This window comes from Podarcis tiliguerta (assembly GCF_965153285.1).
Source record: "Podarcis tiliguerta genome assembly, chromosome: 12".
In the NCBI taxonomy this organism is placed as follows: domain Eukaryota; kingdom Metazoa; phylum Chordata; class Lepidosauria; order Squamata; family Lacertidae; genus Podarcis; species Podarcis tiliguerta.
The window spans coordinates 15,464,284-15,525,231 of record NC_139545.1 but is presented as its reverse complement, the minus strand read 5'-3'; the positions used below and the strand labels follow the sequence as shown (position 1 = coordinate 15,525,231).

The following is a 60,948-nucleotide window of genomic DNA, read 5'->3' as shown; positions in this document are numbered from 1 at the left end:
CACAGTTAGTGGGCACGGCTTGCAAATATATTGGCGCTCCAGCCCTATCATTAGGCAGTGTGAGGCAACAGGCTCTTGTGCTGCTTATCCCTCAGTGTTCCCCTGCTTGCGACATCCAAGACAGCCCTGTGAGCTCCCTAAGGTAGTCTGCTTTCTTCAGATGCACTGGAGAACGCTCTCCAATTGCTGAAGTAAGAGCACAGAATGGGACATAGGGGTTTATTTTAGGTGTCGCATATAAAGCTTATTATAGTGGATGGATGGCGGCTAACAGATTGAGGTTGAATCCTGACAAGACAGAAGTCATGTTTTGGAAGAGGAGTGGGAGGCGCTGTGGTCTAAACTACCAAGCCTCTTGCTGATCAGAAGTTCGTGGTTCAAATCCGCACTACGGGGTGAGCTCCCGTTGCTCTGTCCCAGCTCCTGCCAACCTAGCAGTTTGAAAGCACACCAGTGCAAGTAGATAAATAGGTACAGCTGCGGCGGGAAGGTAAACGGCATTTCCGCGCGCTCTGGCTTATGTCACGGTGTTCCGTTGTGCCAGAAGCAGTATAGTCATACTGGTCACATGACTCGGAAAGCTGTCTGCGGACAAACGCCAGCTCCCTTGGCCTGAAGCGAGATGAGTGCCGCAACCCCATAGTTGCCTTTGACTGCACTTAACTGTCCAGGGGTCCTTTACCTTTAAACCTTTTTTTTTTTACTGTTTTGGGGGGACCTGGTGAGCAGGTTCTGAATGGCATAACAGGTGCGCAGCCTGGCAGTCATTTTGGACTCACAGCTGTCCATGGAGGCACAGGTCTACCAGCTCCATCTGGTATGCAGGCTGAGACCCTACCTGCCCGTGGACTGCCTTGCCAGAGTTGCATGCTCTGGTTATCTCCCACTTGGACTACTGCAATGTGCTCTGTGTGGGGGTACCTTTGAAGGTGACCTGGAAACTACAACTAATCCAGAATGCGGCTGCTAGACTGGTGACTTGGAGTGGCTGCCGAGAGCATGTAACACCCGTACTGAAAGCCCTACATTGGCTCCCAGTATGTTTCCGAGCACAAAGCAAAGTGCTGGCGCTGACCTTTAACGCCCTAAATGGCCTCGGCCCAGTATACCTGAAGGAGCATCTCCACCCCCATCGTTCAGCCCAGTTACTGACGTCCAACTCCAAGGGCCTTCTGGTGGTTCCCTCCCTGCAAGAAGTGAGGTTACAGGGAACCAGCCAGAGTGGCACCCGCCCTGTGGAACACCCTCCCATCAAGGAAATAAACAACTGTCTGACTTTTAGAAGACATCTGAAGGCAGCCCTGTTCAGGGAAGTTTTTATTGTTTGATGTTTGATTGCTTATTATTATTATTATTATTATTATTATTGTTATTGTTATTGTTGTTATTAATATTCTGTTTGGAGCCACCCAGAGTGGGCGGGGTATTAATAATAATAACAACAACAACAATTATTATTATTATTATTATTATTATTATTATTACAAACGTGAGAACAGAATTTGTCTATCACCCACAGTTCCTGAGTGACCGGTGTATTATATTAGCACTCCTTGTATTGCTCCAATTCCATTTTCTCTATAGCCTTGCTGAGCCCAAAGGGCCTAGACCTTCCTTTTGCGCTATAGAGCTCATTGCTTTTAGGTACCCTACATAGTGAATGTACCATTTCCACAGCACTGAAAAGAATAAAGTGTCAGAATCTTCAGTGGCCGTTTTATGCCTGAAAAGGGGATCAGTTGGGCCTGGCAATTGTGATTAATATTGAATTGTTTTGTGGACAGATGAAAGGGGATATTGGAAGGCATCTAATGAACAGGAAAATCAGCCAAAGTCTTAATAAATAAACACACTTAAAATGGTTCTATGCAATCACATCATATTATGATCAGGGCTGATCTGAAAAGCCCAGTGATTTGATTGGTTTAGGATGATGTCATGGGATTGCAACGATTAAGATTGCTGTGATCCTTTCATTGGTGAAAGGCAATGACGTGTGTAATCTGGAAGTGTATTAAAAAATATGGCTTATGATGTGGTTCTTGGCAACCTCCTCCTTATTTTTGAGGCTGTCCCTATCCGTATTTTTATTTCAATAAGGGCCTTTCTTTTCACTTGAGGCCTGCACCCTTTTGTTTGGGGTTTCTGGGAGGAAATACCTCCAGTCTAGGAACTTCTTTTTGAATTTCTCCAACAGGGCTTTTTTTCTGCCTGTACTTCATTTCATCTTGTTGCTGCACCAAAACGGCTCAATTCGAAAGCACCCGCCGTTTCCCTTACATCGTAAAACACTGCTTTTTCAAATAAGAGACTGTTCTGTTCTCTCCGTTATGAGCGTATTTATTCTACAGGAAACACGTGGTCGACATGACAGGCGTTCTTTCGCATGCGCGACACCACACACGAATACACGAGGAAAATGAGGCACAGTAACGCCACGGCTGTGAAAAAGAGTAGCAGCCCAGCAAACAGGGTGGGGCTCATGGGGGCCAAGATCGTATTGCTCTCTGCCGGAATCATGTTGGTGAGGCTGAGCATGTAGCCTAGCGACCAGGCTATGCTGCTGTTATCGACCTGAAACACAGGAAAAGAACAGCAAATTAGACTCTTCAGATAATAAACCTCAGGGCCATTCTAGAAGATAGAAGATCTGCTTTTCCTATGTACTGGGGGTTGTTGTTTTTTAATATGACCAAAAAAGTTGCTATAAGAAATTAATAGCATATTTTCATACATTTGTAAATAGCAAAACTAGCATGTTGGGTGCATGTAGTAAAAGGCCAGTTCACAAATATCTGTATGTGGAAGCAAATCTTCAGCAGATACAGTGGTACTTCGGGTTAAATACTTAATTCGTTCCGGAGGTCCGTACTTAACCTGAAACTGTTCTTAACCTGAAGCACCACTTTAGCTAATGGGGCCGCCTGCCGCCGCTGTGCCGCCAGAGCACGATTTCTGTTCTCATCCTGAAGCAAAGTTCTTAACCTGAAGCAATATTTCTGGGTTAACGGAGTTTGTAACCTGAAGCGTATGTAACCTGAAGCGTATGTAACCCGAGGTACCACTGTATACAGAGCCAGGGCTTTATCGGCTGTGGCTCCAATCTGGTGGAACGCTCTGTCACAAGAGACTAGGGCCCTGCGGGACTTGACATCTTTCCGCAGGGCCTGCAAGACAGAGCTGTTCCACCAGGCCTTTGGCCAGGTCACAGCCTGACTCCCTCCTTTGGCAATCTTCACAGAACTCTAGTCTAATGGTGGCCATCAATTTGATTTGAATTAATTTTATAATGAAATGATTTAGAATATTGTATTCTTTTATTGTTGTTAGCTGCCCGAGCCCGGCTTCGGCTGGGGAGGGCGGGATATAAATAAAAAATTATTATTATTATTATTATCCCACCTCTTCCCATTCATTGCATCTTTTCATGTTAACTCCATCTGCCTTTGCACACAGACACTGTTCTCAATGCTCTTGCTAAGAAATAAAGGAGTGGACAGATGGCACAAGTGGGACTATCGCCTCTTCATCCAACAATGAACATGTGAAGAGGTTCTGATTCAAACTGAAGATTTTATATGTGACATGAGAGGGTGCTTGCACCTGAATCTTATTGCTGTATAATGTTACATGCTCAGCCTGAGACTCTGAACTAGCTCAAAGCTGAAGCTCAGACTGTCTGAAAGGTCAGTATGCCAAGTAATAAAATACTTTGGTTAATAATGTTTAAAACAAACAAAATAATGTCAAGCAAGGATTTCCAAAACATGCTCTCCTTTGCCAAAAATAATAATATGAGTATTTACAGAGCAACGATGCTCCTAGGATTGCCAGAATATAGCATCATGAGCCCCCCCTTGCCACTTTTTTTTAACAATGCCAAGATATGTTGTAGTAATTTCTGGTGATAATATTTTGCTTCTGTAATCTGTTGCAAAATGCAGAGTAAAATTATTTTTTGCTGAATTTCTCCTATGTACTGTGTTGCTTCTTTCGTCGGATCTTCACACATAGCGGTATTTCTGCAGGAGGGATGTGTTATGTACTAAAGTTCTCACCCTGGGCCAGCAGGGGGATACTGTAGATAGTTATGCAAATAAGGGATCGAAAGTGACATTCAGTGATTGGATAGTTTTAGAAAATTGTTACAGTTACATTGTACTGGAGCTCTATATAAGCAGGCTGGCTGAACCCTTCAGTTCAGTTCTGTCCTGGCCTGTGAATAAACAAGAGCTGTTTGAAGAATCGCTGTGTCGTCTGATATGTTCACCCACAACTTAACAGGATGAGCAGTATCTTTTGTGCAGGGAGGCAGGGATTACTTGGCTAGCAGGAGCATAGGTATTTGATGCTTTCCAAAAGAAAGCAGAATAGACGTTTTAGTCCAGATTGGCCCACTTCAAATGTATGGCGAAATCATGGTTTCCCTTTGCAACAGGTTCATGGGCTTTGTGCAGCCGCCTCCACTGTTCCCTCTGCCCAATTTAAAAAAAAAGACCATTTTTAAAATTAAATTTAATTTGCTGACTACTCACATATGATCCCTACCAGTGCTTTCTTCCTCTTTTTTCGTTTTTAATAGAAAAAAAGTGCCAGCACTCGCCAGGAAGTCCTTACGGCAAGCACCACACTTTTAACATTTGAAAAAAGGTGCCAGCACTGTGTACCCTGAAGTACCTCCAGAAAAAAGTACTGATCCCTAGGGCAATGCCAAAAGTTTTGGTATCCCCCATTTGTCCATTAATATGCACTCAAGGGTAAAGGTAAAGGGACCCCTGACCATTAGGTCCAGCCGTGACCAACTCTGGGGTTGCGGCGCTCATCTCGCTTTATTGGGCGAGGGAGCCGGCGTTTGTCCACAGACTGCTTCTGGGTCATGTGGCCAGCATGACTAAGCCACTTCTGGCGAACCAAAGCAGTGCACGGAAACGCCGTTTACCTTCCCGCCGGAGTGGTACCTATTTATCTACTTGCGTTTTGACGTGCTTTCAAACTGCTAGGTTGGCAGGAACTGGGACCGAGCAACGGGAGCTCACCCCGTCGCGGAGATCCGAAGTGCTGACCTTCTGATCGGCAAGTTCTAGGCTCTGTGGTTTAACCCACAGCGCCACCCGCATCCCAATATACACTCATATACACAAAGAAATATACACACGGGTATATTTACTGACCACTCCCAAGGGTCCCCTGCACTGATGCCACACCACACCTTTCGACGTGCAACCCATGAAGGGTTGGCCAAGGGTCAAGGCATCCCTCTACCTGAATAAAAAACCTTAGCCACCTCCTCAAAAAACCTCAATCTGCCATCTGACAAAGTCCTGGAGGAGCGTCATAGCTCAGTGGTAGAGCAGAGGGTCCCTAGCATCTCTGAATAGGACTGAGAGAGACCCCTGACTCATATCCTGGAGCGTCTCTGCCAGTCAGTCTAAGCAATCCTAAACTAAGCAGACAGATGCTCGGACTCTGTAAGCCAGCTTCCGACGTCCCTAGTTCCTGGAAAAGTTTTACACATTACAGTGGTACCTCGGGTTACATACGCTTCAGGTTACATACGCTTCAGGTTACACACTCCGCTAAACCCAGAAATAGTGCTTCAGGTTAAGAACTTTGCTTCAGAAGGAGAACAAAAATCGTGCTCCGGCGGCGCGGCGGCAGCAGGAGGCCCCATTAGCTAAAGTGGTGCTTCAGGTTAAGAACACTTTCAGGTTAAGAACGGACCTCTGGAACGAATTAAGTACGTAACCCGAGGTGCCACTGTACTCTATTCCCGACTTAAGAACGGAAAGCGAAATACCAGGGGACAACGAAAGAGGTTCAAAGACTCCCTCAAGGCAAATCTTAAAAAATGCAGTATAGACACCGACAACTGGGACATTACCAAAGTTGTTGTGGACTTTGAAGATGCTCAGACTCAGGCTGCAAGGGAGAAACATGCTAAGAGGAAGGCACGCTTGGCAAACCCTCACTGTGATCAACTCCCGTCTGAAAACCTATGTCCCCACTGTGGAAGGATGTGTGGATCCAGAATTGGCCTCCACAGTCACTTACAGACTCACTGTTAAGACCGTGCTCATGGAAGACAACCTTACTCGGCTATAAGTGATCGCCAAAGAAGAAATGGCTAGAGCAATTCTGTTCACAATAAAGTCAACTGTGTCCCAATTTTATTCTCAATTTTTGCAATGGTTAAGAAACATCTATTGACAAAGGCTCTGAGTCCCTAACTTTGTTTTAATCTTTCAAGACTTCCACCCCTAAGACATCCACCCTAAGACTTCCAAAGTCTTAATCTTTCAAGACTTCCACTATCTTTTGAGGGGGGGGGGGTGAGGGATGGGAATTAAACTTACTTCCTTCTGAAAGCGAATCTGTGGCCAAGTCTCTGCACTGAACTTATATCCATGTATAAGCAGGTGATAGATGTAGTTAGCTGAAAAGCAGTAAGATTTTGCGTAGATTTCATCAAATTTAGGTATCATGTACGGAAGCTGAAAAACAAAAACAGTTACTCAAAACCAAATCAACATTAATATTTATTTCATTGGGGAAATTTCTACTCTGGCCTTCCGTTGTAATCAAGGTCATTAGGGCAGGTAAAGAAATGGTACTCTGAAAATCCAAGGTAAGACTCTTGGTGTACGGTAATTAGCTCTGAATAAGGGAAAGAAACACGGCAAGGAAACCATATGAATGTGGAGATCTGCCTGCAACCAATCGTGCCAACTTGTTTTGAAGTGATATATATTACCGTATTTTTTGCTCTATAGGGCACACTTTTTCCCTTCCAAAAATTAAGGGGAAATGTGTGTGCATCCTATGGAGCGAATGCAGGCTCCTTGGCTTCAGCGATAGCAATGCAAAGCCTCCGAAGCGCAGAGAGAGCGCTCCCACCACACTCCGGAGGCTACGCATTGCTTTCGCTGAAGCCTGGAGAGCAAGAGGGGTCGGTGCGCACCGACCCCTCTCGCTCTCCAGGCTTCAGGGATAGCCGCCTGAAGCCTTCAGAGTGCAGCAGGAACTCGTGCTGTGCTCTGAAGGCTTCGGGTTCCTTTTGCTGAAGCCGGGAGAGCAAGACTTCAGCAGAGAGGGAGAGCTGCGCAGCGCCCCTTCAGCTAAGCAGGAGGAGAAGTGGAAGGGGCTCTGTTTCTCCTACCGCTTCACTGAAGGGGCATTGAGCAGAGAGGAGGAGATTTTTTCCCCTTGTTCTCCCCCTCTAAAACAAGGTGCATCCTATGGTCGGGTGCATCCTATAGAGCGAAAAATACAGTATATTTCTAGAGGATACCTGTTAAGACATCTGCTAGAGAACAGTATTTTGGTTTTCGTTATTTGTATAGAACTGAGTATGAGAATAATAGAATCCTAGTATTAGAAGGGACACTAGTCCAACCCCCTCCAACGCAGGAATATTAGATTTTTGTTTTACCATTCTAACAATAAAAATAAAAAGCATGATCCAGCAACAGTTAAACACTGTTTAATTTGGCTAGATAATTTGGCTAGATAATTGCCAGCATTAGGAACATGCTTCTGTTGTCAAGTTTCAGAGTCTGAATCTAAATTTTATGAAAAGCAAGACATATTTACTTGGAAGTCTCATGTTAAATAGAGGAAATTATTCACAGGAAAGTGTGCGTTGGAATGCAGCCTAAATAAATTTTGTCCTGACATTTTTTTCCCCCTTAAGCATTTCGATGAATGAGAGTGTTTAGTTTTGCACAGGTATAGCAAACTTTTGTCAACAGTTCCCTTCTACGAGTTCAGAAGATTGATACAGACCTGATTCCAATTCTGTGAACATAATGTCCACATGCTTGAATTAAAATCAGCCAGTGAAAATTCTCCAGTTAAATTCAGAGCATTGACTGTGTAGTAAAATCCAGAAAAGGCCTATGGATTAAGGCAGGTAAAAGTTAGATCTCAACTGTGGTTTTATTTTTATTTATTTTTATTTACTATTTTACAGAAACAGGACAGAAACGAAGCGGGATAAAAACTGTAAACACACAAACGTGTATGTCTAGAAACATGATTCTAAACAATAGTTCAACAAATTTCCTTTAGAGCGGAACATGGGAAGCAACAAATCGGGCTATTATCCTGCATGTTATTCCAGAAATTTCTTGATAAGACCCCTCTTCCAATGAACATTTATTTTATTGAAAACTCCTTATTTAACTCTTATCTGGGGAATCAATATTATCTACGTTCTCTCCCCTGTTCATCCAATAATAGCAATCAACTTTTCAACTTATCTATTTTTCAACTTATCTCTTAATCATACATAACATGATTATTTGGGGGAATTCAGATAAGCGATATCCTGTAATTTCTTGAATAGTTTCCAAAACAGTTGTGGTTCTAATTGTAAAGAAATGCTGACTACAAAACTACACATACTTGCACACATACACAGACGACCAGCACAATAAGCACCAGGCAAATGAAACGTACCACAAAGTTCCCTTTAACCTTTGGCTGATAGACGCCATTAAACGAACAGTCTTCCTTCCCCCTGCAACTTGCGAAATCAAATAACTTGGATACGGCTTCCCTGCAGAGAGCTGGATCTCCACTTCCAGTGACATTTACGAGCTGGTCTGGGTTGTCGTTCTCTGGCCTTAGAAATGCCGTGCAGAGGCTGCCGTACAAGTATTTCGTGGTTAAAACAGTTTTATAATTCCGAGGATAGCATGGATTATGGATCCTGGATTTATCACCTGAATTCTGGCAGTTGACAAACAACAAACAAACAAGGAGGTTTTAAACAGGAGGGATAATTTTACAGGGAACGTCACTAAAATAGGCTGTATGCTTTGCATTTTTCCCTGACCAACATGCATCCATAAAGAGAGGCAGCTTTGCAGTAGAAAAAACTCCCCCAATGCTTCTCTGAATTCCACCTTTCTGAAGTTGCTTTGGCTTAATAAAAACCACTGGGTTTTTGTTACATCAGCTTTTGACTTCCTCTGTTTACTTGTCTCTCCATCTTCCCCTGTGGCCAGTAACTCGGACTGACAAACTTAGATTGTCAATCGCCTTTTTTTCTTTTTCTTTTTTTGTGTTGTCTTAAAAAAGTTCAACCATTCCTAAAATGACTTTTGGGCACGTCCTGCTTTTTACTTTTTGGAAGAAGACTGCTGATTGAATCTCCACTGCTCCAGGCTTTTTGTTATGAGAAAATGGCAAACAAGCCATGCAAACTGTTATGTACTGAAGTTCTCACCTTGGGCCAGCGGGGCGATACTGTAGATAGTTATGCAAATGAAGGATCGAAAGTGACGTTCAGTGATTGGATAGTTTTAGCAGGGGGATACTGTAGCTAGTTATGCAAATGAAGGATCAAAAGTGACGTTCAGTGATTGGATAGTTTTAGAAAGTTGCTACAGTAGCGTTGTACTGGAGCTCTATATAAGCAGGCTGACTGAGCCCTTCAGTTCAGTTCTGTTCTGGCCTCTGAATAAAGAAGAGCTGTTTGAAGAATCGCTGTGTCGTCTGATATGTTCACCCACAACTTAACACAAACTGTTTGCTCCACTACTGAACTCTGTACCCTTCTCTGCATTCAAGAAGCAGACCGTCCTAGCAGATTCCCTCAGCCATACCTGTAGTATCGATGCCAGCAGTTTTTTCTCTGCTTCATCTCTCCCGTAACACTGGTAGCTGTGCGTGTACACGCTGTATTCATAGCCGTACAGCTGCACTGGCAGCGTGCTGTTGGTCGTGTCACCGGTCTCATCGGGGATGAACGATATTTGGGTGGAGGCCCCTCCTAAATCGAGGGCACCTGTGGTCTCTGCTCCGTGGGGATGGACCCAAGCCCTCCAAAGGTTTCTCTGGAAAGGAAGAAGGTAGATTTTGTTATGTACTGAAGTTCTCACCCTGGGCCAGCAGGGGGATACTGTAGATAGTTATGCAAATGAAGGGTCGAAAGTGACGTTCAGTGATTGGATAGTTTTAGAAAGTTGTTACAGTAACAAGGTACTGGAGCTCTATATAAGCAGGCTGACTGAGGCCTTCAGTTCAGTTCTGTTCCAGCTTACAAATAAAGAGCTGCTTGGAAGAATTGCTGTGTCGTCTGATATGTTTGCCCACATTTAACAGATTTGACATCCTGGGCCACCATGGGGCTCTGCTCTCCTGTCTAAACTTCCCTTCTGAGCTTACAGGGCATCACAAAACTGTGCTGAGAACGATGCGGAAAGCGCTCCCCAGATCGCCTGTGGGAACCGTATAAATCAGAATATTCTTCCAAATAATGAAGCCAAAGAAGTAGCAAGACGCTGTCACAACGAGAGTGTGGAATAGTATAGTTCACCCTACGTACATTTGATCAGGGTGGTTGGGGCGCCACCAGTTTCACTTTGGAAAATATGCCAACCAGGCCTGTATCGCGAGCCAAATGCGTAGGCAAAGATGTTCAGCCTGTGCAGTCAGCAGCACAATACTGAAACCAACAGGTTCCAGGTTTGAGGGGGCATTGGGCAAAGTGTTCCCCACAGTCTGTGGCCCCTGGCAGGCTTAAAGGTAAAGGTAATGGCACCCCTGCCCATAGGGGCCAGTCTTGACAGACTCTAGGGTTGTGCGCCCATCTCACTCAAAGAGGCCGGGGGGCCAGCGCTGTCCGAAGACACGTCCGGGTCACGTGGCCAGCGTGACATCGCTGCTCTGGCGAGCCAGAGCCGCACACGGAAACGCCGTTTACCTTCCCGCTAGTAAGCGGTCCCTATTTATTTACTTGCACCCGAGAGTGCTTTCAAACTGCTAGGTTGGCAGGCGCTGGGACTGAACAACGGGAGCGCATCCCGCCGCGGGGATTCGAACCGCCGACCTTTCGATCGGCAAGCCCTAGGCACTGAGGCTTTAACCCACAGCGCCACCCGCGTCCAGTTCCAGGTTTGAGGGGGCATTGGGCAAAATGTTCCCCACAGTCTGTGGGCCCTGGCAGGCTTACCTGGCCATAAAACAATGAACAGGGGTGGTGGTACAATGACTACTGCAATCAACAGGAGATAATATCACCAAGGAAACTGGTGATGAAAGCAAACAATAAACGTCCATAGAAATGGCAAAAGCAGTTTCTTTCCCAAATAGGTTTTATCTTAAACAATTGCAAACGCAGTAAATGATGAGTTCACTTATGATATACCAGTGGTTCAGTGCTCATTTCTTCTCTTTCCAAAATAGGTTTTATCTTGAGCAATTGGAAACACAGTAAATAAAGAGTCCACTTGTGGTTCAGTGCTTGGATGTCGTTCCAGTAATCAGAAGTTTCATTGCTAAAGAATCCTCTGACATTTGGACGCGAGTGGCACTGTGGTCTAAACCACCGAGTCTCTTGGACTTGCCGATCAGAAGGTCAGCGGTTTGAATCCACGCAACGGGGTGAGCTCCCGTTGCCAGGGGCGTAGGAAGGGGACCAGTGGGGGTGGTGTGCCCCAGGTGTCATCCCGGGGGGGGGGGGTGACAAAATCCTCCCAGGGCGGATCACCCCCACACCGATAGAACCCCCCGGTGGATTGCCGCAGCAGCAATCAGCCCCCTCTGGGGGGACCACCCCCACATCGATCATCACCCCGGCAGACCGTCGCTGTGCCGATCGGACAAACGCCAGCTTCCTCGGCCTGAAAGTGAGATTAGCGCTGCAACCCCATAGTCACCTTTGACTGGACTTAACACTCCAGGGGTCCTTTACCTTTTCCTTTTTACCTCTGACACCGTCCTCTTTCTCTGCTCCTCCTGATGGAAACATGCAGATGGAGCCAAATACAGTGGTACCTCGGGTTACATACACTTCAGGTTACAGACTCCGCTAACCCAGAAATAATACCTTGGGTTAAGAACTTTGCTTCAGGATGAGAACAGAAATCGTGCTCCAGCGGCGCAACGGAGCAGGAGGCCCCAAGAACAGCTTCAGATTAAGAACAGACCTCTGGAATTAATTAAGTTCTTAACCCGAGGTACCACTGTATACCCCTGCTTTAAGTCGTGGGCATACTGTTTCCTCTTGTGTATTATTTACTACAAAGCTCGATGACTAAGCTCTTTATCGACAAAACGTTGGATTATGAGCACTGAACCACTACTATATCACAAGTGGACTCTTCATTAACTGCGTTTGCAATTGTTCAAGATAAAATAGTTGCCCAGGCTTCCATGGCATCAGTGGCACCGCTCTGAGCAGCCCCGGGTGGCTAGGTCTAGCTGTCCTTTTGATTTCCCACAATGCCCAGAGCAACACTACATCAGGTGCATTGCAGGAAAGTTGGCTAGATATGGCTGTCTGGCACTGCTCAATGCCAGGCCAGAAAAATAATGCCACCCCTCAAATCAGCGGACATCATCAGTAGCCTTTGTCAGGCCACTAGTACCGTGACAACGTGGCCAGCTGAAATCAGCACTCCTGTCAACAGAGCTCCTTATTCTGTGCACAGGAAAAGAGTTCCCTGTGGGATTTTGTCAAAGAGCTGTGAAAGCAAAGGGCCTGCCGTACATAGGGACAGGGCTACTGTGCCATCGTTTCCTCTGTTCCCGGTTTGGTGTTTTAGCACCAAAGGATAAAAGGAAGATTGTTCCGCTGGAAGAACTGGGGGAACCTGGGAAGGGCATGGTTTAGGAGGACATCGAGCATGGAATGTAAACCACAAAGTTGCGTCTGCAAGTCTGATCAGGGTGTCTTAGAGTGGTGACGACTGTTGTAATGTGCTTGGCTTATTCTGGAGTGAGGATTGCCTACAATTTAAAACTTCTGTGAAATTTACAGGGGTTTCCTTTGCCCTGGGCAAGCTACCTTTGAAGGTGACTCAGAAACTGCAACTAATCCAGAACGTGGCAGCTAGAGACTTTGTGACTGGGAGCGGCCACAGCGGCCGTATAACACTGGTCCTGAAAGACCTACACTGGCCCCCAGTTTGTTTCCGAGCACAATTCAAGGTGTTGGCGCTGACCTTTAAAGCCCTAAACCAGGAGTCAGCAACCTGCAGCCCATGAGCCACAAGTGGCTCGCAGGGGTCATTTAAACGGCCCACGAGCAGCCCCCGAACCGAGCCACCCACTCGGCGAGTCCCCACACACTGCACTGGCACAGCGCAGAGCGGGGACTCGCTTCCACAGCACCAGAAATCATGTCTGAGCAGACACAGATGCCGAAATTCGCGCCTGCGCAGACACGATCCAGCCCACGGAGCGATTTCCATGGGAGTGAAGCAGCCCAGGTGAGGTAAACCTTGCTGACCCCTGCCCTAAATGGTCTCGGCCCTGTATACCTGAAGGAACGTCTCCACCCCCACTGAGGTCCAGCTCTGAGGGCCTTCTGGTGGTTCCCTTACTGCGATAAGCGAAGTTACAGGAAACCAGGTAGAGGGCCTTCTCGGCAGTGGCACCCTCTGTGTGTTCCACACAGTGGCATCCTCCCATCAGACGCCAAACAGATAAACAACTTTACAACTTTCTGAAGACATCTGAAGGCAGCTCTGTATAGGGAAGTTTTTAGTGTTTTATGTTTTCTTATGCTATTACAGTGGTGCCCCGCAAGACGAAATTAATTCGTTCTGCGAGTTTTTTCGTTCTACGAGTTTTTTCGTCTTGCAAAGCACCAGTGCGTATTGACGGTTTCCCATAGGAATGCATTGGCGGTTTTTTAAAAAAAGGCGCAAAACGTTTCGTCTTGCGAAGCAAGCCCATAGGGAAATCCGTCTTGCGAAGCACCTCAGAAAGCGGACAACTCTTTCGTCTTGCGAGTTTTTCGTCTTCCGAGGCATTCGTCTTGCAGGGCACCACTGTATTATTATTATTATTATTATTATTATTATTATTATTATTATTAATACCCCACTCATCTGGCTGGGTTTCCCCAGTCACGCTGGGCGGCTTCCAGCAAAATAGAAAAAAAATAATAAAATGTCAAATGTTTAAAACTTCCTGACAGTCTGCGTGCAGGTAGGGTCTCAGCCGGCGTGCCAGATGGAATTTATAGACAGCTGCCCTGGGCACAGAATTGACCTGTGCCTCCATGGACAGCTGTGAGTCCAAAATGACTCCCAGGCTGTGCACCTAGTCCTTCAGTGGCACAGTTACCCCGTTCAGAACCAAGGAGTCCCTAGACCTGCCCACCCCCTGTTCCCCCAAAACAGTATTTCTGTCTATATTTGTTGGAAGCTGCCCAGAGTGGCTGGGGCAACCGAGCCAGGTGGGCAAGGTACAAATAATAAAATTATTATTATTATTATTATTATTATTATTATTATTAAACTTTAAATGGGTGTTGTTGTTTTAAGAACACGACTCAATGTCATCCCCTTATATGATGTTTTAGGCGTTTAACAGGAGAGACCAGTTTGCTAGGTAAAACAGAAGACTAATTCAAGGCAGGAACCTTTGCTATAAAGATAATCTTAGTACTACAACCACAGTTTTAGGTGGTTGTATATTTATATATGCCTACATCGTACCACAATCTTCCCTTGCCTGGGGGTTATGCTAATCTCAGCGTACATCCGTTCAAACACTAGCAGCTCATCAAAGAATAGTATGCAATAAAACATGCAGATTTTTCCACGCACCTCCAAGAAATTGCCCATTAAATAGTTGGCTGTTATCCATCCGTACACCCCTTCCTCTTGCCCGGTTATGATTTGAGTGCCCCTAAATTCAAAGGGCAGGGCTGCGAAGTACTTTTGAATGCTCCGAAGGACTTCATGGGCCGCTGATTCATTTTGCAACCTAAGCGAGTCACAAGAATACAAATTGCTGAGTGGCCGAAAGGAGACATTCACCCTTTGTTGTCTGCCAAAACTAGTGACTAGATTTGGCAAGTCAAGGGTTGATTCATACCTGCATGTACATCACTTAATTTTTCAACACTGGATGGTCCAGGGAAATGTGTGGACTGCTTTCATGGGAAAATACAGTATCCAAAATAATAGCAGGGGATATGAATGTTCTACTTGTAGTGATCACTTTGTGCTGGCTGGTCCACACATCGATAGTCAATGCTCTGGTTTGCACATTACAGTAAAGGTAAAGGTAAAGGGACCTCTGGCCATTAGGTCCAGTCGTGGCCGACTCTGGGGTTGCAGTGCTCATCTTGCTTTACTGGCCGAGGGAGCCGGCATACAGCTTCCGGGTCATGTGGCCGTCACGACTAAGCCGCTTCTGGCGAACTAGAGCAGCGCACAGAAACACCATTTACCTTCCCGCCGGAGTGGTACCTATTTATCTACTTGCACTTTGACGTGCTTTTGAACTGCTAGGTTGGCAGGAGCAGGGACCGAGCAACGGGAGCTCACCCCGTCACGGGGATTCGAACCGCCAACCTTCTGATCGGCAAGTCCTAGGCTCTGTGGTTTAACCCACAGCGGTAGTTAATGACTTACCATGAATGTGCATATCTGGGCTGTGAGTCCCCTTGCCACTCACGCAGAGAGAAAACAAACCATGAATTCTGGTTTAGCTGAACAACACATCATCAGTTGTTTTGCCCCCCCCCCAAAAGAAGTCCCACAGTCAGTATGCCGAAAAACTAACCATGGCTATAGATTGGGGTTTGTTGGGAGCATCTAAGTTCTGGTTTATGAATCCTCGTTTATATGTGATGCTAACCAAAGATCATGGTTTGTTTTCTTTTCTATTATTATTATTATTATTATTATTATTATTATTATTATCCCCACCACCGAGACCACAGAGAGGACTGTGTGTCATGAGGGGCAGAGCCTCCATCTCTGAGGTTGTCCCCCCCTCAATCTCCAGGTTGCAGATTCTACCATTCTGCTTGTCTCAGTCATGGTCTCCTGAACTCGGGCCCCCAGCTGTTTTGGGACTACAGTTCCCATCATCTCTTGCTAGCTAGGGATGATGGGAGTTGTAGTCCGAAAACAGGGAAACCCTGGTCTAAGTAACGAACATCAGCATAGCCTGAATTGTGCCAAAATGCTTCAGGGAATGGGTGCCAAGCAAAACCACACCAGGAAAAAATATATGCTGTGTATCTTATTTATACGGATTAATCACTGGTGTGTTTTTAGTATAATCTATGTGCCCTTGCCGCGGGACCACATTCATCCAGTGCTTTACCAACTGCACTGGCTCCCGGTGGAGTACAGGGTCAGGTTTAAGGTGCTGGTTTTAACCTTTAAAGCCCTATACGGCCTAGGACCCTCGTACTTATGGGACCACCTCTCCTGGTATGCCCCGCGAAGGACCTTACGGTCCACAAATAATAATGTCTTGTTGGTCCCGGGCCTCAAGGAAGTTAAACTGGCCTGAACCAGGGCCAAGGACTTTTCAGCTTTGGCCCCAGCTTGGTGGAAAACTCTACCGCAGGAGACCAGGGCCCTGGGGGACTTGACATCTTTCTGCAGGGCCTGCAAGACGGAGTTGTTCCGCCTGGGCTTTGGTCCGGGCCCAGTTTGACCCCTTTCTATGGGACCCTGTAAGTTACCTCTTTGGCCCTTTTATTGGCTCATGTGGGACCAACATGGATAGCTGGTCCTGATGAATACTTGAGGTTCCTCACCCCTATGTTGTAATCTGTGGGCAATCATTTAATTTTATCCTGATTCTAATTTTTAAGCTGTATTTTAATCAAATGTTTGATGGTGTTTTAATGTATTTGATGTTAGCCACCCTGAACCCGGTCTTGGCCAGGGAGGGCAGGTTATAAATAAAAATTTACTTACTTACTTACTTACATTGGCCCTTATTTCTACTATTTGTCAACACTTAAAAGAAAAATCTGTGCACGCACAAAGGATTTTATACAACCACTGGCACATACACAACAACAAGTGCAGGCTGTTGTCAGGTATGCAACATGGGCCAAGCCACCACTCTCTCCAGTGGCGTAGCGTGGGTTGTCAGCACCCGGGGCAAGGCAAGTAATTTGCGCCCCCTAACCCGTGGATTTGCGCCCCCTAACCCTAACCCCCAGATGTTGCGCCCGGTGCGCCAGGGCCCCCCTGCACCCCCCACGCTACGCCACTGACTCTCTCCCTCCTCCTTGGTTGTGGCACAAAGTCCCCAAGATTACACATTTATTACAAAATATTCAGGAACACTCCGATCTGGGATCGACCGTCTTCTACAAGGCAGTCAATAGTCACAACAAGTTGAATCTGAGGGAAGATTCTACTCACCAGCAATACCCCCTGGGAAAATCCAAATCCCTCTTTGGTTTATGGGCGTTGTCTTAACATGCTCATATCTATTAATCCCCATAGACTGATAGGTTTTAAGGCGAGGATGAGAAGACTTTGGCATGAATAATTTCCCCCGGCTTTATCCACTTAACAATGGACAAAACGATACACACAACACATCAGCGTCTGCTGTAGTTTCCAACCATACCTCAGAAGTCTCATGCCGGCTGTGGCTCCCAGGTAGACAGGTGTGGTCGTATGTAAGTGCAATGGAATTTTCTCCTTTACTTTATTCATGCAATCATTAATGGGCTTAGCAATTTCTTGAGGGTTGCTCGCATAGCTGGATATCCCAGGACCTAGAAGAAGGGGGTTAACGGATTCAGTTTTGTTACTCACCAAGACTTTTACTATACCGCTCTATCTTTAAGCTAGTGTCATTCTGAGCACTTTTGCTTCTTTATTTGGAAAGCAAATAAATAAAGTTAGTAAGTAAATAATGTGTAGGAAAACTTGAACATTACAGTAACCATAGAACCATAGAATTCTAGATGCAGAGAAGGCCTTTGACAACGTTTAATGGACTTTCATGAAAAAAACTATTGAGATTATGAACTTCGGAGAGTCATTTCTTAGAGAAATAGATGCAATTTATTCTGACCAACAGACAATGCTGATAGTAAACAATGTAATAAGAGGAAAATGTAAAATAATGAAAGGGACGAGACAGAGATGTCCCCTGTCACCATTATTGTTTATTAGTTTTAGAGACCCTGGCTAGAAGCATAAGATCAGATGAAAAAATAAAAGGGATAGCAGTAAGTTATAAAGCATATAAGCTAAAGGCATTTGCAGATGACCTTGTGTAGAAGAGCCTTTGACTAGTATACCGAACAGATTCTTAAGTTTGGAAAAGTAGCAGCTTTTAAATTAAACAAAAGTAAAACGAAAGTATTGGTGAAAAATGTGACGGAGCAATATAAAAAAGACCCACAACAAGTAACAGAACTGACAATTGAGAAGAAAGTTAAGTATTTAGGAGTATGGATAACAGCTAAGAATATAAATATTTTTAAGGATGGAACCATAGAATTGTTGAGTTAGAAGGGGCCCATAGGGTCACCTCAAGTCATTTTATTACTGTTGATGACCAATATCAAGCCAAGGGTCATCTAGTCCAAATAATACACGATCAAATATATAAGATGTTGGAAGTATGCAAGAAGTGTCATGTGTCATGTTTCAGTCAGGCTTCATTCCTCCATGCTGTGTCCCAGTCCACGGGATTTCAACTGGTGGATTGTAAAGCTTATCCCTGTTCCTCCCAGTGGCATAGCATGGGTTGCCAGTGTCCCGGGCCACACAGAGGCAGAAGGGAGGGGAATGGAGGGAGTACGCATGCACATTCAGCTGCCTAATGGCACCCGCGTCACCCAGGAGATCACAGCCTGAGAGATAAGAAAAGGCAACCTGTTCCGTTGTCTGGAGAGTTCACTTCCTGGTTTGAATGGAGAAGCTGTTTTCAATGGATTCCAGCATCTAATCATTTCTGTTTCAAATTTTAATTGCTTTAATTCATTCCGATATAAACCACTTAGTGAGGTGTATTATTATTATTATTATTATTATTATTATTACCCTACAAGTGGCACATTACATTCCTAAAATAAAAACCTAAAATAAAAGCTACTTTCTCTCCACCCGCATGTGTGGTTTACAGCAGTACAACAGCTCTGGCTGATGAAACTGAAACCTAGTACAGTGGTACCTCGGGTTAAGTACTTAATTCGTTCCGGAGGTCCGATCTTAACCTGAAACTGTTCTTAACCTAAAGCACCACTTTAGCTAATGGGGCCTCCTGCTGCTGCCGCGCTGCCGGAGCAAGATTTCTGTTCTCATCCTGAAGCAAAGTTCTTAACCTGAAGCACTATTTCTGGGTTAGCAGAGTCTGTAACCTGAAGTGTATGTAACCTGAAGCGTATGTAATCGGAGGTACTACTGTATCCATCTTGGCCTGGGATAAATCCAAATGGGTGGCCCTTAAAAGTTAAAAACACATAAGCACATAAGCAACCAGGGTGAGAATTTTGCTTCAGATTTAAATAGATAGATTATGCCGAAATGGCAAAAATGACCAGAAGAATCAGAATTCCGGAATACCAAAATTTTAATAAAGAATGGGGAAAATATATAATTTATCTTAAAAGCCACTGTAAACAGTTAAAATTGTTAGTAGGATTGGAATAGCACTTCTAGTTTAATGGTGAATATGGAGCTGTAAAAGATTTGGATTATTATAAAAGATGCAGGAAGAAATGACTAACAATAGGACCCACAAAGGGGAGGAGGGAAGTCCAGGAGATTCTGTGGGATCTATGTTGTATGTTGGATATGTAATTGTAAAACTGTAATTTGAAAAACTAAATAAATAAATTTTAAAAAGAAGAATTTTGCTTCAGATTACAGCAGAGCCGAAATGATCCTGCCTTTAATTAGTTTTTTTTAAAAAACCAAACCAATCCCACAAAGCCCATAATTTGCAGACGGGATTCTATTTGCAGGCTTCGGTTCCTATATATATTTCCATCCCTGTAGTACAAGAAGCTTGGAAGGAACTTCAAATGCTGTTTCTGAAATGACACGACCTAATTGCATGCATGAAAGGAGTTGCTCAGGAGTTTGTACCCATCAACTGGAAATCTCACTTTGCTGAACAGCAACCTTTAAGGGACGTGGGTGGCGCTGTGGGTTAAACCACAGAGCATAGGGCTTGCCAATCAGAAGGTCGGCGGTTCGAATCCCCACGACGGGGTGAGCTCCCATCGCTCGGTCCCTGATCCTGCCAACCTAGCAGTTCAAAAGCACATCAGAGTGCAAGTAGATAAATAGGTACCACTCCAGCGGGAAGGTAAACGGCGTTTCCGTGCACTGCTCTGGTTCTCCAGAAGCGGCTTAGTCATGCTGGCCACTTGACCTGGAAGCTGTACGCCGGCTCCCTCAGCCAATAAAGCGAGATGAGCACTGCAACCCCAGAGTCGGCCACGACTGGACCTAACGGTCAGGGGTCCCTTTACCTTTACCTTTTAACCTTTGATTAAAAGAGTCTGTGCCTCACAAGAGAAGAAGGAGAGGGAAACCGTGATCCATGCAGAGAAAATCCCACGGTTTAAGCAAAATTTAAAGCCTAGGTAGGCACTATCTTGTAGGAAATCACAATGAAAGGGTTAGTCATGAGATACAGCGAGTTAGTGGTTCATGTTGAACAAGGCGACCTTGAGAGTCAACCTTCCTCAGGTTAACTGACCTCACAGGGGCATTGTGAGAATTAGGGAACAAAGAAAGGGATCAAAGAACCCTGGCACTCCTTGGAGTTATAGTGGATTAAAAAATGAACATAAGGAGAGGCTGCTGTATCAAGCCAATGGCCCATCTAGACCAGGATTCTGTTTGCAGAAGCCAAACAGATACCCGGGGAAAACCTGCAAAAAAGGATTCAAGCACGAGAGAACTGTTCCCCTCCTGCGGTTTTCAGCCACATGCCTTCATATGCAATGACCATCATCGTTGTTCTAACATCGTTGTTCTAATCCAGAATGCGGCAGCTAGACTGGTGACTGGGGGCAGCCGCCGGGACCACATAACACCAGTCCCGAGAGATCTGCATTGGCTCCCAGTACATTTCCGAGCACAATTCAAAGTGTTGTTGCTGACCTTTAAAGCCCTAAACAGCCTCAGTCCTGTAAACCTGAAGGAGCGTCTCCACTCCCATTGTTCAGCCCAGACACTGAGGTCCAGCGCCAAGTGCCTTCTGGCGGTTCCCTCTTTGCGAAAAGCAAAGCTACAGGGAACCAGACAGAGGGCCTTCTCGGTAGTGGCCCCTGCCCTGTGGAACGCCCTCCCTTCCGATGTGAAGGAAATAAGCAGCTATCTTATCTTTAAAAGACATCTGAAGGCAGCCCTGTTTAGGGAAGTTTTTAATATTTAATGCTGTATTGTTTTTAACACTGGATTGGAAGCCGCCCAGAGTGGCTGGGGAAACTCAGCTAGATAGGCAGGGTATAAATAATAAATTATTATTATTATTATTATTATTATTATTATTATTAGCCTAATTTTCTTAGGTGTGCATACACACAAGCATTCACACCCACAGGAACAAGCTGCCACTGCAGTTTCCATTAGACCGGGGCAGCAGAGAATGCAGATGATTTCGATCTGCCGCTGCCACTGCCGTCCCCGCTTGCTAATCTGTCACATTTTGAAATGCCACAGGCACGCAAATGGCAAGTCGTACACGATTTCCACCCTACTACATGACGCACCAACTTCCCACGCCCATTTGGAACAGCAAAACCTGTCCCTGAGTCATTTGCCCAGCCAATACCTCCCCACTGAGAAGCCCGCCCCAATACAAGAAGGCTGCTTCAATTGCTTTGCCTGCCGTTGTATTTTGATTTAGAGCCGTGGCAGGCGAATTCAGCCACTAGTTGCTTAATTTTGGGGTTTGTTGTTGCATTTCATTCACTTATTGTGTAAAGCACTGTGATTAATAATAAAAAATAAAATACAGTGGTACTTCGCAAGACGAATGCCTCGCAAGACGAAAAACTCGCAAGACGAAAGAGTTTTTTGTTTTTTGAGTTGCTTCGCAAGATGAATTTCCCTATGGGCTTGCTTCGCAAGACGAAAACGTCTTGCGCCTTTTTCAATGCATTCCTATGGGAAACCGTCAATGCATTTCCTATGGGAAATCGTGCTTCGCAAGACGAAAAATTCACAAGACGAAAAAACTCGCAGAACGAATTAATTTCGTCTTGCAAGGCACCACTGTACAAATAACACTTTGAAAGCACTATCATACCCCTTTAAACAGTCATGGCTTCACCCAAAGAATCCTGGGAACTGTTGTGTGTTGTTGTTGTTGTTGTTGTTAATCGAGTTTATATACCGCCCTATACCCAGAGGTCTCAGGGCAGTTCACAGACAAAATCACAACATATATAATCAGAATAAAAACAACAACCCAATAACATCCCCCCAGAATAGGGGGTATAGGATTTTAAAAGGGCATAGGATGTCAAACAGATCAACCAAAGGCCTAGTTAGAAAGGAACGTTTTTGCCTGGCGCCTAAAGGTGTATAACAAAGGCACCAGGCAAACCTCCCTGGGGAGAGCATTCCACAGACAGGGGGCCACTGCAGAGAAGGCCCATTTTCGTGTTGCCACCCTCCGCACCTCTCGAGGAGGAGGCACACGAAGGAGGGCCTCAGAAGATGATCTCAGGGTCCGGGTAGGTTCATATGGGAAGAGGCGGTCTTTGAGGTATTGCGGTCCTGAGCCGTTACAGGCTTTATACAGTGCTACCTCGTGTTAAGTACTTAATTCGTTCCGGAGGTCCATTCTTAACCTGAAACTGTTCTTAACCTGAAGCACCACTTTAGCTAATGGGGCCTCCTGCTGCCGCTGCACCGCAGGAGCACGATTTCTGTTCTTATCCTGAAGCAAAGTTCTTAACCCAAGGTAATATTTCTGGGTTAGCGGAGTCTGTAACCTGAAGCGTATGTAACCTGAAGTGTCTGTAACCCGAGGTACCACTGTAGGTCAAAACCAGCACTTTGAATTGGGCCTCGAAATTCATTGGTAGCCAGTGCAGTCAGACCAGGATCGATGAAACATGCTCAGTCCGTATTGCTCCACTGAGTAACCTGGCTGCTGAATTCTGCACTAGCTGACGTTTCCGAACCATCTTCAGAGGCAGCCCTGCATATAACACATTGCAGTAATCTAACCTTGAAGTTACCAGAGCATAGACAACAGCAGTTAGGCTATCCCTGCTAAGGGTGCTATGAGTACTTAAAGGTAAAGGTAAAGGGACCCCTGACCATTAGGTCCAGTCGTGACCGACTCTAGGGTTGCGGTGCTCATCTCGCTTTATTGGCCGAGGGAGGTGACGTACAGCTTCTGGGTCATGTGGCCATCATGACTAAGCCGCTTCTGGCAAACCAGAGCAGCGCACGGAAACACCGTTTACCTTCCCGCCGGAGCGGTACCTATTTATCTACTTGCACTTTGACGTGCTTTCGAACTGCTAAGTTGGCAGGAGCAGGGACCGAGCAACGGGAGCTCACCCCATTGTGGGGATTCGAACCGCCGATCTTCTGATCGGCAAGTTCTAGGCTCTGTGGTTTAACCCACAGCGCCACCCACGTCCCAGTACTTAGGGGGCTACTATTCCCCTCACCGAGCCAAAAATCTCTCTTCCCAGGGGGCTCTGGGAATTGTAGCTCTGTGAGGGGAACAGGAGTCTCCAAGCATCAGTCGGCAACCTTAACCAACTACTGTTTCCAGGACTCTTTGGGGAAAGCCATGGTTGTTTAAAGTGGAATGATGATGCTCTTAATGGACGGTGTATAGAAACACAGAAGGTGCCGTTTCTCTTCCTGACGCCCTCCTTCGCCCAACTCATACATTCCGTGCTTTGTATTTGTTTCAGGGCCACCCCAAAATCCACATTCCCTCCTCACCTTTCACATTGCACTTGAAGGTCTGGCTCACGACTCCTGTGTTGTTTTCTTTCTCTGCCGGCCATTCATATACATAGACAGTCGTTCGAGATGATCCTGCATCCAGCACTATTCCATACTTGGTGGTGGAAACGGGGAGGAGAGAAAGTTATAGATTAGAAGACGAGCATGGTTTCTTCTTGGAAACAATAAAAGAAAATACAAGCGTTAGAAAAGTAGCCCAAGTCCCTAAGAGACACTTTTTGTATTAAGCTAGAGTGATTCCTTCCTTCCTTCCTTCCTTCCTTCCTTCCTTCCTTCCTTCCTTCCTTCCTTCCTTCCTTTTTCTCTTTCTTTCTTTCTTTCTTTCTTTCTTTCTCCTTCTTTTCTTTGAACAGCTGTTTCCCTATGGGCCGGCTCTACCATTGGACAGAGTGATGAAGCCACCTCAGGCGGCAGATGCCGTGGGGCGGCAACAGTCTCTCCTGCCTCCAACCCCTCTCCCTGGCCATTCCCATTCATCCTGAGCTTGCTTCTCCTACCTGTTTCTTCCCACTCGCAGTTGAGAGATGGAAGGATAATACTGTGGGCATGTCCTAACTGGTAGGGCAAGCAGGCAGCTACACCCATCGGGTCCCAATCCTGCCTCGAGGAAAACGGGTGCAGCCAAGATATGTTTCTTCAAGAGGAGCTTTCAAGTGGGAAGCCTTCAGCCTTTGGGCATGTAACTGTCCAGAGATCTTCTTAATAAGGATCTCACCCTCTTATGTAATTACTGCCCTATAATCCCGCTGTGCTGGCGAAGGGTGTTCTTGTTGGTTGGCATGTTATGCCCAGGGTTTTAATACAGGGAATTGCAAGCTTTTTGTTGAGCAGTACTATCCTCTAATTGGGGCAGCTCCCGGCTGGTTGCCCAGGGAAGTATAAAGCAGGCAAACTCAGCCCTCCAGATGTTTTTGGGACTACAACTCCCATCACCCCTAGCTAACAGGACCAGTGGTCAGGGATGATGGGAACTGTAGTTCCAAAACATCTGGAGGGCCAATTTTGCCTATGCCTGGTATAAAGACTTGGAAAAGTTTCTTACAGTCCTTTTTTGTTTCAGTCTTTACAGAAAAAGAACCCAGCCTCTTTCCCAACCAGTCCTGAGTGACTCTCCACCCCACCCTCACCCCGTCCCTCCCACTTCCTCATTCAAAGCCATGATTGGCTGGCTCTTGGGTCCATTCTGAAGCCACATCCGACTCCCATTTAGGTAGCCCACCTGAAGCAAGGGGGCGGCAAGGAGACAACACCAGGTCTGGGGGCTGAGTATGTCTCTTTCGTGGAACAAAATTTGGGTGAGGGAAAGCAGAGGAGCACTTCTTTGAATATACATGTCCAAAGGAACTTGAGGTTTGATGTTCCAAGATGTTTTTGTCCTGGATCTTCATTCATTTCACTTATTATCATACAGATTCTACCTGAAGAGGTTTTTCTATGTTAACAGTGATTAGCTTCTAGAAAGAGAGGACGGAAGACCTGCAAGGCACCCTTTTTCTAATTGCAGGCGCTTGCAATCAAGCTGTGCTTACTTTCTGGTGCTGGAAAACTCTTTCCACATGCTCATAAGCCCTCTTGACTATCATTCCATCACCGGTTCAGCAGCTGAGCCCCAGCACCCAAACTAAGCAACGGATACTGCAGCATATTCATTCAACGTACCTTCAGCCCTGGCAAAAGGACCTCTTTCCGATTCACTTGGACCAGAGTAATAGTAACAATAATTGCTATGCTTAAAAGCAGAAAGACAAAAGTGACTATGGTTGACATTTTGTACAGTACTCGGGAACCTAAAAAATAAGAAGGGGGGGGGGACTGGCATCATGAATTTGTCAGGGTTAACGATATTATTTTTCACTGCACTGTAACATAAGAATTCCAGGTTCTACATTTGCTCGGAATGAGGAACTCTGTTCATCTGAGTGAACCCAGAATATATATATAGGATAAACGTATGAAAACCCATTAGAAGCCTTTGATGTTTGGAACGAGCTAGAAAAGTACAGTGGTACCTTGATTCTCAAACTTAAGTCCATTCTAAAACCAAAGTGTTCCCAGAACCAAGGCACACTTTCCCATAGAAAGTAATGCAAAACACATTAATCCGTTCCAGACTTTTAAAAACAACCCCTAAAACATCAATTTAACATGAATTTTACTCTTTAACCAGACCATTGATTCATAAAATGAAAGCAATAATCAATGTACTCTACTATAAAATAAATAAGACAGTATTGTAGATGATAAAAATTATCACCCACACAGTCACAAAAACAAATTAACCGAAAAAGCCTCAGAAACAAAAACGCAAAGTAAATAGCAAAAACAAAAGTGCCAAACTTAAACCATTCTGGAAGTCCGTTTGACTTCTGAAATGTTCGAAAACCAAGGCGCAGCTTCTGATTGGTGCAGGCACTCCGGAAACAATAGCTGACAACTGCATTGGACGTTCAGCTTCTGAAAAACTTTCAAAAACCGGAACACTTACTTCCGAGTTTTGGGCGTTTGGGAACCGAGGCGTTTGAGAACCAAGGTACCACTGTAGATGTATTTTCATTGACTGGTCTTGGTAGAATGACCCTCCTACCCCCCACCTCCAAATAGAGCTCTTGTGTTTTTCACAACTGCGTAACAGACAGAAATTCAACAGGTACAGTAGAAGCCGATTCATAGGCATTATGGAACATACAAAGAGCCTTGTTTCCAGCCTCTGGTATTCAGAGGCATACTAGAAATAATTCTTAGCCTATTCTTAACTACTCTCTATTGTGAAAACCAGAAATATTGCGCAGGCGTAGCCAAGACCGGCTTGCCTAACTCCTACACTTATTCAGGACTTACACTTATTAGGAAACCCAACAGGATTTTGTCCTTAAAGACCAGGGAGGAGGAATGGGGAGGATACTGATAACTGAGATGTAGGACGTTACCATTTCCAATTCCCTTCTTTGCTTAGGGATGATTCATCATCTCATCACAACCCAGTGGAAACAGAATTAGCAGCACTTCCTTACCTTAAAGGCTTGTTGCATAAATTGATCTCTTAAAGCATGGGAGGTATACAGCTAGCAGTGTTCCTTTAGCTAGCAAAGGAAAGATTAATCATGCCTTTTTTTCGGTTGCCTAGTTATCTTCAAAAGGTGTACATTTTAAAGGGTGTTTTTTCTTAAAACTATTGCGTGTAAACAGGCAGATGTGCACTTCTTAAGCATCTTCTTCCCTAGAACTGACAATTAAGCTGGTTTCGGATCTCCCTGCTTTGGTTAGTCTAGGTGAAGGTAAAGGGACCCCTGACTGTTAGGTCCAGTCGTAGCCAACTCTGGGGTTGCGGCGCTCATCTCGCTTTACTGGCCGAGGGAGCTCGCGTACAGCTTCCGGATCATGTTGCCAGCATGACTAAGCCGCTTCTGGCGAACCAGAGCAGCGCACGGAAACGCCGTTTACCTTCCCGCCGGAGTGGTACCTATTTATCTACTTGCACTTTGACATGCTTTCGAACTGCTAGGTTGGCAGGAGCAGGGACCGAGCAACGGGAGCTCACCCAGTCATGGGGATTCGAACCGCCGACCTTCTGATCGGCAAGTCCTAGGTTCCGTGGTTTAATCCACAGCGCCACCCACGTCCCTACTAGTTGGTTACTCTAGGAAATGCTAAATATAGCAACAAGAAAAGTAGGAATGGACTCTCAATGTCAAAATGTTCTCAGTGCTACCAGAGAAGAAGAGAGGGCAAGTATCCAGGAATCTAAGGCAGCCTTGAGAGAGTTTGTCATGCAAATGAACTGTCCTTGAAACATTTGTCATTGAATTCAGCATCTGCCAGTAGTTGCATACCAGTATTCTACAGAAAACCAGACCCAGCCAGCAAATCATCTGGCAGATACACACCTCATGACCTTGTGTCAGCTGAATGTTTTATTGCATAGTAATTGGCTGTCGGGACGCGGGTGGTGCTGTGGGTTAAAGCCTCAGCACCTAGGGCTTGCCGATCAAAAGGTCGGCAGTTCGAATCCCCGCAGCGGAGTGCACTCCCGCTGTTCGGTCCCAGCGCCTGCCAACCTAGCAGTTCGAAAGCACCCCTGGATGCAAGTAGATAAATAGGGACCGCTTACTAGCGGGAAGGTAAACGGCGTTTCCGGGTGCAGCTCTGGCTCGCCAGAGCAGCGATGTCACGCTGGCCACGTGACCCGGAAGTGTCTTCGGACAGCGCTGGCCCTTGGCCTCTTGAGTGAGATGAGCGCACAAACCTAGAGTCTGGCAAGACTGGCCCGTACGGGCAGGGGTACCTTTACCTTTACCTTTAATTGGCTGTCAGGAGGTTCATAAGGCAGGAGTGAAACACAGGGCAGTGTTGAAGCCTCAATTTAAACCAAACAAGGCCACTGTCTGCCAATGCCTAAAGGGAAAGAGAGCAACCTTTAACTCCAGGTGGGCTAAACTGTGGTTTTGGTTGTCCTCTAGACGTTTTGGATTCCCATTAGCCCCAGGCAAGATGGCCGCTGCTGAGGAATGATGGGTATTGGGGTCCAAAACATCTGAAAAGGCTACCGGTTCCCCATCACCGCTTTACCCAATCGTGTACACATGTGCTCACAAGTAAGCCCCATTGAATTCATTGGGTCTTTCTCTCAGGCAGATGTGCAAAGGCTTGACGGCTTCAAGAAGTCATTGATGTTACGCCTGGAGTGAATGCAGTCCAATATTTAGGCATGGTTGTAGGGATGTGTGCAGAATTCTGCTCGATTTAGATGAATAACTTCATCTAGGTAAAAGGTAAAGGACCCCTGCACAGTTAAGCCCAGTCAAAGGCAACTGTGGGGTTGCTCACCTCACTTTCAGGCCAAGGGAGCCAGCGTTTGTCCACAGACAGCTTTCTGGGTCACGGGGCCAGCATGACTAAACCGCTTCTGGCGCAACAGATGGAAACCAGAGTGCACGGAAACACCGTTTACTGTCCTGCCGCAGCGGTACCTATTTATCTACTTGCACAGGCGTGCTTTCGAACTGCTAGGTTGGCAGGAGCTGGGACCGAGCAACGGGAGCTCACCCCGTCATGGGGATTCGAACCGCCGGCCTTCCGATTGGCAAGCCCAAGAGGCGCAGTGGTTTAGACCACAGCGCCACCCACAAATAACTCCATCTATCCTGAGAGTGCAGGGTGGAAGATAATATTTTGGAAGAAGCATCAACAGGACCCTTAGATGTAAAACAATAAAAAAAGAAGGATCTGTCTTAAACTGAGATGGCCTTACGTCAACACACCACCGCAGTCCTAGTCACCAAACGGGAGCCCAGAGAAGGACGTCTTGCAAACAAGAAAGTCTTCCCCAATACATGTAGACATGCACATACCCCTTGCCATGCCACCTAGGGGACCAGGAAGGACACATTTGTAAACCGGAAGGGAGTTGGTTCTTTTTGGCTGTCGGTTGTCTCAAATAACTAACCAACAAGTAAAAGGAAAAAATGTGAGCTGGTAACTTTTTGGAATTAATTTCAAGGCGGCTCTAGCACAAACTAAAGAGAGTCCCTAGGGGATGGGAACTGCAAACAGGAAGGCATTTCTGTCATCGTCCTCACACAGGTGGAAGAATTAAGAGGGTATCCCTAGCAGATTGGAGGGATGTAGGGGAGGCGGCAGAATCCAGCTTGCTAATGTTTTCAGCCATCAGTCTTATTTTACAGAAGGTAGAGGAAAAGCCAACAGCTACATTTAAAAAACCCCCAGAAAGAAATCCCAAACAGCTTTTGTGTTTCGCTTTTAGAACAGTATCGTTCTGGAGCAAGGGATAAAATAAATACATTCAATTCCCACGCCCTAATTCAAGTTAACAGACCACACAGGACTATTTGTTTCCAATAACTTACTGAAGATGAAAACATGAAGTCTGCTCAGCAGCTAACTCTCTCTATCACACCAGAATGTGTGTGCAGCCGGCCAGGAGAGGACTTTGGAACAGCAGTCGAGGGCTCCACGCAGATAGATGGGCTCCCAATGCGGCAGGAGCTGGTTTTCATGACATTTTGCAAAAATCGAAGTCATAACGCTGTGCTGTCTAAAGCCCACCTCAACCCACATGACCATTAATTAAGTCCAAAGTCTAAAATCACCTTAACTGCAGCACTGCCCTGAACATACATGATAGCTATAGGTACATTAGGAAATGAACGTACATTTCCTAACATACCTATGGCTATAAAGTATTATATACATGGCAACCAACCCATCTTGGCATGTTGCCACGGCAACCGGCCACAAGTACTGACCTGTATGTTCACAGGATTGTCGGGACAGCGCAGTAAACATCTCTTCTTGTTCAAGCTACACAGCAAGAGAAACAGAATATTCAGCGTGAGGTTGGGTTTATGAAAAACAAGTAAGGAGCTGGGGGGGGGGTGGAATTATTGCAGGCCCATGACTGCAAAAGGAGTTATTTCTTCCCAGAGACTGAGAAGGTGAGAAAGTGCTTTGCAGGCACAGAGGCGAAGGGGAACAGCTATTGATCTGAGGGGTTGGCGAAATCACAGCATGGCAACATCAAAATAGGTGGGATTCTCTGCCAGAAAATGACAGGGGCCTGGTCTGCGCATGCCCTACAGTGTATGGATTTCAGGTACACACAAAAAGCAGCAGCTCCCTCACACAGAAAAGGACTTCTTAATTTCTCAAACAGAGGCAGGGAAGCAGGTAGGAAAACAGTAGCCCTACGGGAATGGGCTTAGGAAAGGGATAGCTAAGGTGAGGCATTTTGAACTATAGTTCTTCATCGTCCCCGACCATTGGCCTGGGTCTGGGGCTGATTCCAAACTTCTGGAGGGCACTGAATTGGCTGTGTGAAAGAGAGAGGGAAGGAAGGAAGGAAGGAAATACCGCCAAGCAGAAGTTGCACACCTGTATGAGGCAGAATAATATTATGATAACAATTTATTATTTATGCCCCGCTCATCTGGCTGGGCTTCCCCAGCCACTCTGGGTGGCTTCCAACAAAATATAGAGATACATTGTTTGTGTGTTCCTGCGTGTGTAAGTTGGTGTGTGTTTATTATAAAGAAGGACAAAGCTTTCCAACTGCACATATTATGGGAATCTTTTCAGATGAAAGGACGTGAGCCTGAAAGAGCATGGGACAGGCAACGTGCCTGCCGGAAATATCTCTGTGGATCTGAAAGAGAGAAAGTGCATGATGTGGGGACTGCCTCTCTCTCTCTCTCTCTCTCTCTCTCTCTCTCTCTCTCTGTGTGCGTGTGTGTGTGTGTGTGTGTGAAAGAGAGAGAGAGAGAGACAGAGAGAGAGAAAGAGAGAACATAGGAGGTGTGTGTGCATGAGAGAGGGAGGGAGGAAGAGAAAGTGCACACTCTCAAAAGCCAAAGCCATAGACATGAAATTGCTTAAATGTAGCCTCGGGCAGCAGCCACAGTGCCTAGGCATCTTCCGTGAGGCATTAGACCAGGCATAGGCAAACTCGGCCCTCCAGATGTTTTGGGACTACAACTCCCATCATCCCTAGCTAACAGCACCAGTGGTCAGGGATGATGGAAGCTGTAGTCCCAAAACATCTGGAGGGCTGAGTTTACCTATGCCTGCATCAGACCTTTTGGGAAGCAAGGCCTGCATGATTCCATATACAGTGGTACCTTGGGTTACATACGCTTCAGGTTACATACACTTCCGGTTACAGACTCCGCTAACCCAGAAATAGTACCTCGGGTTAAGAACTTTGCTTCAGGATGAGAACAGAAATCGTGCTCCGGCGGCGCAGTGGCAGCGGGAGGCCCCATTAGCTAAAGTGGTGCTTCAGGTTAAGAACAGTTTCAGGTTAAGAACAAACCTCCGGAACGAATTAAGTACTTAACCCGAGGTACCACTGTACATGGCTCAGTACCCCCCCCCACACACACACAAAAAGGAAAGGAAAGGAAATCTCTATTTTTAAAAACATATCTAGTTGTTGCTCATTGCCATCTCTAAGCACCATGCTTTCTAAAACGCAGTGACGTTGCTAAATCATTCAAAGAAAGATGCAGCATCTGTCCAAGCTGAAAAAACCAGAGACCGCGACTTTGCATTCAGGGAAAAGCACAAAACCAATCTCAGTTCCGAACACACGTTTAAAATATTGCCAACGCTCCACCTTCTTAAGGCGCATTCGCTGCGTGGTCCGGTCGATTGCTAGCCTCTGTCTCCACGTCCTTGGGCAAGCGGCACTCAACCATCCATACACGAAGGCTTTCCCTAGGTCAAGCCTCAGCCAGCCTGGTGCCCCCACCCCGGAAGCTTTGAACCCCCGACATCCACCATCGGCCCCATTGGTTCCAAACATCTGGGGGGCACCGAGTTGAGACAGCCCGCTGTGGAGCTCCAAACTCCAGGACCCTCTGTGTTCACACACCCAGGAACACAGGCGTCCCCTGTCGACACACCAACCCATCCCACCCTGCAGAATCTCCCCAGCCAGATCTTCTCTCCACAGGTCAAAAAGCAACCCCCCCCCCCCGCGATCCTCAGGGTGCAGCTCCTTGCAAATCGCCTGCAAGCCATCGGAAGGGAGATGCAACCTTTCAGGCAGCCGGGTTGCCGCGCTCTCCTCTCTCCAGCTGCGTAACGATTACGCACGGAAAAGAACCCTTGCCATTCTAACCCGAAGGGAAACCCAAACGCGCGAGCGCACGATCCCTTGCGCCCGGGTGCCTTTTACCTTCCACTGCGGCAGCAGCCGAGATGGGGAAAAGCAGCTTCCTCCGAGTGGATCCGTCTCCTTATATCCAGCGCGGGGGGTAGGACAGCAGCCGCCTGGGTGGGGGACCGGGACGCCTCATCGCCCTGTTAGCCGGGCAGCGATGCCCCACGGCGGCGGCGTGGATGGGGCCAGAATGGATGGAGATGGAGGAGGAGGAGACAGAGGAGGGTGACGCCGCTGCAGCCCGGCAGGTTCTTCCTCCCTCCCGCGGCGTCCGAGGAGGAAAGCTCCGGGAAGCTCCCGCGGGCTCCGCCTCTCCGCCAGGAATGGCAAGAGGGCAGGCAGGCAGAGCTGGGAGGAAGGGCACCAGCCGGCCACCCGCTCGCTGCCAGGCGACCGCTTCTTTGCAACCCCCCTTCCGCAGGCTTCCAAAGGGTTGTGTTTTTGTTTTTGGAGATGGTTTTTAAAAAAATAATATTCAAGATTTCTTCGTTTACAAAAATACATGCATGGTCTCTTTTTTTCAAGCTGCGTTTTCTACAGATCAGTTTCATTAGTTGTGAGGCATTAGTGTTACATACAGAGTTAGGTTAGGAAGAAAAGAGGGGGAGGGGGAATGGCGAGTGGGGTGGGGTGGCAATGCTTCTATCCTTCTATTGAGTGTATGTGTGGGGTTTTGTGTCAGCGTCACTTGTGCAGGTTCTCTTAGGTAAAGGTAAAGGGACCCCTGACCATTAGGTCCAGTCGTGGCCAACTCTGGGGTTGCGGTGCTCATCTTGCTTTATTGGCCAAGGGAGCCGGGAGCTTCTGGGTCATGTGGCGAACCAGAGCAGTGCACGGAAATGCCATTTACCTTCCTGCCAGAGTGGTACCTATTTATCTACTTGCACTTTGACGTGCTTTCGAACTGCTAGGTTGGCAGGAGCAGGGACCAAGCAATGGGAGCTCACACCGTTGCGGGGATTCGAACTGCCAACCTTCTGATTGGCAGGTCCTAGGCTCTGTGGTTTAACCCACAGCGCCACCCGCGTCCCTAAGGTTCTCTTAGGTGGTATTTAACACCAGTGAGATTAAATCAAATAAGCATTCAGCATTCTGTTGGAGGGGACACATGTGGTGGGGGTGTAAAAATGTACAGGTGTGGGTTTTTTTGTGTTTTTCTTTGAGATGACAGAAATCACTGGGTCAAAGCTGACCGAAAGTCCTGAGGCAGCATTGTTATTGATTTACAATGGGGGGGGGGGAGGTTCACAGCCTATGAAGGACTTGCTCACAAATTTATCAACTTGTAATCATAACTAAGGGACGCGGGTGGCGCTGTGGGTAAAAGCCTCAGCACCTAGGGCTTGCCGATCGAAAGGTCGGTGGTTCGAATCCCCACGGCGGGGTGCGCTCCCGTCGCTTGGTCCCAGCGCCTGCCAACCTAGCAGTTTGAAAGCACTCCCGGGTGCAAGTAGATAAATAGGGACCGCTTACTAGCAGGAAGGTAAACGGCATTTCCGTGTGCGGCTCTGGCTCGCCAGAGCAGCGATGTCACGCTGGCCACGTGACCCGGAAGTGTCTTCGGACAGTGCTGGCCCCCGGCCTCTTTGAGTGAGATGGGCGCACAACCCTAGAGTCTGTCAAGACTGGCCCGTACGGGCAGGGGTACCTTTACCTTTACTTTTAATCATAGCTAGGAAGTGGAAGGGGCGAGGGGAACATCAAATGGAGGAATGGCATAAAGAGGTGTGGGGTATAGCTATTAATGATAAATTGATGTGCCCTATTGAGGTAAGACTGGGAACATGCAGGAGGAATGGTTTTGAGGAGACATGAAAGGCATTGGTAGAATTTGTACTGTTAGAACGGAAAGAAGTCAAAGCATTGCAAGAGGTGTTGGAATTCCGGGAGGTTGGATAGTTATAATGGAATGGTATTGGTGGTGGGGTGCACATTTTTATATTTATTTATTATTATTATCAAAACAAAACAAAAAGATGATGATGATGATGATAATGGGTCGTCTTTGTCCCCCAGTCTGGTTCTGCACCTGAGAAAAAGAGTCCATCTCCTCTGCTGGCCTTTGAGGTTTTCAGGAAATGAGTCGCCGGGTTTTTCTTCTTCTTCTTCTTGCTTGGAGGACTGGAAATCACCTCGTTGCACACAGACCTGCTCTGAACAAGGGATGGGGAGCTAGCAGAGGTTAAGGCTGCAATGTTATCCTAGGCATCAGGGGTGGCAGCTGGAATAAAATAAGGGGTATTACTGCGTAATCAGTAAGAAGACACGGCACACACAAACCATTTGAATGACAATGCCCATCAACTGGGGGGGGGGGCAGCCCGCTCAAATGCTGCAGGGGGCCCCAAAGGGACCTCAGCCTCCAGCAATTGGCTTCTATGACTCTAAGTCATGGGTAGGCAAACTGAGGCCTGGGGGCTGGATCTGGCCCAATCACCTTCTAAATCCAGCCTACGGACGGCCCGGGAATCAGTGTATTTTTACATGAGTAGAATGTGTCCTTTTATTTAAAATGCATCTCTGGGTTATTTGTGGGGCATGGGAATTCTTTAATTTTTTCCTTCAAAATATAGTCCAGCCCCCCACAAGGTCTGAAGGACAGTGGACCGGCCCCCTGCTGAAAAAGTTTGCTGACCCGTGCTCTAAGTCATCGTTGTAGCGCCCCCTGGCGAGCCCTCTCGGCTCGGCACTCAGTGCAGGCAAAACACTCACACTTTCCTAGATCATAGAATTGTCGAGTTGGAAGAGACCATGAAAGTCATCCCATCCAACCACTTGTAAGGCAGGAATATTTTGCTCAGAGTAGGACTTGAACCCACAGCCCTGAGATTAAGAGTCTCATGGTCTACCAAAAGAGCCGCCTCTGTAAGGCCCATTCCACGCAGTGGGCCTTACTGGGTAAATATGGCAAGGATTGGGCTCTTGGTGAGACATGTCCTCCTGCCTTTGCCTCTGTCCACACATGGTATTTTCTGCACCCAGGGGTACGAGAGAGTCCAAGCACGAAGGGAAGATTAGAGGGTGGAAAATGTGACACTTCTGGAATCCAAGTGTGCAAGGAGGTTGCTTGTTTTGAATACATGGACCTCAAAGCCTAGCAGATGTGGGATGCAGAGTCAGTTTAGGCTGCAATCCTGCACCTGCTTAAAACAACAACAACAACAACAACAAAAGGAATTTGTGGCATTTGACGGCACTCTAGTGCAATATTGCAATGGGCAACTACTAATGTCCTGCATGCCAAATCCTAGCAAGAGAGAATCACTGGTTGTAGTGGTTAAGAGCGATAGACTCGTAATCTGGGGAACTGGGTTCGCATCTCCACTCCTCCACATGCAGCTGCTGGGTGACCTTGGGCTAGTCACACTTCTCTGAAGTCTCTCAGCCCCACTCACCTCACAGAGTGTTTGTTGTGGGGGAGGAAGGGAAAGGAGAATGTTAGCCGCTTTGAGACTCCTTCGGGTAGTGATAAAGCGGGATATCAAATCCAAACTCTTCTTCTTCAACTTTTACATCCTCTCATATCACAAAATAAGAGTTGAGCTGGATTAAAGGCCAGCTCCCTCAAATATTATATTGGCTCCTATGATTGATTGATAGATAAAATATTGAGTATAACCATATTGTCCAAACTAACAAAGGCAACAAAAGGGCCAGCTAAAACAGATTCTCTCTGTTCTCTTCCTCTCCCATCAGAAACCTTTCCCTGGAAATGAGAAGGGCAGCTAAAAAAGCCAATGCAATTCTGGGCTGCATCAATAGGAGTATAGCATCTAGATCAAGGGAAGTAATAGTGCCACTGTATTCTGCTCTGGTCAGACCTCACCTGGAGTACTGTGTCCAGTTCTGGGCACCACAGTTCAAGAAGGACACTGACAAACTGGAACGTGTCCAGAGGAGGGCAACCAAAATGGTCAAAGGCCTGGAAACGATGCCTTATGAGGAACGGCTAAGAGAGCTGGGCATGTTTAGCCTGGAGAAGAGGAGGTTAAGGGGGGATATGATAGCCATGTTCAAATATATGAAGGGATGTCACATAGAGGAGGGAGAAAGGTTGTTTTCTGCTGCTCCAGAGAAGTGGACACGGAGCAATGGAACCAAACTACAAGAAAGAAGATTCCACCTAAACATTAGGAAGAACTTCCTGACAGTAAGAGCTGTTTGACAGTGGAATTTGCTGCCAAGGAGTGTGGTGGAGTCTCCTTCTTTGGAGGTCTTTAAGCAGAGGCTTGACAACCATATGTCAGGAGTGCTCTGATGGTGTTTCCTGCTTGGCAGGGGGTTGGACTCGATGGCCCTTGTGGTCTCTTCCAACTCTATGATTCTATGATTCTATGATTCTATGATTCTATGATTCTATGAAACGAATGCCGCACATCATCAGGCTTCCCTGTTATTTCTGGATTTTCCAGAAGCGATCCAGGAAGGCCAGAACGGTTGCTAAGCAATGTTCTCTTGTGGTTTCTCCACTTCCTACTTTACTAGCTGCTGCCGTGCGGACGAGAGAAAGGAACGACAGAGGAACCCCCTCCCGCTCACTATCAGCACAAGGATGTGGGAGGAAGATTCATCAGGATTCAAGAACACAGATTGAACGAAGTCGCCCACTTCTCTGGCATCACTGGTGGCTGATCGTGTTGTTGTCCGTTGCCAAGAGAATAATGGACACAAAGAGGCCTAGCGTTAACACACGGCATCCTTGGGCAAATGTGGGGGGTCCCAAGGCCCCACCACTGTGCAAACACCTGTGCTGGACTCCCTACTCATAGCAGCTCAGAGCTGGTATTTTTTAATTTCCCAGACTGCCCTGAAGCATGCTGATAAATTTAACTTTATCAGTATCAGTGATTATTCCAGCGGTGACACCAGCTTTCTTCTTTTTTGGCGATCACTCGTAGCAGAGTAAGATTGTCTTCCACCAACATGGTCTTAACAGTGAGCACAATTTGATGCATGTGTTCTGGGATATAGGGGCTGCTGGGTTCAACGAGGCTTGCTCCCAGGTAAATGTGTCTAGGATCGCATGCTCACTCATCTCCAAAAGATTCAGCAGAACATTATTTAAAGCTGCCAAGTATGTTTCTCCTCATGTCTTCTCTTTGGCAATCGCTCGTAGCCAAGTAAGATTGTCTTCCATGAACATGGTTTTACCAGTGAGTCCGTAAGTGACTGTAGAGGCCAATTTTGGATCCACACATCCTTCCGCAGTGGGGACATAGAGTTGATCACGGTGAGGGTTTCCCAAGTGTGCCTTCCTCTTAGCATGTTTCTTGCGTCCTGAGTTCAAACGTCTTCAAAACCCATTACACCTTTGGTAAAGAGGCTGTTCTCCAATTGGGGCGCTCACAGGCCAGTGTTTCCCAAATGTTGGTGTTTATACCACATTTTTTTTAAAGATTTGCCTTGCGAGAGTCTTTAAACCTCTTTTGTTGACCACCGGCATTGCACTTTCCATTTTTAAGTTGGGAATAGAGTAGTTGCTTTGGAAGACGATAATCAGGCATCCGAACGAACATGACCAGTCCAACAAAGGTGATGTTGAAGAATCACTGCTTTGACACTGATTATCTTTGCTTCTTCCAGTACACTGGCATTAGTTCACCTGTCTTCCTAAGTGATGTGTAAAAATTTTCAGAGACACCATTGATGGAATCTTTCGAGGAGTTGGAGATGGTGTTTATAAGTGGTCCACGTTTCATAAGCTTACTGAAATATACTCGGAGTCCTGTAGTGATTTCATGCTCTTTATTGCAGCTTGTAAAGCAGTGATTTAATTGCCCCCCAACCTCAGGCTTTTATATACATTATTTACACAATGAGTCCCGTCTGATTGGCTGATTCTGCTTCCCTCCTGGAGCCTGAATGGTCTTTTCCTGCAGGACAATCAGTTGTTACATTCTACGATCCTACCAGCCTAATAGGCTGATTAACTTCCTCCTGAAGCCTAATTGGTCTTTTCCTGCAAGCCAATCAGTTCTTGCATTCTAGGATCCTCCTTGCCTATTGTTCTAGGATCCAGGGTTAGTACATAACACATACAGTAAAGTTGGTAGTACAATAGTTTTGTAAACAAGCATTTTGTTTCCCCTGTGAATGTCCCGGTCCTCAAAGCTGCACTTGTGGAGCTCAAGCGATGCTGGATTTCGGCATTGATGTCAGCCCTTGTGGAAAGATAACTGCCCAGGTAGGAGAAGTGATTGACACTTTCCAAAGTTACACCACTGAGTTGGATTTGTGGCACTGCAAAAGGGTTGTTTTGTGAGAAGGAGAAGAACTGCAGCTGACACTGTCAGTTTACCAGTAACGGCTGGTTCAGTGGTACCTCGGGTTAAGTACTTAATTCGTTCCGGAGGTCCATTCTTAACCTGACGCTGTTCTTAACCTGAAGCACCACTTTAGCTAATGGGGCCTCCTGCTGCTGCCGTGCCGCCGGAGCACGATTTCTGTTCTCATCCTGAAGCAAAGTTCTTAACCTGAAACACTATTTCTGGGTTAACGGAGTCTGAAACCTGAAGTGTATGTAACCTCAAGCGTATGTAAGCCAAGGTACCACTGTATGGGCCTGGTAGGGGAGAATCCAGGGAGCCCAACACTAGGGAGAGCCAGAGCCAACTGAGCCTAGTCTTATTTTATTCATTTCATACAATTTATATACCGCTTAACTGCGGTGGGGAAACTCAAAGCTGTTTATGAAAAAGATAAAACCATAAAACGATCACTAAATTTTTTTTACAAGCAGAATAGACCGGACTAAAGCCATCTGCCATGGATACTTCAATTCAGTTGGTTAGACCATGGTGCTGATAACGCCAAGGTTGCAGGTTCGATCCCTGTATGGACCAGCTGCATATTCCTGCATTGAAGGGGGTTGGACTAGATGATCCTCAGGGTCCCTTCCAACTCTACAGTGCTATGATTCTGCTATGAGATTCCTGCATTGCGGAGGGCGGGGGGGGGGGGGGTTGGACTAGATAACCCTGCCAGGTCTCTCCCAACTCTACAATTCTATGGTTCTAAAACAAATCAAATCTCATGCAACTGAAAGCTATTCTCATTTTTTTTTACCTTCTGCCTGGTATGCTTTAAGCAACAGTTTAACAGCTCTAGTCTGTGTGATGTTTTGCCTTGTTTCCCGTATGTTTTCTCATTTGTGAGTTGTTGATACTGTTATTTTTTAATTGTTATTCGGCCATTTCTGTACATAAACTGACCTTTCTCATTCTGAAAACTGCCCTGTGATCTTTGGATGAAGGGTGGTATAAAATAATAATAATAATAATAATAATAATAATAATAACAACATACATGGTTTGCCCCCTCCTCATTTAATCCCCATAACAGCTCTGTGAGGTAGGTAGGTTAGGCTGAAAGGCAGAGACTGGCCCAAAGACACTCGATAATTGAGGATTTGAATCCCTGAGCCACCCAGGTACTAGTCTGTCACTCGAACCACCACTCCTCACTGTCTCTTTCTACAAACAAACGTTCTTTCCAAAAACTTTCTAGGTAGGTTTGTCTAAATGGGAATGCCTTCAGCAGACGCTGGAAAGAACACAGCGAAGACGCCTGCTTAATATCAAGAGGCAGGGAGTTCCAAAGTCTCGGCGGCTCCACGCTAAATGATTTGATTTCTTAATTATTATTATTTTAACAGCTGCATGGTGGGTAGCCTGTGGTGTCTGTAAAAGTGCCGATTCCGCCAATTGGTCAAGCGAGCACCTATGGGGCAAGGGCATCTTAATCACATCCTCCTCACCGCTGGGCAACCAAGCCTGGCAAGCTGTCAAACAGGGCCTACACCAGGGGTCAGCAAACATTTTCAGCAGGGGGCCAGTTCACTGTCCCTCAGATCTTGTGGGGGCTGGACTATATTTTTTGGGGGGAGGGGATGAACGGATTCCTATGCCCCACAAATAACCCACAGATGCATTTTAAATAAAATTATTATTATTATTATTATTATTATTATTAATATTAATACCCCGCCCATCTGGCTGGGCTTCCCCAGCCACTCTGGGCGGCTTCCCAAAAAACATTAAAATACTGTAATACAACAAACATTAAAAGCTTCCCTAAACAGGGCTGCCTTCAGATGTCTTCTAAAAGTCTGGTAGCTGTTGTTCTCTTTGACATCTGGTGGGAGGGCATTCCACAGGGAGGGTGCCACTACCAAGAAGGCCCTCTGCCTGGTTCCCTGTAACTTGGCCTCTCGCAGTGAGGGAACCGCCAGAAGGCCCTCGGTTCTGGACCTCAGTGTCCGGGTAGAACGATGGGGGTGGAGGCGCTCCTTCAGATATAATGGATCGAGGCCATTTAGGGCTTTAAAAGGGCACATTCTACTCATGTAAAAACATGCTGATTCCTGGACCATCTGTGGGCTGGATTTAGAAAGCGATTGGGCCGGATCCGGCCCCCGAGCCTTAGTTTGTCTACCCATGGCCTACACCCTCTGGACCGGTTCCTTGTCAGCAGTGGCGTAGCGTGGGGGTGCAGGGGGGGCCGGCCGCACCGGGCACAACATCTGGGGGGGCGCGCTCGCACTCGCAGCTCTCTGCCCCTACCTGGCTCACTCACTCTCTCTCACTGCAGTGCTGGCTGTGCGAATCCGATCCGAGCCACCGGGTCGCCGCCCACTGTGGAGGGGAGGGTGCCAGGCGTGCGGTGCGGTGTGGAGAGAGAGCGAGGGACTATCTGGGAGAGGGACAGTGCAGCGGGGGGGGGGGGCGCAAATTACTTGCCTTGCCCCGGGTGCTGACAACCCACGCTACGCCACTGCTTGTCAGGAAGAAGACTGGCAGGTGAGGTGCGGTGGAGGGCAGGCTGTGATTGGTGGGGCACCACCCCCATCTCCCTGCGGCCCACCTCCACTGCAGGTAAACCCACTGGGGCCCCCAAGACAGGGTCCCCCTCAAACCTGGAGTCAACCCTGAGGAGGCAGGCATAGGGTGATCGCAAAAAGAAGCTATGGGGCGTCAGGATGTGAAGGGAACACTGCAGTCATTTTCTGCCAGTAAATTCCTGAGATGAATAAGCCTTCAATTAGCAATTTCCTGCAATCAGCCGCTCCTTCCTGCACACTTGCCACCCCAGTTATTCCACCCGCAATTCTTCTCCAGTCGAGGCAAGGAAGAAGCCATCCATCATCTTGATTGACTTGATCCATGTTGAACTTGCAGGTGGAATTGCAGGCAACGTCAGTTGCCCCATGAGCTTTACTTTCGCTGCCAAAAGGGAGAAGGAAAGGGCTCCTTTGGAAGGCGTTTTCTTTTCACAAGCGAAGCAAAGCAGGCGGAAACTACGTTGCCCACCCCAAACCCTGCTCCCCCATGCGTATAAAATCGAATCCCCACGATGGGGATGCTGTGTCCCAGCTTCAGCCAACCTAGCAGTTTGAAAGCACACCAGTGCAAGTAGATAAATAGGTACCGCTGTGGTGGGAAGGTAAATGGCATTTCCGTGCGCTCTGGTTTCCATCCCGTTGTGCCAGAAGTGGTTTAGTCATGCCAGCCACATGACCCGGAAGCTGTCTATGGACAAATGCCAGATCCCTCAGCCTGAAAGCGACCCCATAGTCACCTTTGAATGGACTTAACCATCCAGGGGTCCTTTACCTTTATCTTTTACATTATTATTATTATTATTATTATTATTATTATTATTATTCTTATTATACCTTGTCCTGACTGGGTTGCCTCAGCCACTCAGGGCAGCTTCCAACATGTACAAAAGCATAATAAAACATTAAACCTTTTTTAAAAAAATCCTACAATACACAGGCTGTCTCCAGATGTCCTCTAAAGGTTGTATAGTTACTCCTTGGCTCGCCTTCTCAATCTGGCCCATGGACGGTCCAGGAATCAGCGTGTTTTTTATGAGTAGAATGTGTGCTTTTATTTAAAATGCATCTCTGGGTTATTTGTGGGGCATAGGAATTCGTTCATCTCCCCCCCCCCAAAATATAGTCCGGCCCCCCACAAGGTGGGGCACCGGCCCCCTGCTGAAAAAAATTGCTGACCCCTGCCTTAGACACAACCTATAGAATCTAGTTGGTCGATATTGTTTGTAATCTGCGGGCACTAAAATTTGAGACACGTGAATCTCTCCTTCTGTTCCTCTGTTTATTCCAAGTCCCACTCATCACCATGCCATCTTAATCCTCTGGAGATTTCAACAGGGGGGGGATGACGGGGCGAGGAAGTGAATGTGAATTTCTCTGTTATTTTCCCCCGGATGAACAGCTAGACAAATCGGAGACATTGTATGTGTTTCGATAGCAGCCTGTTTTCCTCTCTCCCACAAGCAAGAGGGCTTGGGGGGGATAATGACCGAAACCCTGGGATTGCCAACGAAAGAATGTCACAGTTTGACAGAAATCTATATAATTAGTTGGGAAGGCACAGAGAGAGACAGAGAGAGCGCTTTATAATGGGACGCCCATCTGCTCACTAACCCTGCCAAAAACGGAATTGTGGTGATTTTATCAATTATCGTCATGAAATACATACAGGGTGTCATTATGTCTGAAATTCCCTCCTTCTGTCTTTCCCTAATAATCTCTTCCCCCTCACCACCACCATGGTAGGTCCCCCTTCACTCCCCCCCCTTCCTTTCTTCGTTTTGTCTTTCTCTCTCTCCCTCTCTCCCCTTCCTTCCTTTGCTTTCTCTCTCTCTCTCTTCTCTTCCTTCCTTCCTTCGCTTTCTCTCTCTCCCCCCCCTCCCTTCGCTTTCTCCTCTTCTCTTCTCTTCATCCATCCTTCCTTCCTTCTTCCTTCCTTCCTTCCTTCCTTCCTTCTTCCTTCCTAATCCAGAATGCAGCAGCCAGACTGGTGACTGGGAGCGGCCGCCGAGACCATATAACACACGTTTCCAAGCACAATTCAAAGTGTTGGTGCTGACCTTTAAAGCCCTAAACGGCCTCGGTCCAGTATACCTGAAGGAGCGTCTCCACCCCCATCGTTCTGCCCGGACACTGAGGTCCAGCACCGAGGGCCTTCTGGCGGTTCCCTCACTGCGAGAAGCCAGGTTACAGGGAACCAGGCAGAGGGCCTTCTCGGTAGTGGCGCCCGCCCTGTGGAACGCCCTCCTACCAGATGTCAAAGAGAACAACAACTACCAGACTTTTAGAAGACATCTGAAGGCAGCCCTGTTTAGGGAAGCTTTTAATGTTTGACTTATCACAGTATTTTAATATTCTTTTGGAAGCCAACCAGAGTGGCTGGGGAAACCCAGCCAGATGGGCGGGGTATAAATAATAAATTATTATTATTATTATTATTATTATTATTATTATTATTATTATTATTACTTCCTTCCTTCCTTCCTTCCTTCCTTCCTTCCATCCATCCATCCATCCTTCCCTTCTTTTATCATCGTCTTTTATCCTCCCGGGTGAAATTCTCCCTGAATTGATCACAAGCTTGATCACAAGCTGAATTGATCATGGAGGCACAAAGAAACTGATCACATGCTTCTGAAATGGAAGATCACACATTTATTATTTCTATTAATTTCTATTAATTTATTCTTTGCATCTTTTTGACTTCATCTCTATGGTCAGTTTGGGATTCCTGCTTATACATAACTCACTCTAATATAAAACGCAAGGCAATGGGGATATAAATGATCACATAATAAGATGTTTCTGACCTTATTGGGTCCACGGCTATATCTGCAAGCTGGAGGAACTATCATGAGTCCCACTATCCCTTACAAACAAGTGGACATCACAACCTGTTCTGATGGCTATGACTGGTTCGATTGGTTCCAGGTGGAGTAGGAAGAGACCCTGAAAATGCCAGGGAAGGTCTCTCTGGGCACATATGAGCTCCTGGGCACCACTTGGGCGACCCTTTACACTGCCTGTAATAAGCAGGCATAGTTGTTTGGGCCGGGAGATCAGGTTATTTTATGTAGGTATGTTGCTGTTGTTTAAATTTGTTTATCACCCTATATCTGCAGGTCACAGGGCGCATCACAACATAAAATCACAATATAAAATTACAAAATGCTTATTTATTTATTTATTTATTTATTTATTTATTTGTATTAATATTTTATTGGGGGAGAAAGTTCAATTATGAAGAAATAAAGTGATGGAAAGAAAAAGAGAAGGAAAGAAAAATAAAAAGGCACAAAAATGTGTACGAAAAAAATCTCAACAATATACAGTGGTACCTCAGTTTCCGAACATAATCCGTTCCGGAAGACCGTTCGAGTTCCGAAACGTTCGAAAACCAAAATCTCAGTATGGAAGCCTCAATACGGAGAGCTCAATATGGAAGCCGCGTTTCATGTTTGACTTCTAAGGCGCGTTTGAAAACCAAAGCATTTATTTCCGGGTCTGCGGCGTTCGAAAACCGAAATGTTCATCGGTGGAAACGTTCGAAAAGCGAGGCACCACTGTATGAGTATATACAATATATGAAAAATACCCTAGCCCATGCATTGTTTTATAAATTTGGTATTATTATCCTAACACACATGCAAATATTAATAACCTGCTACATTTTGTATAAACTCATTCCAAATATTGTCATATTTATCCAAAGTCTGGATAAATGAGTAATCAGTCCATTCACAAGTTGCAAGTGTTCTTGTTGATCCATTTATTGAAGGGGATCATATATTTTTTTCCTTCCAGTTCATCAATATACAGTAAATCCCTTGGCTACCACAGGAGCATGTAGAATCCATTTTCGTTGTCCCATTGTTAATTTCCATACAATGGGTATATAGTTCAGAAGAATGTTCTCTTCTGAAAACTTTAGCTTTTTTTAGACAGTCACAACTTTTTTGTGTATATAGCTGTGTGCAAAAGTACATAATTAGAATAGAAATAAAAACAAACAATAGAAGGTACATTTTTTCATATGTGGTGGGATTGCAAAATTGTTAATAAGTGTTGGGAAATTATTTATAATGAAATGTTTAAAATAACCTTACCAAAAAAACAGAAGCTTTCCTGTTAGGTATTACAGGAATGGATTTACCAAGATCACAAAAGAACTTGTTTATTTACACAACCACGGCTGCACGAACATTATTAGCACAACATTGGAAAGAAGAAAGTGTCCCAACTAAAGAAGATTGGCAAATTAAATTAATGGAATACAGTGGTACCTCGCAAGACGAATGCCTCGGAAGACGAAAAACTCGCAAGACGAAAGAGTTTTTCGTTTTCTGAGTTGCTTCGCAAGACGGATTTCCCTATGGGCTTGCTTCGCAAGACGAAAACGTCTTGCGCCTTTTTTTTAAAACCGCCAATGCATTCCTATGGGAAACCGTCAATACACATTGGTGCTTCGCAAGACGAAAAAATTCACAAGACGAAAAAACTCGCAGAATGAATTAATTTCGTCTTGTGAGGCACCACTGTATCCTGAGATGGCAAAATTGACAATCAAATTAAGAGGAAGAGACGACAATGAATTTAAGGAAGAATGGAAGGACTTTATTGCATATGTAAAGAAGCAATGTAAGGGGACGCGGGTGGCGCTGTGGGTAAAAGCCTCAGCGCCTAGGGCTTGCCGATCGAAAGGTCGGCGGTTCAAATCCCCGCGGCGGGGTGCGCTCCCGTTGCTCGGTCCCAGCGCCTGCCAACCTAGCAGTTCGAAAGCACCTCCGGGTGCAAGTAGATAAATAGGGACCGCTTACTGGCGAGAAGGTAAACGGCGTTTCCGTGTGCTGCGCTGGCTCGCCAGATGCGGCTTTGTCATGCTGGCCACGTGACCCGGAAGTGTCTCCGGACAGTGCTGGCCCCCGGCCTCTTAAGTGAGATGGGCGCACAACCCTAGAGTCTGTCAAGACTGGCCCGTACGGGCAGGGGTACCTTAAAGAAGCAATGTACACAGGTTAATACATCGGCAGGGTTTTAAGAATACTTGTAATTTTATTATGGATGGACAATAAATAATTCAAATGGTTAAAACTTTATAATGGACATGTAGTACATTGATATACAATGGAACCAAGGAAGGGAATAGGGGTTTTTGTTTTGTTTTTGTTTTTATCTGTATCTTTATTGTTGTTTGTTTTGTTATTGTTATTGTTGGACAATTAATAAAATGTTATAAAATAATGAATAGAAATAAAAACAAGAATGACCCAATAACCGCCTCCCCTTGAACCAAAAGCTCCGAACGTCTGATAGCACGAGTTATCTGGCAACATTTTTTAAAAAATAAATTTTTTATTTGATGTTCCAGATTAAAATTTACATTCACATAACAACATAATATATAAAAGCGAGATTCCAAAGAATCTCCTGGACTTCCTTCCTCTCCTGTGTAGGTCTTATTGTTAATCCTTTCCTTCTGCATCTTTTATAATAATCCAAATTTCTATATCTCCATATTGTCCAAAGTTCATTGTTACACTACAAGTGTGATTCCAATCCCACTAACAATTTTCACTGTTTACAATGGTTTCTAAGATAAATTATAAATTTCCCCCATTCCTTATTAAAGTTTTGATCTTCCTGATTTCTGAACCTTCCAGTCATTTTTGCCATTTCGGCATAGTCCGTCAACTTGGTCTGACATTCCTTTCTGGTAGGGACTTCATCTTCTTTCTATCTCTGGGCTAATAGCATCCGTGCAGCCATAGTCACATACATAAATACTGTAGTCCTTTCTGCTCCCTTGGGATTTTGGCACCTAAAATTCGGAAAATAAAGTGTAGAGTATTGCTTTCCTGTGTTGCTAGAATGTCACAAGAAAGGCTTCTGGGTTTTTTTGAAAAAGTTACTTTAAACATTTCCCCCCCCAGTTCATTATATATCATTTCCCAGAATGCTTTTACCACCTTGCATGTCCACCACATATGATAAAAGGTGCCTCCTTTTTCGGATCTGGCAACATTAAGACCCAACAGAGTTTCGCCGTCGCTGAGATTTCTTCCAAGGAAAAGCCACGTTTTCTCATGATAGGAAAAATTCTGCTTCAATATCAACCCTGTCTGAGGACCTCCAATGAGCAGCACGTGAGCCTCTGGAATTTGTAAGCTGGTACTGTAACCGTAATATCTTGAAAAGTGTATATGTGTTTGTGAAGCAGCACAAAAGCAGCTGCTAATTTTTGTTTGGATTTCCATTCTGGATTTCTGTTTTCTACCAGACTTCTCCACTAATCCTTTCATTTTGGAGCACAGAGGAAATCAGAACGCACTCTCCCTTTGACGGTGCTTCCAGGCACGCTTTGTCTCCAGCACTCTGATAAAACAACAACTCACCGCTGTATATAATCCTGCTGACTCCAGTTCTTTTCGACACAAAGACCAGGCAAGTCCTTGTGAAAACTCGCCAGCATTTTAGTGCGAGTCGCTTCTGATACACACAATGTTGTGTGCAACCTTGCTAACGTACACACGCTTGCACAGCAATCTCCTCCGATATGAAGCATTTTGCATGATGTTTTCACTAATGTAAACGCACCCTTTATCCTAGTATTTTTTTGTACGCATTGTTTGAGCGGAGAACTGTGCTGTAAAACCTGGAGAACTGCAGATTTTGAAAGAGGACGGTGTTTCAGTTAGTGTGCTGCCCTGCACAAATCTCCCGCCAAAAAGCAGAAGAAATTATTTGGTGCAAACAAAGACAGGCAAAGATCTGCTTAATTTTTAAAATTAATATAGGGGACAGAAGTCAGCTTTGGCTACCGGAGTATATGATGTTGAATTCATTTTAAAATACAGTGGTACCTCCAGTTAAGTACTTAATTCGTTCCTGAGGTCCGTACTTAACCTGAAACTGTTCTTAACCTGAAGCACCACTTTAACTAATAGGGCCTCCCACTGCTGCTGCGCCGCCGGAGCACGATTTCTGTTCTCATCCTGAAGCAAAGTTCTTAACCTGAAGCACTATTCCTGGGTTAGCGGAGTCTGTAACCTGAAGTGTATGTAACCTGAAGCGTATCGTCAGGGAACTGCCATCAGTGCCGGAGGGAGAGAACAAAATCCAGAGGGATTCCAGAGAGCGTCCCGGGATTGGGAGAAGCAGCCCATCTTCTGGGGAAGAGAATCAGCGTAGCACCAGTGAAGAAGGGGGGCAGATGGGGGAAGCGGCGAGGCGGTCCCATGACTCCTTGCTGGGGACCAGCGGGGAGAGTAGGGGTCCTCCGCTGCCTATGCCCTCCTTGCGCAGAAGGCTTTCACGCAGAGAGAGTAGGAAAAGACTAGGCATAAAAGAGCTTCTTTGCTGGAAGAAGTTTAAGAAACGCCCACTGACAGATTCTGCCAGGGATTGAGACAGCCACGGGTGAGTGGCTGTCTGGACAGAAAAGGTTCACTCAGGCAACCCAGCCAGGTGTTTGCACTGGCTTACGCACAAGCAACCCCTAGAACCATTACACGTATGTAACCTGAAGCGTATGTAACCTGAGGTACCACTGTACAGAGCAAGAAAAAAGGTAAAGGACCCCTAACCATAAGGTCCAGTCATGGCTGACTCTGGGGTTGCGGCGCTCATCTCGCTTTACTGGCCGAGGGAGCTGGCGTACAGCTTCCGGGTCATGTGGCCAGCATGACTAAGCCGCTTCTGGCGAACCAGAGCAGCACACGGAAACACCGTTTACCTTCCCGCCGGAGCAGTACCTATTTATCTACTTGCACTTTGATGTGCTTTTGAACTGCTAGGTTGGCAGGAGCAGGGACCGAGCAACGGGAGCTCACCCCGTTGCAGGGATTCGAACCGCTGACCTTCTGATCGGCAAGCCCTAGGCTCTGTGGTTTAACCCACAGTGCCACCCATGTCCCTAATAATGGAATAGGATGTCCCTATTTTCATCAGAGAAATGTTGGAGGGCACGTGCCCGCCAGGCTCAGGGATTTTAAAATCTCTCAGCTGTGTAGACAAGTTGAATTTCATGCTACCGGAAATCTAGGATCAGACCAAAGCTGTCCTCTTTTCTCTGGGAGAGACTGGGAGCCCAAGCTGCCTTTACCCCCTCCGTAAACAATGAAGAATCTTGACTAGAATCTTTGATCTCTGGAGAGGGATAAACAACTGGACACTGCCTTTCCCAGCAAGTGATGAAAAGTTTGGCCAAGAGCCCCTTTAAACGTCATATTGTTGGAGCCCTGGTTTTCCTCCCATCCGCTACCAGTTGTCAGGAAATATAACTCATCTCCAGAGGGCTGCTGGATATCAGCTGCCCAAGGAAAGGGCTCTCCTGAGACCTCTCTTCCAGTACATGGCCCACATTGTGCATATGCCACTTCCTGGTCCAGGATCACACTGGATCACAGAGCAAACAGGAGTGTATACACAGCTCCAAAGAAAGAAGGGACATCGTTTCAGCCTTGAGTCATCTACGGTGGTAACTTGGTTCTCAAACGCCTTGGAACCCAAACACTGCAAACCCAGAAGTAGGTGTTCCGATTTGCGAACTGTTTTCGGAAGCCGAACATTCTCCGTTTTGAGTGTTACGCTTCCGTTTTGAGTGCCACACTTCCGTTCCGAGTGTTACGCTGAGGTCTGTCTGCTTTTGCTATTTATTTTGCGTTTTTGTTTTTGTGGCTCTTTTTTGTTTTTGTGACTGTGTGGAACCCAGTTCAGCTACTGATTGATTGATTGATTGATTGTGTGATTGGAGTATGTTGTTTATTGCTTTCAGTGGTGGTGTAGTGGTTGAGAGCGGTGGTCTTGTAATCTGGGGAACCGGGTTTGCGTCTCCGCTCCTCCACATGCAGCTGCTGAGTGACCTTGGGCTAGTCACACTTCTCTGAAGTCTCTCAGCCCCACTCACCTCACAGAGAGTTTGTTTTGTGGGGGAGGAAGGGAAAGGAGAATGTTAGCCGCTTTGAGACTCCTTAAAGGGAGTGAAAGGCGGGATATCAAATCCAAACTCTTCTTCTTCTTCATTTTATGGATCAATGGTCTCGTTAGATAGTAAAATTCATGTTAGATAGTAAAATTTATTGTAATTGCTTCTAGAGGTAATGCCCACCATGGTGTTTTCGGTTCTAGGAGATCCTTATATTTTGTCCATGTTTTATATAATGATTTCCTTATGACATGATTCATAAATCCCCTGTGTACTTTCCCTTTTTCATAAGCTAAATACGCATGCCAACCATAACGATTATTAAATCCTTCTAGATCTAACAAATCACCATCTTTTAATACCAATTTAGACAGACACCTGTGTGGAACCCAGTTCAGCTACTGATTGATTGATTGATTGATTGTGTGAGTGCAGTACATTGTTTATTGCTTTCATTTTATGGATCAATGGTCTCGTTAGATAGTAAAATTCATGTTAGATTGCTGTTTTAGGGGTTGTTTTTAAAAGTCTGGAACGGATTAATTCATTTTGCATTACTTTCTATGGAAAAGCGTGCCTTGGTTTTGGAACGCTTTGTGTTTTGGAACGGACTCTGGAAAGGATTAAATTTGAAAACCAAGGTACCACTGTATTGCCAAAGGGCAGTGGCGTAGCGTGGGGGGTGCAGGGGGGGCCGGCCGCACCGGGCGCAACATCTGGTGGTTAGGGGGCGCAAATCCACGGGTTAGGGGGCGCAAATCCACGGGTTAGGGGGCGCAAATTACTTGCCTTGCCCCGGGTGCTGACAACCCACGCTACGCCACGGCCAAAGGGGCACCAGTGCATTTGCAGTCCATCAACCCCCTTGACTCCTTGACCCTCCCCAGCAAGCAACAATGACCCATGCACCTGGAAGACAGTGTAGCTGCTCCACCCCACCCAAGGAGCCACTTCCACTGACATTTCAGCTTTACCCTGTCCAGAAAAAGGCCCACCATGGATTAGATCAGATTGCTGCAACACCCTCTGCATGGGGCTGCCTTTAAACGCATCTGGAAACTTCAGCTGGTGCAAGAATGCAGTAGCCAGAGTCTTCAGAAGCTTGTTTCTATAACACCGTCATTGCTCCATCTTCACTGGCTCCCAGATTTTTTTCTGGGTCTAGCCTAGTGTCGGTTGATTTGGGACCTACAACAACTTTCATGTTGTTGAAGTCCCAGGTGAGGGCTTCCTGTCTGAAGTACAGTGGGTATCGATTCAGGTGAACAAACCTTTCCAGTGGTGGCCCCAGTCTCTGATCAATCATTTTGACATTTTAAAACTTGACTTCCTTCCCCCTCTTTCTGCGGTTCCTTAAATTTATTTTTAATATCTTCTGCATAGCCAAATTCACTTAATTTACTCATTTATTTATCTTCCTTAAATATATAATCTCATGTAACTGCACGTTATCACAATAATCCTGCCAGTGTTTTTATATGTTTACAATTTATCTGTAAATATTCAATATACCATTTCCACTCTTTTATAAAAAAAGCTTGTTATCTTGATTTCTTATTCTTATGGTAAGTTTCACCATTTCTGCATATTCCATATGTTTTTGTATCCATGGATGCCCTTACTTAATTTTAGTCAGGATGCAGGTGGCTAAACCACTGAACCTCTTGGGCTTGCCGATCAGAAGGTTGGCGGTTCGAATCCCCGCTACGGAGTGAGCTCTGTCCCAGCTCCTGCCAACCTAGCAGTTTGAAAGCACACCAGACAAAGTAGATAAACAGGTACCACTGTGATGGGCATTTCCGTGTGCTCTGGCTTTTGTCACTGTTATGTACTGAGTTGAATAGGATCCAAACTGCAGCAGTCTGATTGGTCCTAGAACAATAGGCTCCAAAATGCAGCAGTCTGATTGGTCCTAGAACAATAGGATTCAGAATGCAGCAGTCTGATTGGTCCTATGACAATGCAGCAATATGATTGGTGGCAGGAGCCACCCAATCCAGCTCCAGATAGAAGTGAAGCCACAACCTGATTGGCCTTCCAGAATTAGCCAATCACGTGCAGCCCATTGTGTAAATAATGTATTTAAAGCAGATACTTTGAGGGGGACTTTCATTCTTCCTCACCACTATGAGCTGAATAAAGAGCATGAAATCCACTCTCGACTCTGAGTATATTTCAGTCACGGTGTCCCGTTGCGCCAGAAGCGGTTTAGTCATGCTGGCCACACGACCCAGAAAGCTGTTTGCGGACAAATGCCGGCTCCCTCAGCCTGAAAGCGAATTGAGCGCCGTAACCCCACAGTCACCTTTGACTGGACTTAACCATCCAGGGGTCATTTACCTTTTTTTACCTACTTGTTTTTAGGTACCAGATGAAGATGCTTCTGTTTCTGCGAGGAGCTGACTTGGGTGGCGCCTGAAAGCTGTTGGCTTCAGGTGTTGGTATTTTTCCCTGCTGGTGTGATTTTATTTCAAGAGGCTACTGCTTTATTGATTGTGACGCTAATGTGGTTGTTGGCTCACAGGTCCTATTAATGCATTTGCACAGTTATATTTATGAGTACTGGGAGCCACACTGAATGTTCTCTGTGGAGTGAAAGACAGGGAAGAAATGTTTCAATAAAGCCGTAACATAATATTGCAAGTAGGACCTGCAGTGTGGACTGCTGCTGTTCAGGATCTCAGCCAGCCATACTCATTGACCCAACTCCACCCCACCTCAGATAGTACAATGTGTGACCGGAAAGTTCGGTGAATGGTCACAGAAATCGGACAGTGAGAAATATTTGAGCATACAATCGGCATCGGAAATCCACAAAATGCTCACAATAGTGTAAGGAGATAAAGCTGTAATTCAAAAGACAGTGTATGAGTAGTTTAAGAGAGAGCCAGTGTGGTGTAGTGGTTAAGAGCGGTAGACTCGTAATCTGGTGAACCGGGTTCGCGTCTCTGCTCCTCCACATGCAGCTGCTGGGTGACCTTGGGCTAGTCACACTTCTCTGAAGTCTCTCAGCCCCACTCACCTCACAGAGTGTTTGTTGTGGGGGAGGAAGGGAAAGGAGAATGTTAGCTGCTTTGAGACTCCTTCGGGCAGTGATAAAGCGGGATATCAAATCCAAACTCTTCTTCTTCAACTTTTTACATCCTTTCTTTCTTTTTCCAAAACTGAAATCTGCACTGAAAGGGGACAGATTTCCCAACATTCCACACGTCCAAGCCGCTGTGATGAAGGAACTGAAAGCAGTACAAAAAGAGGACTTCTCCAGAAGTTTCCAACAGTTCTGCAAACGTTGTCAATGGTGCATTGTATCAGAGGGGGCCTACTTTGAAGGCCTGTAAGATATGTATGTTCGAGTATTTCTCTTGGTCCAATTTCTGTGACCATTCACCGAACTTTCCGGTCCCACGTTGTAGTTTAGAGTTCTGTAGCCACTGTGCACAGTCTCCAATGGGTCGTTTAGGGTACATCCCTCTCTTATAATCTCCCCTAAATATTTTTTCCACCTCTGCAAACTTTGAGATTCCCCTAAGTGCCTATTGTGATCTATCTATCTAGATGGTGTGGTGTAGTGGTTAAGAGCAGTGGACTCGTAATCTGGTGAACCGGGTTCGATTCCCTGCTCCTCCACATGCAGCTGCTGGGTGACCTTGGGCCAGTCACACTTCTCTGAAGTCTCTCGGCCCCACTCACCTCACAGAGTGTTTGTTGTGGGGGAGGAAGGGAAAGGAGATTGTTAGCCGATTTGAGAATCCTTAGGGTAGTGATAAAGCAGGATATCAAATCCAAACTCTTCTTTCTTTCTTTCTTTCTTTCTTTCTTTCTTTCTTTCTTTCTTTCTTTCTGTAAATATTTTTATAACTCAGTTTCCATATAACAAATTATCATACCATATAATCACATACATTATTTCCCCCCCACTCCCCCCCCCCCGGACTTCCCTCAGCTCCTCTCTCTGATTTCTCTTCTTTCTTTCTTTTTATGTATATTTAGGTATGTTTATAATCCTCACAAGGCCACTTTTGTAAGACAGTCATAAAATATAAGACAATGGTATGAAAAGCAATCCAAGACCATTTTAAAAACAGCAGCACAAAGCCCATACAAAGGCCAGAATCCTTTTACAGAGACATCCACATTAAAAGCCTTAAAGGCCATGTAGATCGGCAACAACAAAAAACCAGTAAGAAAACACAACTGGAAACTGATGTGTTTTTAAGCCTCATCTGTAGTGTTGGGGTAAATCGGTCAGAAAGAGAATTCCACAAGTGGCAGTTGGGGCCATCCCTGAAAAGGCCCTGCCTGCCAAACTTACTCTCTTACCAGTGCTCAAAAGCAGTAATAGCACTTGCGACCAGAACATAGGAAATAGGAGGTTTGTATAAAATATACTTGTGAGTAGCACACCTAAAAATTTAAAAAAGCCTTTAAAGTAGCTGTTCCTTTGCCGATTGACTACTCCATCATTTCCGCACGGGCAAAGAAATTGGGCCATCCACTAATCCCATATAATTGCCACCATCTGCCAGCAAAAGGATATCCTGCAGGTGAATTTCCAGGAAGCCTGACCTTGATTAATCTGCGCAGCCAGTCCCTGTGGTAATATTGCCGCTGACACACTTCTAAAGGGGAGGATGCTGACTTTCCAGATTCAGCAGGTGGGTCTGGGCTGTCACCTCTGTTGAGACACAGCGGTTCCTCTAAATCACAAGACATTAGAAGTATAATTAGAGGGGATGCTAAGGAAACCAGGCTCAGCCGGAAAGCTTTATGTGGCTTGTTCGCAAGCGGCGTCTATTCCTTTCCGTATTTGTGGTCGGTGCTGGGAGAACACCCTAGCAGACCAAATCTGAAATATGCAACGTTTAAAAGGCTATAAATGATCATGGCTTCGGAAACGGAATCGCAAGAGATCCAAGGGCTATTCTCCCAGGCTGACACAATAAATACGCTAGCTGAAGGATCAAATTAAGTGGGAGATGGACTGTGCACAGGCTTTGTAGGAAAGAAACGCCTGCCTGGGCCCTCTATGCTGAAGAAGGGGAGAGGGAGAGAAAGAAAGAAAGAAAGAAAGAAAGAAAGAAAGAGAGAGAGAGAGAGAGAGAGAATGAATGTGATCCTTGGTACACTTGCCAAGAATCCTGGCGCAGCATACAGTCAGTCACCTAACATTACGAAGATCTAAGAGCCAAAGAGGAATAATTTGTAATTAGCTGGTGGATCGAGTTACTCCTGTTCCAGGAAAAAGTATATCTCTCCATTTTTCTGGCATTCTGTCTGGAAGAGTCCCAACCCATCCACAAAATTATAGCTACGAAGAACAGTAGTTGCACATGCTTTGGACAATTTAAGCCACACACCATAATTTCCAATTTAAGTCCTACCTAGGCTGATGTTTTCTTCTTGATCTATTATAAATCGCACCATCCCTCCATTTTGAGAGGTCTAATGTTTCTTGGAAGGCAATTTCCATCATTTTGTTGAGATGAACATGTAAAGAAGGGAGATTTCATCTTCCTACTTACTCCCCACCCCATCCAAACAGTGTCTGTGCGAAGTTGCACGTGGTGGATTTCTACCATAAACATTATTGAGGGCAGTGTGCTGACATAAATAATGTGCTGGTTTTGGGTTAAATCCATATTCCCTCCGGAAGTTTATTGGATGTCCTTGGTTGAGTCGTTTTCACTTAGCCCCAATTACCATACTGCATAGTTGTGAAATGCATAACTGCTAAGCCACTCTGAGATCTCAAAAACTGCTAGCAAAATGATGCCGTCGCATCCAAATTGCCCTTCACTTTAAAAAAAAAGTTTGGCTGGTTTGGTTTATTTTACTCAGCGTTCTGAGAAAACACGATGGCTGGATGATTATTGTTTTTAGCTTCCAGGGTCTGGCTCTACCTTGGAGATATGGCATAACAATTTAACACACACAGAGAAACGAAACATTGGGGAAGGGGAAAGTGTAAACTGAGAAAATAAATAAGCAATCCTTTTCCCTCCTTATCGTGGTGTTCATTGCATGGGGTCTGCTAAATGTCCACATTTCCCTTTTTATAAAGCTTTGCAATGGAAACAAACCATCTCTCTAGAGAGGCCCAATTCCAGAGAAAGAGGCAGTCTGGCGGTCTGTGTTTGTTCTTTTTCACATCTTGTTCTATGCGCTGCAGGTTTTTGTGATCATCTCTGCACCGCGACCTCTTGTTCACATAATACCATATTTAGGAAGGGAATCGTCTTAAGAAATATTCTCGCAAGCTCCCAGGGGCCTCTGCGAGTCTCCATGCCAGCTGTAAAAGTTGGATGCTTAGAAGCGACAGACACACAAAGAAAGGGGGGAAAGCTGGGGTGGGAGCGGGGCAAAATAAATATCCATGTGTTGATATTAAAGGTGGGCTGAGTATCTACCCCTCCAGACAAAGGACCATTTGCCCAGTGCTATTCTTCTAGGAAGGGACGCGGGTGGCACTGTGGGTTAAACCACAGAGCCTAGGGCTTGCCGATCAGAAGGTCAGCGGTTTGAATCCCCGTGACGGGGTGAGCTCCTGTTGCTCGGTCCCTGCTCCTGCCAACCTAGCAGTTCGAAAGCATGTCAAAGTGCAAGTACAGTGGTGCCTCGCAAGACGAAAAGAATCCGTTCCGCGAGTCTTTTCGTCTTGCGGTTTCTTCGTCTTGCAAAGCAAGCCCATTAGCGGATTAGCGCTATTAGCGGAAAAAAACCTCAAAAATTTTCGTCAATTTTCGTCTTGCGAAGCAAGCCCATAGGGAAATTCGTCTTGCGAAGCACCTCTGAAAACGGAAAACCCTTTCGTCTTGCAGGTTTTCCGTCTTGCGAGGCATTCGTCTTGCGGGGCACCACTGTAGATAAATAGGTACCGCTCCAGCGGGAAGGTAAACGGCGTTTCCGTGCGCTGCTCTGGTTCGCCAGAAGCGGCTTTGTCATGCTGGCCACATGACCTGGAAGCTGTACGCTGGCTCCCTCGGCCAATAAAGCGAGATGAGCGCTGCAACCCCAGAGTCGGCCACGACTGGACCTAATGGTCAGGGGTCCCTTTACCTTTATTCTTCTAGGAAAACAGGTGCCAAAACTCACCACGAACACCTCCCTCGTTTTCTTTTAATGGCAATGGCACCCACCTGAGAGGTGCTGAAACTGAGTTCTGGTGAATTCCGGCTGAAAAAAATGCCCTGCATTTACCCCTGTTGAAAGGTGGGGGTATTTGGTGGCTTTTAGGGGCCAGCGAATTTCATAATTTTCAGGAGGGCTACTGTTATGTACTGAAGTTCTCACCCTGGGCCAGCAGGGGGATCCTGAGGGAAAACTATCTACAGTATCCCCCTGCTGGCCCAGGGTGAGAACTTCAGTACAGAACAGGGACATTCCTGGATCAAATCAGAAGCCAGGATGCCCTTCATAATTCCGGTACTGTCCTTGGAAAATTGGGACACGTGGAGGATATGGCTGTGGCTGACCCACAGCTCTGAACGCAGATCCCCACTCCTAAGAGGCTCGGGAACAGGTTTCTAAGTTGCAAGTAACATTGGCAGTAAATGAGAGTGTGGTCATTGACAGCAGATAGCAGTATATACAGTACAAAACCATTAAAGCCCTGAATTGCTTTGAGCCAAATTTTGGCTGCTCTGCAGTTAATGGAAATTTTAGTATTGACTTCTGTTTGGATTAAACTTCACTCTGTTTGGCAGGCCGCGTCTTAATTTTTGTTTACCGTTACGATAAAAATAGCCGGGACACCATATCGTCCCTCCCTCCCTCTCTCGGCAATGGCTCAATCATAATAGAATTGACAATCCTGCATCTCAGAGAAAAGCTAAAAAAGAGAATCGATGTGTACACAATTTCAGCATTATCTTAGATCTGAATTTCTGCCTGATTCATTTAGGCCCTATAATGCATCCTAAGTCCAGGAAAGGGAGGGTTCCAACAGAGATGCTTCCTCGGGGAGAAGGAATTGATACCAACTAAGGTTCTCATGACCTTTCTGAAACTGAGTTACGCTCGTCAACCAAGTTCTTAAAATATCGCAGACTGAGGAAACGTTTTGGCAGGCGCATTGCTTTCCCCTTAAAATAAAAGTTTAAACAGAGCAGCAATTTAACTACCTTTTTAAAAAATGTGTCATAATAATGCTATGCTTTATCACGTCATTGACAGTCTTCTTAAACTGCCTTGACTCCACTGAATCAAAACAAACAAGATGAACTTTAACAGGGAGAAATGTAAAGTATTGCACTTGGGCAAAAAAAATGAGAGGCACAAATACAAGATGGGTGACACCTGGCTTGAGAGCAGTACACGTGAAAAGGATCTAGGAGTCTTGGTTGACCACAAACTTGACATGAACCAACAGTGTGACGCGGCAGCTAAAAAAGCCAGTGCAATTCTGGGCTGCATCAATAGGAGTATAGCATCTAGATCAAGGGAAGTAATAGTGCCACTGTATTCTGCTCTGGTCAGACCTCACCTGGAGTACTGTGTCCAGTTCTGGGCACCACAGTTCAAGAAGGACACTGACAAACTGGAACGTGTCCAGAGGAGGGCAACCAAAATGGTCAAAGGCCTGGAAACGATGCCTTATGAGGAACGGCTAAGGAAGCTGGGCATGTTTAGCCTGGAGAAGAGGAGGTTAAGGGGTGATATGATAGCCATATTCAAATATAAAAAGGATGTCATATAGAGGAGGGAGAAAAGTTGTTTTCTGCTGCTCCAGAGAAGCGGACACGGAGCAATGGATCCAAACTACAAGAAAGAAGATTCCACCTAAACATTAGGAAGAACTTCCTGACAGTAAGAGCTGTTCGACAGTGGAATTTGCTGCCAAGGAGTGTGGTGGAGTCTCCTTCTTTGGAGGTCTTTAAGCAGAGGCTTGACAACCATATGTCAGGAGTGCTCTGATGGTGTTTCCTGCTTGGCAGGGGGTTGGACTCGATGGCCCTTGTGGTCTCTTCCAACTCTATGATTCTATGAATCCACTGTGACTCAGAGCATCATTTTCATCCTGATTTACACTTGCAGAAGAGCTTCCTCATTCCTATTCGTGGGTGGCTCCACTCCTATTTTCCAGTGGCCCAATTTGTTTCTGGGCCTAATTTCAGGTGCTCATGCAGGTGTTTGAGGCCACAGATGCATACCTGCCAAGTGCCCTGGAAAAAAAAATGGGACATCCCATTCTTTTCATGTGAGATCATGGCGACCATTAGGGGTGCTGTGTTCTCCTCTCCCCAAAAAAGTTCTTTTTTAAGAGCAAGAATGAAGCATGGGTCACATGACTTGCCAGGAATGCATCCCAGAAGACTCTGGACCATGCATTATGTTCCTTGCTGTGATAACAGTCAGATCTGCCAGTTGAAACATCCAGGCACATTTTTTACCGTGTGCTCAAATACATGGCTCCTAGACACGTGCTGTGGTGCTTGCCGATAAGGTACATGGTCGATAAATGGAAACTTTTCGTTCTGTGAATGAAATGGCCCAAACTGTGCTTTCGGCTGAATCAGTCCTAACCATAGCTGTCAACTTACAGATTTGAAAATAAGGGATCAGAAGCCAAAATAAGGGATTTTAGACAACCAGCTGAGATGCGAAGTTAAAAGGGACCAGATAATTTGGGAGAGCAGCGCCGGTTTTTAGCCCTTCGTTTCCAGAGGTTGCTGCTCAAGACACCAGCTTATGAAACACTGCAATTAAATAACTACAAGCAGCAACCACTTTTCGCGCAAAACGACGTCCAAGCTACGAAGATGCTGCTGCAGTTCTGTATTTTTTCTCTCGTGCTCCATCTGCAGCTCTCAGTTCCATCAGGCAGGGCGGGAGGAGGGGGGGAATAGCGCCCGAAGTAAACCCGCAGATCAGACCATCTATGCTAGTCTACAAATCTATGGGAGAAGCCCTTGCAGTCCTTCCTCCGCTTTCCACCTCTATGGTTAGCCCTTGGAACACCTACCCACGCCTCCACCTCTGCCTCCTCCTCCTCTCTCTGAACTGCTTTCTCTATGGTTGCCCTCGCTCCTCAGTCCCGGCAGGGAGGGGCTTCCAGGGGCCGAGGATGGTGAGAGGAGGCCGGAGGGGGCCGGGCTGGGCAGTCAAGCAACACAGTTGGAGCCGGCAGTAAGGGAGAGGAGCTGCTTCCTTTGAAACCCGGGAAATTAAGGGACATCATCAATAAAGGACAGCAGCACGAAACAGCGCTGGGATAAGGGAGTTTCCCACCAAATAAGGGACGATTGACAGCTATGGTCCTAACAAGGAGTAGCGTGTTTTCCGGGGGCTTCCAGAAAATGTGCATATTTCCCCGTGTTACTGGATGGCAAGCGCTCCAAATTATCTCTCAGCAGACAACTCAAAGTGCTTCTGAACCTGTTCATTGAGCCTTTCTCCCAATTGGTTTGCAGAGAGAGCATTTCCTCATCCTTTTCCTGATTGCAAAAAGTCAGATCTCGCGGTGGAGAGGGGTAATATTTTTTGAGGAGCAAGAATGATCAGCTTTATCATTTCTGGGAAATAATACATAATGAATTGAAAAGGATGTTTAAAATAATCTTTGTAAGAAAAAAGCCCAGAGGCTTATCTTTTGCGAATTATAGGGAGAGGACCACATAAATAGTATAGAAATTTATTTATGTATCCTACTTATGTATGCTACTACAGCAGCAAAAATGCTACACGTCCCAAAATGCAACTGTTTGGCACCATTTTTGACTGAATTGGAAAACGTCAGATTTTTTGTGAAATTGTGATTGCACAGGTTAAAGCGCTGAGGGCTGATTTCTTTTCCTATGACAAAAAGCCTTCTGTTTCCACCGCC

General features: G+C 46.0%; 1 protein-coding gene across 1 annotated transcript; it reads right to left on the bottom strand.

Moving 5' to 3' along the window:
* Positions 1-2,314: 2,314 nt before the first annotated feature.
* On the bottom strand, positions 2,315-32,312 carry LOC310660476 (ectonucleoside triphosphate diphosphohydrolase 3-like). Its single transcript, XM_083405279.1, is given in 12 exon segments — positions 2,315-2,574; positions 6,354-6,491; positions 7,783-7,893; positions 8,458-8,730; positions 9,609-9,839; positions 14,565-14,724; positions 17,350-17,500; positions 23,667-23,784; positions 25,350-25,477; positions 29,954-30,008; positions 31,819-31,824; positions 31,826-32,312. Coding segments are annotated over 12 exon segments (1,680 nt in total). The 5' UTR covers positions 31,901-32,312; the 3' UTR covers positions 2,315-2,340.
* Positions 32,313-60,948: the final 28,636 nt, after the last annotated feature.